The sequence below is a fragment of the Somniosus microcephalus genome, unplaced genomic scaffold (genome assembly GCF_052327205.1).
Source record: "Somniosus microcephalus isolate GS21.2 unplaced genomic scaffold, FLI_Smic_1.0 unresolved_chr2, whole genome shotgun sequence".
NCBI lineage: Eukaryota > Metazoa > Chordata > Chondrichthyes > Squaliformes > Somniosidae > Somniosus > Somniosus microcephalus.
In genome coordinates this window covers 45,429,615-45,501,703 of record NW_028225180.1, presented here as the reverse complement: position 1 = coordinate 45,501,703, position 72,089 = coordinate 45,429,615, and the positions used below count along the sequence as shown (strand labels likewise).

Genomic DNA, 72,089 nt, shown 5'->3' with positions numbered 1-72,089 from the left:
ATTTAGTTTGGGAGACTAATTGAGACCGAATACCAATAATATTACTCAGGAAACTTTTATCGACAGCACAAAACTAGTCCTTCTTTGTGCGTAGTGAGACACCAGTCAGTGCACAATCGAGATTTTAAGTCAGTATCTGGGACAAAAGGGATGAAAGGTCACATCGATGAGCCGAGTTCCGCCTGTTTCCTCCATGCGAACAACTGAGCACATGACAAGTGCCCGCTTTACTTTTCAATGGGGAATGGAGTCCGATAGAGAGACCCGCACCTGCAATATTCACACCAAACTTCCAGGAAAGTTACCAATATCGGCGATCGCAAGACCTTTGATAGTTTCAGCACCAAATGAAATGTTATTGATTAGAAAGTGGCGCACCTGATCCCAGTACCTGCAGTATAAGGTGGATTCCTCTGTTTTCCTCATGGCTGAATGCACTGCTGGAGCTCATCATTGTTATCTTTGATCGCTGAACGTGAAATGTGCTAAATTTGCAGGAATAGGTTATGATAACCCAGCAAATAAAACATAGGAACATATGAACAAGAGTAGGCCATTTAGCCCCTCATGCCTGTTCCGACATTCAATAGATCGTGGTTGATCTACGATCTATCTCCATATAACCACTTTTACCCTATATCCATTAATATCTTTGGCTAAGAAAATCTAACAATCTCAGCTTTAAAGTTACCTTTTGATCCAGCATCAACTCGTGCTTGCGGAAGAGAGTTCCAAACTTCTACTACCCAGAGTTGTGTCCTAAGTTAGCTCCTGAAAGGCCTGGCTCTAATTTTTTACAGTTGACCTATAATCGAGAGGCCTGGACTGATAATCCAGAGATGGGAGTACAAGTCCCACCATGGCAGCTGGGGAATTAAAATCAGTTAATTCAATAAATCTGGATTAAAAAGATAGTGTCAGTAATTCTGACCATGGAACTGCCGCATTGTCCTAAAATCCATCTGGTTCACTAATGCCATTTAGGGAAGGAAACCTGCCGTCCTTACTTGGTCTGGCCTATATGAGATTCCAGAACCACAGCAATGTGTTTGACTCGTAACTGCCCTCTGAAATACTCTAGCAAGCAACTCAGTTGTAAAACAACCCGCTACAAGACACAATAATAAGAATAACAACAGATGGACCAGACGGCAACGACCTCGGCAAAGGCTTCAGACACAACAACGGCATTCCCAGCTCAGTGGTCTAATCACGGCTTTGTATAGTTGCAGCATAATATCTACCCTCTTTTATGAAGGCCTCTAGATATAAGGGCCAGCATTCCGTTAGCCGTTGTGATTATTTTCTGTGCCTGTCCATGACATTTTAATGATCTATGCATCTAGACTGCCAAGTATCTTTGGACCCCACTGATTGTAGCTTTGCTCCAATTAGAACTTACTCTGTCCTATCCTTTTGAGGTCCAAAGTGGAAGACCTCAATTTTGCTTACACTGAAATCCATTTGCCACAGTTTTGCCCATTTGCTAAATCTATTAATATTCCTTGTAATTTTATGTTTGCATCTGCACCACTTGCAATGCCGGCTAACTTTGTAACATCGGCAATCTTGATATTTTGCTTTCTATCCCATTATATAAGGCATTAATAAATATGCTGAATATTTGAGGCCCTAACACAGATCCTTGCACGATACCAATATTCACATCCTGACAGTCAAAATATCTGTCCATTTCCCTACGGCCTGTCTCCTGCTGCTCAGCCAATTTTCTAACCATATCGATAATTTGCCATCAATGTCCCTCATCCTGTCACATTTTGCTGTTCTTTGTACCTTTCCCAGTTGCCAGGATCCGCACTAGTTTATGCATTTTATACGTGTTTGCTTTTATCTAGGTTGTCCCTTATCTTTTTAGTCCCCCAAGATTCTTTGGTATAAAGAGGTATAAACTGGTCTGCATCACATTAAATTATTTTTTGAACACCTGCCACTGATCTTCTGTCATCTTAACCATTAACAGACTTGCGCAGTTTACTGAGGACAGTCTCTGCCTCAGAGCATTGAAGTCGGGCTTACCTAAATCCAGCATCTTAGCTGTTTTGCGATCATGTTACGATTGCTATTGGATAAATGTTCATGCACCGTTAGGCTGTTAACTAAATCTGGCTCATTACTCATCATTCATTCTAATTTGGAATGCCCTCTTGTTGGTTATAGAACATATTGCTTCAGAAAATTATCCTGAACACTCTCAAGAAATTCACTAACTTTCTGACATGAGCGTGAAAACTAAAGCAATGCCAAAATCAAATGTATGCTACAAAATGGAAGAAATGTTTACACAAGAATTCTCCCAATTTTCACATTAACAGAACAAAAGGACGTTAAACAATAGGTATTGAGTTGAAATTGAGCTTCTGTTACGAAGAAGCTTTCGTTTGACTTGATTCTTTTCATCTGCATTTTCTAACTATTCTGAGAATCAGTGTCCAAGGAGATTTCACGACATTCTTCAGCTCTTCCCTGAATTTCCTCTGGGTCGCTGCATAAATACACGGGTTTGAAAGCAACTCAAAATCTTCAGCAGAGCTCCGGTTTCAGTGGCGATACATCCATGATTTGTGCGGTCGCTTCGGTAATTAGTAGGGTTTGTCAGTCTGGTTGTTACAAAACTCACGGCAGCTGTCAGCCACAACCATATAAAACTGGCCGAAATAGTGAAGAGTAAAATACAGCATTTCCTTCGGTTCTCCTTCTCTGCGTTGCACTGATTCTCACTACTGTGTTCTCGGAGTCCCCTGTGGGCTCGATTGTCCAGTAAAATACGTTGGATGGTTAAAAAATTAAACAAGACAATTAACGTAAAAGGAAACCAATCGACCCATGCGCTGTGAAGCCAGATGAAGGCTACACATGGAGGTGAGGAAAAAAATGTCACACTTGACCCGCAGCCCCACTGCACATTGTTAATTATTTGCTGAGATTTATATGCAAATAAAAAAGGAATATCCTTGTAACAACTCAAAACAGAGAACGTTGTTAACACAACGGCCGCAGATCGCACAGTCCAATACCTTGATTTTAACTTCTGGTATCAGAGAGCTACAAATCGGTAAAATGTGAAGGAGACAGTGAACGAAACCGACAAATCGAAGGTGATAGTAGCCATGTATAGAATCATCCTACACACGGGAGTGTTTTCAGGAATGAAAGTGGAAAGCGATAACTGAAAACATGATAAACTATTACATTGATGATCATGACCAGTAGATCTGCTGATGCCATGGCCACCATGTCGACAGAGATACACTTGGAAAGGCCGCATTTTCTCGGGAGAGAATGACCATTGTCACCACGTTCGCTGGAAGAAAGAGAGAGGAGAGAAATAATGTTCCAATATCTGATTGAAATATATATGGAGATACATGGGGAGAGCATTTTACTACATTCAGTACGATCATCAACACGGAGCAGTGTGAGAACAGGATTAGTATTGGAGCCACTACCTGGGAAACCCACCCACACATTTTAATGAGCTGCTGCAGCGCTCACTCTGCACGGGGTGACAAGACGGTCCGGAAATCCGCTAAAATCCTTGTATTGCAGCTTCACGGGGAACACGGAAGTGCGGACAGGCTGTTCACTGACTGTGTAATGCTGACATCGGAGATCGCGTTACTTTAACCAACAGCTACTAAGAGGATAAAGCCGATTAACAATAAATAGGTTACAATGGCTCCCTGGGAATACCGATTGGGGCGAGAGTAGGATGGTAAAAATCTTTGATCAGCAGAATAGTTGGTCGTCCCATTTTCTGTGAGAATTGATGAATTCTATCAAAGCTAAAGACTGACTGGCGCATGGCTGATACAATGGAAGGGAACCTATATTTATCCACATATCAATCCTACAGGGATTGAATCAGGTTAAGAAATAATTAGCATTTGTTACAGTCATTTAACAAATAGACTAAGGCAAGTTGTTTTTTTTGTTTGATACATCAGATTAAGAGAAATGTTTGAAATTGTTATTGGAAAATTTCAAATAACATTTTTTGCAAGTAAAAAGTGTAACCTCGCAGTTCTGGTGCTGACCCTCTTCACACTGGAGAAGTGAAGGCAGCTCCTCTTGCAATTTACACCCTGACCCAGCGCTTGACTCAATCCTAGTGCTCCAACTCATCCAGAACAGGTGGTGAACCGAATCTTGCAATGTTGGCGATGACCCCAATCCTGCAGAATTAAAAGTAACGGTGTTCCTCCTGTAGTTGTAGTGCACCTACGCATAGATTAGAGTTGACCGTGCTACTCCTGTACTAGGGGAACCAATGCACTTACACTAGTGGAGAAAGTGCACCTTCAGTGCAGGTGGCAATCTACATTTAAAAGAGAGATGAACGTCCAACACTTAAACTAATGGTGAACGTGGTCGTCCGGTACTGGTGGTTCCATAAACTTACACCAGTGGTGATCTTGCATCTAATATACTAGTGGTACCCCTCCACATAAACGGGATGTGACGCTGCTCCTCTGGTAATATAGTGCCTATGGTTATGCCAATGCTCTTCCACTGCTTTAGCTAATTTTATGCCTGTTCGAGGCCCCACTCTTGTTGCACTGACGGTGACCCAACTACTGCACTTATGGCGATGACTCTACTTTTACAGCATTGGTGGAACACCTACTGCTGGGACACAAGTACTGACCAGTTTTGCAGCAATGGTGGTAAAGGTACTGCTTGGACACAATTAATGATCAGTTTTGCAGTACTGGTGGTACATGCACTGGGAGACACAATTAAGAACATTAGCAATAGTAGCAGCTGTAGGCCCATCGGCCCTTGGAGCCTGCTCCGCCATTCAGTAAGGTCATGACTGATCTTCTACCTCAGCTCCAGCTTCCTGCCTGATCCCCATATACCTTGATTCAATAGTATCCAAAAATCTTTTGATTGCTGTCTTGAATACGCTCAACTACTGAACATCCACAGTCCTCTGGGGTGAAAAATTGCAAAGATTCACCACACTTTGAGTGAAGAAATGTTTCCTGCTCTCATACTTTATGGGCGATCATTCATTCTGAGACAGTGACGCCTAATTCTAGAATTCCCAGACAGGGGAAACATCGTCCCAGCATCTACCCTGTCAAGCACTTTAAGAATTAGATACGTTTCAATGAGATCACCTCTCATTCTTCTAAACTGTAGGGAATATAGTTCTTGGTCTACTCAATATCTCCTCATAGAACATCCCTGGATTCAGTCTATCTCTCGCACTTCTGCCCTCACCCCTGCCCCTCCCTCCTGGAACCACGATAGGGTTCCACTTGTCCTCACATTTCAACCCACCAGCCTTCACATTCAACGGATCATCCTCCACCATTTCCCCCACCTGCAAAGTGATCCCATCACCAAACACATCTTCCCCTCCCCTCCCATTTCAGCATTCTGTAGGGACCACTCCCTCTGAGGCACCCTAGCCTACCCCCAGCAGCCCTTCGCCTTCGCCCGGCACCTTCCCGTGCAAGCACAGGAGATGCAACACCTGCCCTTATACCTCCCCCCTTCCCACTGTCCAGGGCCCCAAACACTCCTTCCAGGTGAAACAGCAATTTACTTGTACTTCTTGCAATCTAGTATACTGTATTCGCTGCTCACGATGTGGTCTCCTCTACACTGGGGAGACCAAACACAGATTGAATGACTGCTTTGCGGATCACCTCCGTTCAGTCCATAAGGGTGACACTGAGCTTCCGGTTGCCTGTCATTTTTATTCACTGCCGCATTCCCATTCAGACCTCACTGTACTTGGGCTCTTGCATTGTTCCACGAAAGCTCAGCATAAACTCAAGGAATAGCACCTCATCTTCCGATTAGGCACTTTACAGCCTTCCGGACTCAATATCACTTTCAACAATTTCAGGTCATAGCCTCGGCCCCCGTTACATTTTTACTTATTTTTTATCCCCACCTTTGTTTTGGCCCTTCCCCCCCTTTTTCTTCTCTCTCCCACATGGCAGCTGTCTCTCATTGTGCCAGCACATTTCACACCTGATCCAGAGCCGCCTTTTATCTCCACTAGTCCTATCACTATCTCATCTCGTTTTGAATACCTCTTAATGTTTCTTCACTTCTCTTTTGTTCTCTCCCAGCCTGGCCTCTCAATCTATTTCATTTCCTGTTCCTTTCCAGTCTTGACAAAATGTTTGACTCGAAACGTTGACTCTATTTTCTCTCCACGGATGTTGCCTGGCCTGCTGATTTTTCCAGCATTATCTGTTGTCATTTCAGTCTATTAAACCTTCGTTGCACTCCCTCTACGTTAAGTATATAATTCTTTAGATAAGGAGACCAAAACTGTGCACAGTTCTCCAGGTGTGGTCTCACCAGAGCTCTAATTAATTGCAGTGAAACTTCTCTAATCTAATACTCCAAACCGTTTGTAATAAAGGCCAATATACCATTTGCTGGCATAATTGCTTGCTGTAACTGCATTTAAACTTTCAGTGATTTGTACACAAGGACACTCGAATTTCTCTGAACACCAACATTTCCCAATCTCTTGCCATTTAAAAATATTCTGCTTTTCCATTTTTCCTACCAAATTGGTTAACTTCATTTTTCTCCACGTTAAATTTCATCTGCCATGGTCTTGCCCAGATGTTTATATCCCTTTGCAGCCTCTGTGCCTCATCCTCACAACTTACTTTCCAGCCTAACGTTGTAACGTCAGCAAACATGGATACATTACATTCTATCCCCTCATCTAAGTCCTTAATATAGATTGTAAAAATCTGAGGCCCAAAAACTGATCCTTGCGGTACCACACCAGTTACAGCCAGCCATCCCGAAAATGAACCATTTAAATTCCTAATCTCTGCTTGCTGTCCTTTTACAAATCCTCAATACATGCTAACATATTACCCCCAACCCACAAGAACAAATCTTTTGTAATAACCTCTTGTGTGGCATCTTATCGAATGCTTTCTTAAAAGCCAAATAAAATGCAACCATTGGTTCCCCTTTATCTACCCTGTTAGGTACAACCTCAAAAAAACTCTACTAGATTTGTCAAACACGTTTTTCCCTTCAAATTAATCCATGTTGAGTCTGCCTAATCATATTATGATTTTATATGTTGCCACGCCCCTAATAATAGATTCTAGCATTTTCACAACTATTGATGTCAAGCTAACTGGCCTATAGTTTACTGTTTTCTCTCTGCACGCTTTCTTGAATGGCTGGGTTACTTGTGATACCTTCCAATCTGCGGGGTCCATTTTAGAATTTAGAGAATTTTGGACGATCACAACCAATGCATCCACTATATCTGCAGACACCACTTTGAACACCCTAGGACGCAGTCCTGCAGGTCCAGGGGCTTTTACGACTTTTATCCCATCAATATCTCAATTAATATTTAATTACGAACATTAATTTCTTTGAAATCCTCATGCTCATGAGACCCCTGATTTCCCATTATTTCCGGAATGTCATATTGTCTTCTTCCATGAAGACAGATAGAAAATATTTGTTTAATGTCTCTGCCATATCCTTATTCCCCATGATAATTTCTCTTGTATCTGCCTGTCAGGAACGCACATTTACATTCACTAATCTCTGCCATTTACATACCTATATAATGTTAAAAATCCGATTCATGTTTTTGCCAGTTTAATTCGGGCAAGTGGGGAGTGAGGGGGTGTTTTTGTCTTTGTTTTTAAAACCTTTTGAAGTTGATAAGTTCTTTTGAATAAAGGTGTGATCTTCAACTAAAATAGGGGCAGAGGGTCTTCTTAAATAATATTAATAAATTTAATTAATTACATAGAATGGAAGAGCAGGTGATGTGTTTCTACTGCGAAATGTATACGTCTTCAAGACAATGGATGTCTCTTTCAAGGGTATGTGTGAGAATAGCCGCTCGTAGTCTCATCGATTCATGATGGTCAGGGCTGATCATGTATCCAATTCCATTTTGACTTGGGACCCTGCTATCGTGAGGGTGACCCAAATGGTTTGGTGATCCTCTTTTGCGATTACGTTGTGAAGTTTGGGACAGCTTAGTCTCTTGTTCCCGGATTCACTATCGCTCATCTGGTCTTCGGAACTACTGTCCATCATCTTTTGTAAGCGGGCCTTTCAGAAGAGTAAAGACCTAATCACTTCAAGAGAAGTATTGGCTCACTACAATCCATCACTACCGATAAGACTGGCGTGTAATGCGTCTCCCTACGGCATTGGAGCGGTACTGTCACATAAATTCCTTGATGGTTCAGAGAGGCCAATAGCTTTTGCGTCACGCTCGTTAACTTCAGCCGAGCGTAACTATGCCCAGATTGACAGAGAGGCCCTCAGCCTGGTGTGGGGGGTGAAGAAGTTCAATCACTACCTGCACGGTCAGAAATTTACTCTACTAACTGATCATCAACCTCTTGTCTCCATTTTCAACCCTCAGAAGGGCGTCCCGATAATGACAGCACAACGGCTACAGAGGTGGTCCCTTTTCCTCGGGGCACACCAATATGACATCGAGTACAAAGGAACTAAACAGCATGGCAATGCTGATGGATTGTCGCGCCTACCATTGCCGACGGTGGAAAAAGCACCTGCAGTGGGTCCAGTGGAGATATTCCACTTGACCATAGTCGAATGTCTACCTGTGACGAATGCAAACATAGAAAAGGAAACACGAAATGACCCAACACTCTCCTGGGTTTATGACTTAATGGTGAAGGGATGGCCAGCACATGGTGAGCCACTGTTGCCAGCATTCTCGCCGAGAAGAGAACAGCTGTCAGTGTGCAGAGGAACCTTGATGTGTGGATCCAGAGTAGTAATTCCACCCAAATTGAAGGATAGAGTGCTCAATGAGCTTCATGAGGGTCATCTGGGAGGGGTAACAATGAAGAACTTAGCCAGAGCGTTTGTGTGGTGGCCGGGAATCGACAGAGAAATCAGAGAGATGACCAAGAGCTGTACAGGATGCCAGAAGTTCCAAAACGCTCCACCACAAACCCCTCTACATCCATGAGAGTGGCCCTCATCTCCATGGCAAAGGGTGCACATTGATTTTGCTGGTCCATTTATGGACTCGATGTTTTTAATTGCTGTGGATGCACATTCAAAGTGGCCAGAGGTAATAAAAATGTCCTCAACCACCACAGAAAAAACTATCACAGTCTTACGAAGCATATTCGCCAGGAATGGGCTGCCTGAACAGATTTGCTCCGACAATGGGCCACAGTTTGTGTCTGAATTGTTCCAGAGTTTCTTATAAAACAATGGTGTTAAGCATTACACATCCGCCCCATATCATCCAGCCACCAATGGATTGGCTGAGAGTTTCGTTCAAACATTCAAGAAGGCTATCAAGGCAATGTGTAATGAAGGCCTACCCCTACAACACAAGGTGGATAAATTCTTGTTTTACCAACCAAACTCCAGCCATGATGTTCTTCAATCGAAGACTACGATGCCGCTTGGATTTGGTTAAGCCAAACATCAGAAGAGATGTGGAGAACAGGCAGTTTCAGAATATGAATGAAAGGCCGACCAGGAGTTTTAAGATAGGTCCACCAGTTTTGGCCTGGGACTACCGCACAGAGAAATGGCAGCCAGGAACGATCTGTAGACGGCAAGGACCTCTAATGTATACCGTGGGCGTTGGAGAGACCATTGTAAGATGCCATGCTGACCAGATTCTAAAGTCACTGGAAAACGTCAATTCCACACCACGATCCGATACACCTGGTGATGAAACCAAAGTACCAATTGCATCTACCTCATATTCGGGAATATTGGAAGCAGACGAACCCAACAACGACGTTGATTCCGAATCAACTCTACCAGAAGAACCTGATACCCCAAAGAGGCGTTATCCAGACAGAATCAGGAAGCCTCCTCAAAGGCTGAACTTATAATTGCTTAACTTCAGCTAATGTATATGACAACTGTAATTGTAAATATGTTACTTAATTATTAATCGAATGTTATGTACTGTTTAGCTAAAAGGGGAGGAATTGTAGTGTATGTACTTTGCAGAAGGAAGTACATTCTGCAGCCCCTGTATGCTGCAGCACCAGTAGTGACCACCCCTGTATATAAGCCTGTGAAGTAACTTTGTATAGTAGTTCCAGTTTTGTCTCCATTCAGTAAAGACCTGTTATAACCAACTCCTGCAGTCCGTGTCTCAATTACATACGGACATAATACCTCCCTCTTAATAAATCCCTTTGTCCTCCTTTGTTGAATCCTGAACAGCTCCCAATCCTCAGGTTTGCTGCTTTATCTGGCAAATTTATATGTCCTCTCCTTGGATCTTATGCTATCCCTAATTTCCCTGGTTAACCACGGTTGTGTCACCTTTTTTGTTTTATTTTTATGCCAAACAGGAATGAACAAATTCTGTAGTTCATCCGTGCAATCTTTAAATGTTTGCCATTGCTTATCCACCATCAACCCTTCGAATGACGTTCCCCAATCCATCCTAGCCAACTCGTGCCTCATACCATCATAGTTTCCTTTATTAAACACAGGACACTCCATATTATGATCACTCCTCCCCAAGGGGCCTCGCAAAACAACATTGCTAATTATTCCTTTGTCATTACATAATACCCACTCTAAGCTTGTCTGATCTCCAATTGGTTCCTCGACATATTGGTCCAGGGAATTATCCCGTATACACTCTAGAATTTCCTCCTGCACACTATTGTTACTAATTTGGCTAGCGCAACCTATATGTAGATTGAAGTCACCCATGATAACTGTTGTGCCCTTAGTGCACGCATCTCTAATTTTCCATTTAATGATGTCCCCAACCTCAGCATTACTGTTTGGGAGGCTGTATACAGATCCCACTAACGTTTACTGCCCTTTGGTATTTCTCAGCTCTACCCATACAGATTCCATATCATCAGAGCTAATATACTTCCTTACTATTGTTTTAATCTCCTCTTTAACCAGCAATGCTAGCTGACCTTGTTTTCCTTTTTCCTGTCCTTACTGAATATTGAATACTCCTGGATGTTAAATTCCCAGCCTTAGTCACCCTGATGCCATGCCTCCGTAATACCAATTAAATCATGTCCGTTTACATCTATTTGCACAGCTAATTCATCCACCTTATTACGAATGCTCCTTGCATTAAGACACAAAGCTGTCAGGCTTGTTTTTTAGCACTCTTCGTCATTTCAGAATTATTATTTACTGTAGCCCTGTTTGATTAACACTCTTGATTTCTCTGCCTTCCACTTTTGCTTTTCTCCTTCCTGTCTTTTGTTTGTATCCTTGCTTCCCTTTCCTCTGGCTCCCTGCACAGGTTCCCAACACCCGGCCATTTTAGTTTAAACCCTCCCCAACAGTACTAGCAAACACTCTCCCTAGCATATCTGTCCTGGTCCCGCCCAGGAGCAAACCATCCAGTTTGTATTGGTCGCAAATCCCCCAGAACTTGTTCCAATGTCCCAGGAATTTGAATCCCTTCCCCTTGCACCATTCTTCTAGCCAAGTATTCATCTGAAATATCCTTCTATTTCTACTCTGACTAGCACGTGGCACTGGTAGCAATCCTGAGATTACTACCTTTGAGGTCCTATTTTTAAATTTACCTCCTAACCCCCTATATTCAGCTTTTAGGATCTCATCCCTTTTTTACCTTTATCGTTGGTACCTATATGCACCACGACAACTGGTTGTTCACCCTCCCCCTACAGAGTGCCCCGCAGCCGCCCCAAGGCATCCTTGACGCTTGCAGCAGGGAGGCAGCATACCATCCTGGAGTCTCATTTGCGGCTGCAGAAACGCCTATCTATTCCCCTTACAATAGAATCCCCTATCACTGTAGCTCTCCCACTCTTTTTCCTCCCGTCCGGTGCAGCAGAGCCACCCATGGTGCCAGGAAGTTGGTTGCTGCTGCTTTCCCCCGACAAGCCATCTCCATCAACAATATCCAAAGTGGTATATCTGTTTGAGAGCGGTGTGGCCACAGGAGATCCCTGCACTACATGGCTGTGCCTGCTACTCTGCCTGGTGGTCACACAATCCCTTCCTGCCTGTGCAGCCTTTACCTGCGGTGTGGCCAACTCCCTAAACATGTTAAGCACGGTGTCTTCAGCTTCACGAATGCTCCAGTCTGTATCCATTCGCAGCTCCAGCGCCGCAATGCGGTCTTCCAGCAGCTGCAGCTGGATACACTTCCCGCACACATGTTCGTCAGGGACACAGGAAGTGTCTCTGATTTCCCACATAGCGCAGGAGGTGCATACCATGGGGCCGAGCTTTAATTATTTTCAATTAAATTAAATCAAATCAATACTACTAATTACACTACAATTAAATAATATACTCAAGGGCCTTTGGTTACGAGCACTCCCCGATACACAACAGAGACCGTAGAAACTATAACCACAAAAATGTAATACCTTCTAAATTTTATAAACGATTAATCTTAACTGTCAAACTATAGAGTAGTATACATACTCACCTGGCCATACTCACCCAATCAGCTGCTTCCTCTATCATCATATCATAAGGTTTAGATTAGTAATGGAGAGGAGCAAGGAACAATCTAAGTGGAACTTCTAAACTGGAATAAGGCTAACTTCAATGGGATGCAAAAGGATCTTGGCAGGTAAAATTTAACCAAAGACTGACAGGAAAATACTTTAACGGAACAATGGTTGATCTTTAAGGAGGAGATGTTCCAAGTACAGCCTAGGTACATTCCAACAAGAGGGAAGGATAACGTAACAAAAGCAAGGGCTCCTTGGATGACGAGGGAGATGGAGAAGATGATGAAACAAAAAAAGAGTGTGTATGATGCATGTCAGGTGAATTATTCAAGGATGAACCAGACCAAGTACAATAAGTTGAGAGTGGATGTGAAGATGAACATAAGATTGGCAAAGAGAGAATATGAGAGTAGAATGGTGGTTAACATGAAAGGGAACCCGAAAATCTTCTACTAGCATGTAAACAGTAAGTGCGAAGTAAGAGGCAGAGTGAGGCCTATTAGAGATATTGGCCCAGAAATTGGGTTTTGGCTTAGCCAGGGCTTTAGCGTTGGAAATTAGTGCCGGCGCTAAGTCCCCTGCGCGCGCCAAAAATTCAGTGGCGCCGCGCCCAAATGGCTGCCGGCGCTACTGAAGGGTCTTAGCGCCTGGAAAAGGGCGCTAACTGCCGTTTCACGCCGCAATTCCGGCGCTGCGGCACCCGATGCGGTGCGGCAGGCTGGGGAAGTGCAGGCCTCCTCCTTCCATTAAGGAGGAGCTGCCTGCACCCGGCCGCGGCCCGCGCAAATCTGCTTAAAAATGAGCCCGGCCCCTCAGACAAGTGCCGGGCTTGCATCTGTTCCGGGGGGGGGGAAGAAAAGTCCGGGGAGGGAGCTGCGGGCAGGCGGCCGGCGGGAAAGCGGCCGGCCGCTGCGGGGCCTTTAATGCGCCGGCGCTAACTGCAGTAAGGCACCTCTGACAAAACGCTGGTTGCGGCTGCCACGGGCGAGGCGGCCGCAACTCAATTTCGGAGTTCGGGCGGGTTACCACGGCAACCGGGATGCTGCGCACACCGATGACGTCATCGGTGCCGGCGCAGCGCTACCGGAGCAACGCCGATTTAGGGCCCCAGGGAATTTCACTACTGGCCATAACTCCGGTGCAAGGCCCTCTAGCGCCTCAAATGAGGCGCAAAGGCTACTGAATTTTCAGCCGTCTGAAGGTGATATATGCTTAGAGGTGCAGGGCAAGGCTGGAATACTCAATGAGTACATTGTATCAGTGTTCACTAAGGAGGTGGATGCTGACAAAATATCGGTCTGAATAGAAAAGGTAGAAGTAATGGAACAGGTGAAAAATTGATAGACAGGATGTACTAGAATGTCTGGGTATGCTTAGAGTGGAAAAGCCGCCTGGTCCAGATGGCTTGCATTCCAGGTTGCTAATGGAATTGGGGGACGAGATAGTGGAAAGGTTTGCCATAAATTTCCAATCTTCCATAAATGCAGGGGAAGTGCCTGAGGATTGGATAGTGGCATGTATGACTCCATTGTTCAAGAAAGTGTGTAACGAAAACCCTAGTAACAAAAGATTGGTCAGTTTAACATCAGTGGTGGGTAAATTTTGGAAACAATAAGGAAGGAAAAAATAAACGGACACTTGGTGAGGTTTAAGCTAATTAAGGAGAACCAACACGGATTTGTAAAAGGCAGTTCGTGTTTGACAAATCTAATTCAATTTTTTGATGAAGTAAGAGTGAATTGATGAAGGGGATGCAATGGAAGTTGTCTGCATGCATTTTCGGAAGGCTTTGACAAGTACCACATAGAAGACAGGTTAAAATTTGAGGCCCATGGAATAGGTTGGTTAGTGCTAGCTTGGAAAAGGAATTGGTTTAAGGAGGTTAAACAGCGAGTTGTGATAATTGGCTATTGTTCAGACTGGAGGATGGTAGACAATGGTGTTCCCCAAGGGTCAGTGCTCGGGCCACTGCTTTATTTGATACATATAAATGACCTGGATATTGGAATACAGAGAAGAATTTGTTATTTGCCGATGACTACAAACGTGGGGGTGTTGCAAACAGTGATGATGATACCAACTGACGGCAACGGGATAAAGAAGGGCTAGCAGCATGGACAGGGAAGTGGCAGATGGAATTTAATACAGAGAAGTGTGAGGTGATGCATTTTGTCAGAAGGAACAGGGAAAGGCAATATGCACTTAATGACACAGTTTCAAAGAGTTTGCAGGGACAGAGGGACCTGGGAGTTAATGTGCATCGTTCCCTGAAGTTGGCAGGACATATTGAGAGAGTGGTTAGCAAAGCACATGGGATCTCGGGCTTCTTAAACAGAGATATTGAGTACAAAATTAGAGAAGTTATGCAGAACCTTTACAAAGTGCTGGTTAGGTCACAACTGGAGTATTTCTCCCAGTTCTGGTGGTCACAGTTTCGGAAGAATGTGACGGCCCTTAAGAGGGTGCAGAGGAGATTTTACAGAATGGTTCAGGGGATGGGGGAGCTTAGGTACAAGGACAGGTTGGAGAAGTTGGATTGTTCTCATTAGAGCAAAGGATGTTGAGTGGTGATTTGATAGAGGTGTGCAAGTTTATGACGGGTTTGGACAGGCTAGATGGGGAAAGGCTGTTCCCACTAGTTGATGGTACAATGACTAGGGTACACAGAATTAAGCTTTGGCCAAGAGATACAGGGGGGATGTGAGGAAAAACTTTTTTGTGCAGCGAGAGGTGATGACCTGGGATTCGCTGCTGATGGAAGTGGTGGAAGTGGACACACTCAATGTTTTCAAGGGGAGACTGGATATACACTTAAGGGAAATAAAGTTACAGAGCTACGTGGATAGAGGGGGAATGGGACTGATTGCATTGCTCTACGGAAAGCCGCCGCAGACTCTATGGGCCGAATGGCCTCCTACATTGCCATTATGAAACTATTAATCTGTGACTATATGACTCTATGTCACCACCCACAGTGATCCGAGGTAACATTCCCAACTATATATTGTGTTTGTGGATCGATATAATAGTCATAAAATTCCGTAATTTAATGTTAACATTTAACTAAACAAAATTAAGAAACACAAATCTGTCAATAAAAAATATTATAACGCTGCTGCACTGCAAAATCGAGAACAGAACCATTACATTCATCAATAATCACTGCCACTTCAAGATTCCCTGCAAAATATAATCTAACTCAGGAATAATGCTGGATTTGTCCTGCACTGTGTGAGGAAATTGGTGGTATTGACCCACACGCACCTGGCAGGATCCCAAAACAAAGTGAAAACCCCATACACACCTGGCAGGATCCTGATACACTGTGAAACACCAAACACACCTGACAGCATCCTTATGCTCTGTAAAATCCCATACACACCTGCCAGGATTCTGATACACTGAGGAACATCATACACTCCTGGCAGGATCCTGATACACTGTGAAACCCCATAAACACCTGGCAGGATACTGATACACTGTGAATCCCATACACACCTGGCAGGATCCTGATTCACTGTGAAACCCCATACACACCTGGCAGAATCCTTATACTCTCTAAAAACCCATAGACACCTGGAAGGATCCTGATACACTGTGAAATCCCATACACACCTGGCAGCATCAAGATAAGCTGTGAAAACCTATAAACATCTGGCAGGATCCAGATACACTGTGAAATTACATACAAACCAGGCAGGATCCTGATACACTGTGAAAACCCTTACACACCAGGCAGGATCCTGATACACTGCGATACCCCATACACAGCAGGCAGGATAATGATACACTGTGAAATCTCACACACAACTGTCAGGACCATGATACACTGGGAAAACCTATACACAGCTGGCAGGATCCTGATACACTGAGAAACCCCATACACACCTGACAGAATCCGTATACTCTGTAAAAACCCATACACACCTGGAAAGATTCTGAAACACTGAGAAACGTCATACACACCTGGCAGGATACTGATACACTGTGAAATCCCATACACACCTGGCAGGATCCTGATATTCTGTGAAAGCCCATACACACCAGGAAGGACGCTGATACACTGTGAAACCCCATACACACCAGTCATTATACTGATACACTGAGAAACCATATACACACCAGGCAGGGTACTGATACACTTGAAATCTCATACACACCTGGCAGGACCCTGATACACCGTGAAACCTCATACACACCAGGCAGGATATTGATACACTGTGAAATCTCATACACATCTGTCAGGATCATGATACACTGTGAAGTCCCATACACACGAGGCAGGATCCTGATACTCTGTGAAAGCCCATACACACCAGGCAGGATCCTGATACACTGTGAAACCCCATACACACCAGGCAGGATACTGATACACTGTGAAATCTCATACACAACTGTCAGGATCATGATACACTGTGAAAACCTATACACACCTGGCAGGATCCAGATAAACTGTGAAACCTCATACACACCTGGCAGGATCTTGATACACTGTGAAACCCGATATACACCTGGCAGGTTCCTGATAAACTGTGAAACCCCATAGACACCTGGCAGGCTACAGATACACTGTGAAACCCCATACACACCTGGAAGGATCCTGATGCATTGTGAAACCCCATAGACACCTGGCAGGATCCTGAAACACTGTGAAACCTGATACACTCCTGGCAGGATACTGATACATTGTGAAATCCCATACACAACTGGCAGGATCGTGATACACTGTGAATCTGGAATCTCCCACCAGGGGCAATCACTTTCCGTACCTGCACTATCGGCCCTCCTATCATTTGAAATGCCGCAATTAACCGAATTATTCATTTAAAAGTGAATTTACTGAGATGGACTTGTTCATATGAATGTTTCGTTATAATATAAAGCTTCCAGCTTAAACTACCGATAGAAATTAATAAGCAATAAAGGGAAAATGTGTGGTGGGTTTATTCACAGAAAGACAAATATTGGGGGATGTTTGGGGCCGCCTCTTCAGGCTGTGCATCTGGCCGGAGTGAATCCTTAATCCTGGCTAAAAACAGGAGAAATTAGAAAGATTAATATATCGCAATCCTCTCCATGGAATTATGACCAGAATGCGTCCTCAAACAGTTTCTCTCTTCAGTAACTTCCATCCCGGGGTGGGGACATCTTTTACTCTCTGAAAACCACCCTGAAAATGAGGAGAATCCAACCGTGATATCGACTGCAGCACAGGAATGGTCCTTTCTGTGTCTAAAAATGTCACAGATGTATCGGCTGCAGATTCACAATGATAAATGTAAATGTGGGAAGTCAGTGCTCATTCCCCCAGTAGCTGGGGAGATTGATGCTCAGGGATAGTTTAATTCGGCGGTTAAATGGTTAATGTGCTCACATACAGAAACAGCCTCCTCTCAGCTCACTGACAAGAAACTGGCTCTGGGACCCGAAGATCAAATCCGAAACATCAGGAAATCGATGGGAATTTTAGCAAACGATATCCCAGATGGAAATGTAACAATTTATTTCTAAACATGTATCGATTTTATTGAACTCCCCAGGAACAAGAAGAAATGCAATTTTATGACTAACTTTGTTCGCGAAGTGGCAGCGAATTGTCAAAGGGCTTCGATTTGATTTGGTTATACTGGCCGCTCCCTGTTCTGAAGCGAATGAGGAATGTTTGAGTTGAAATCCAACCTGAGGGCGGGCAGCAGTTTTCACACAGAGGGCGGGGCTCTGAATCTCAGAACAAGGATCAGATCAAATTCACAATTTGTGACTTGCTCAAATCAATCAAGGAATTTCTACCTGATTGGTTGTAATGAAGTAACAAGGGTATAACTCGCAAAATCTACACGGAAATAGAGACAAATAATTCTTGCGGGATCAAGGTAAGGTTAATGTAGCTTCTAAGCTTCATTTTTGTGTTTTATTCTTCGATTTCTCCCTTTACCTTCCTCTCTATAGCTTAGTTCACGCGGTCTGATATGTCCCCCAGCTCCGGGGTTGCAGCTATTCTGTGAGTGTAGCTCAGACTGTGACTGAGGGCAGTCCATTTTATATCAAGGATTTCAGGGTTAATCCCACTCCTGGTCTCCACCAGTTTCCCCACAGACACATTTTAAAGCAGTTGGGGGACAGAAAGCAGGAACACGAACTCTGGGGTTTTAATCCAGCCAAGTGCAGCGGCGCCTCCTTCCCATTAAAATTTGCAGTTCCGTATACAGGGCTGGGAACCTGGTCCTTGGAAGTCAGTGTGGACTTTTACTCACTGAACCGTTTGGTATCCTGCACAGTTTTATCTAACTGATCAAAGGCGGGACCAGCCGTTCAGACCCAACACGCAGTTCAGCTCAGTAAAGGGTTAACACATTCGCACTGGCCGATTATCGCTCACTGCGGAGCACCTGGAAAATCAGCCGCTGATTACCTGAGGCCGGACTGAAAACGATCCCGTCATTCGATCGGAACAGTTTCGGAGATAAAACTACTCCCCGATTAACTGTAATAATGAAATGCTGTTTTACCGAGAAATCATTGTTTAACTCAGTCAGCAACGCATGTGAATTAGGTGAGAGAATGGAGCAGGGACTTGTCTTTTTGCTGAAATAAGTTCATGTTAATGAGGCGGTCATTGTCAAACTGGAGGAAATATCAGACAGACTAATCCCTTTAGAAAGAAACAAACTTCGGGAATGTTTTAGATGCAAATCGGTTTCAGGCTGAAACCACCTTTCACAAAGACAGGAGGAAAACAATTTATGATCTTCATATTAAAATAATTACTCCAATTACCATAAGGTGGGAAGGCCCCGGGACTTTTAGCAAATCTTTGTTTTACTGAAGTTCCCTGGAAGAAGATATGAAGTAAATTTTATAATCAACATTGTTCACAGGTGAGGTGGCAGCGAATTGTCAAACCGGTTGGATTTGATTTGACCAGAAAGGCCGCTCCCTGTTCCGAAGCGAATCAGGAATGTTTGAGTTGAAATCCACCCTGAGGGCTGGCAGCAGCTTTCACACAGAGGGCGGTACTCTGAATCTCACAGAACAAGGAGCAGATCAAATTCACAATTTGTGACTTGCTCAAATCAAACAAGGAACATTAACCTGATTGGTTGTAGTGAAATGACAAGATTAAAACTCGCAAAATCTACACGGAAATAGAGAGAAAGAAAATCATTGCGGGATCAAGGTAAAGTTAATGTAGCTTCTGAACTTCATTTGTGTTTTATTCTTCCATTTCTCCCTTTACTCTTCATCTCTAAAGCCTATTTCCAGCGGTATACGGTGAAACCCCTTAGAGACCTGGCAGGATCTTGGTAGATGGTGAAACCCCATACACACCTGGGAGGATTCTGATACACCGTGAAACTCCATACACACCTGGCAGGATCGCAATACACTGTGAAACCGCATACACACCTGGCAGGATCCTGATACACTGTGAAACCCCATACACACCTGGCAGGATCCTGATACACTGTTAAACCCCATACATACCTAGCAGGATCCTGATATACTGTGAAACCCCATACATATTTGGCAGGATCCTGATACACTGTGAAACCCCATACACACCTGTCAGCATCCTGATACACAGTGAAACCCCATACACACCTGTCAGCATCCTGATCTAGTGTGAAGCCCCATACACACCTGGCAGGATGCTGAGACACTGGTAAACCCCATACATACCTAGAAGGATCCCGATATACTATGAAACCCCATACACATCTGGCAGGATCCTGATAAACTGTGAAACCCCATACACACCTGGAAGGATCCTTATACTCTGTAAAAACCCATACACACCTGGAAGGATTCTGATACACTGAGGAACCTCATACACTCCATGCAGGATACACTGTGAAACCCCAAACACACCTGTCAGCATTCTGATACACTGTGAAACCCCATACATACCTAGCAGGATCCCGATATACAGTGAAACCCCATACACATCTGGCAGAATCCTGATACACTGTTAAACCCAGACACACTTGGTAGGATCCTGATACACAGTGATATGCCATAAACACCTGGCAGGATCCTGGTACAGTGTGTAACCCCATACACACCTGGCAGTATCCTGATCAGTGGGATGTGTGGCAGGGTAAGTGGGTTGTGGGGCTGTGTCAGTGGGGTGCTGTGCTGGCTCAGTCGGGTGTGGGGCAGGGTAAGTAGGATGTTGGGCTGTGTCATTGGGGTGCGGGGCAGGCTAGGTGGGGTGGGGGGCTGGGTCAGTGGGTTGTTAGGCTGTATCAGTGGATTGTGTGGCTGGAACAGTGGCGTGTGTGGCTGTCAAAGTTGTGTGTGGGTCTGGGTCAGTGGGGTGCATGACTTGGTCAGTCGGGTGCGGGGCTGGGTCAGTGGGGAGCAGGGCTTTTTCAGTTGGGGTGGGGCTGTGTCTGTGGGTTGTGGGGCTTGATCAGTTGGGGTCGGGCTGGGTCTGTGGGTTGTGGGGCTTGGTCAGTGTAGTGTGAGGCTGGGTCAGTGCGGTGTGGGGCTGGGCCAGTAGGGTGTGGGGCTGGGCCAGTACGGTGTGAGGCTGGGTCAGATAGGTGTGGGGTGGATCAGTGGGTTGCAGGACTGGGACAGTCGTGTGCCGGGCTGTGTCAGTGGGATTTGGGACTGGCAGTGGGGTGTGGGTCTGGGTCAGTGGAGTGTGGGGCTGGGTCAGTGGGGTGTGAGGCTGTGACAGTGGGGTTTGGTATTGGGTCAGTGGGGTGTGGGGCTGGGTCAGTGTAGTGTGGAGATGGGTCAGTGGGTTATGGGGCTGAGTCAGTGGGGTGCGGGCTTATTCAGTGGGGTGTGGTGCTGTGTCAGTGGTGTGTGGGGCTGTGTCAGTCGTGTGTGGGGCTTGATTAGTAGGATGGGGGACTGGGTCAGTGGAGTGTTGTGCTGGGTCAGTTGGGTGTGGGGCTGGATCAGTGGCATATGGGGCCTAGTCAGAGGGGTGTAGGACTGGGCTAGTGGGGTGTGGGTCTGGGTCAGTGAGGTGTGATACTGTGTCAGTGGTGTGTGGGGCTGAGTCAGTGGAGTGTGGGGCTGGGTCAGTACGGTGTGAGTCTGGGTCAGTGGAGTGAGGAGCTGAGTCAGTGGGGTGTGTGGCTGGGTCAGTGCGGTGTGAGTCTGGGTCAGTGGGGTGTGGGGCTGGGTCAGTATGGTTTGTGGCTTGGTCAGTGTGGTGTGGGGCTGTGTCAGTGGTGTGCAGTGCTGGGTCAGTGGGGTGTGGGGTGGGTCAGTTGGCAGTGGGAATGGGTCAGTGATTTGTGGGGCTCGGTCAGTGGGTTGTTGGGCTGGGTCAGTGGGAATGGGGCTGGGTCAGTGGGGTGCGGTTGTGGGGCTGGGTCAGTGGGGTGCGGTTGTGTGTCTGGGTCAGTGGGGTGCGGTTGTGTGGCTCAGTCAGTGGTTTGCTGGGCTGGGTGAGTGGGTTGTGGGGCTGGGTCAGTGGGGTGTGTGGCTCGGTCAGTTGGGAGTGGGGATGGGTCAGTGGGTTTTGGGGCTGGATCAGTGGGGTGTGGGTCTGGTTCAGAGGGGTGCAGAACTGGGCTAGTCGGGTGTGGGTCTGGGTCAGTGGGGTGTGGGGCTTGCTAGTTGGGGTATGGGGCTGGGTCAGTTGGTGTGGGGCTGGGTCAGTCTGGTGTCAGTGTCAGTCTGGGTCAGGGAGGTGTCGGAGTATGGCTGGATCAGTGGGTTTTCTGTGAGGGGTTGGTGCAAAGGTGTGTGACGCTTGGTCAGTGGGTAGGGGGTTGTGTCAGTAGGATTGGGGCTGAGTCATTAGAGTTTGGGACTGGGTGAGTGGAGTGCAGGTGTGGTGCTGGTTAAGTCTGGAATCGGTGTGTGGCTGTTTCAGTGGGGTGTTGATGTGGGGCCCGGTTAGAGGGGTCTGGGGCTGGGTCATTGGGCTGTGCAGCTGGGTCAGTGGTGCATGAATTTGGGGCTGAATGAGTGGGGTGTGTGGTAGGGTCTGTGAGTTGTCAGTGCTGGGCTGGGTCAGTGGTGTGTGGGACTGGTAAGTGGGATCCGGGTGTGCTGTTGGATGAGTGGGATCTTGGTCTGAGTCAGTGTGGTGTAAATGTGCGGCTGGGTCAGTTAGGTGTTGAGGCTTTTTCAGTAGATTGTGGCGCTTGGTCAGTGGTGTTTGGGGATGGGTGAGTCGAATCTGGGGCTGGGATAGTGGGGTATGGGCCTTGGTCAATGGAGTGTGGGGCTGTGTCAGTGGGGTGCGGTTGTGGGGCAGGGGTATTTGGGTGTGGGGCTAGGTCAGTGGGTGTGGGTCTTTGTCATTTGAGTAAGGGAGTAGGTCTGAGATAGTGAGGTGTGGTGGTGGGTCAGTGGGGTGTGGGGCTGGGTGAGTGGGGTGTGGGGCTGGGTCCGTGGGGTGTGTGTCTGTGCCAGTGGGTTGGCAGGCTCGGTGAGTGGAGTGCAAGGCTGCCTCCATGGAGTGTCAAAGTGCATCAAAGTCCTGCTCAGCGATCATCCCTGTCCTTATATATGTAAATTGAATCCCGGTCCGCCAGCATATACAATTTATTACTGCTATCGTTGTTTAAATCCCTTCATGGTCATGTCCCTTCCTGTCTCTGCAAGCTCCTCCAAACCTACAATCCCCACCACCAGAATCTCTCTATTCCAGTGACTCTGGCCTCTTGTGGCATTTCACCCTCTCCTCCCCCCATCTATAGGTTGTGCTTCCTGCTGTCCCGGCTCAATGCTCATCAATTCCCCACCTAAACCTCCCCAGCTCGCTCCTCCTTTAGAACCCTCTGAAACTCACTGCTGTGACCAGCATTCTGACCACGCCTCCTTCTACCCCCTTTTGTCTGAGCCCATCGGTTGTCGTATGTGGCTTCTGTGAAGCACCTTGCGATGTATTTCGATGGAAATGCAAGTTGTTGTTGCTGTGTATTTATTAAACCAGTGTCAGCGTGTGTGACACAGCAGATAACTGAAACTTACAAGATCTCAAACTTGGTTATAATTTAATGCCGGAGAATAACTTCAACTATAGTTTGTAGAAATTACTGATCCGAGACTGGATCACCTTTACATTTCCACAGTGGGGAAAGGAAAGGACGCTGACTGAGAGTTTCAGTGGATGGACGTGTGTGGACACACACACAGCGAGAAACGTGTAGAGTGGAGAATATTCACTGTAGAACAGCAGGCGAATCTACCACTTATATAATCATGGTCATTTCTGAGATTGAAAAGACCTGAGAAAATACTTCACACATTACCTCACTGAATAAAGTTACATAGAAACATAGAAGATAGGAGCAGGAGTAGGCCATTCTGCTCCTCGAACCTGCTCTGCCTTTCAATGAGATCATGGCTGATCATCCAATTTCAGTACCCTGTCCCGGCCATCTCCCCATATCCCTTGATCCCTTTGGCCGTAAGAAATATATCCAACTCCTTGAATATATTTAATGAATTGGCCTCCACTGCCTTCTGTGGTAGAGAATTCCACAGGTTCACCACTCTCTGGGTGAACAAATTCCCCCTCATCTCTGTCCTAAATGGCTTCCCCCTTATCTTTAGACTGTGATCCCTGGTTCGGGACTCCCCGGCCATCGGGAAAATCCTTCCTGCATTCAGTCTGTTCAGTCCTGTTAGAATTTTATATGTTTCAATGAGATCCCCTCTCATTCATCTAAACTCCAGCGAGTATAAGCCCAATCGACCCAATCTCTCCTCATACGTCATTCCTGCCACCCCAGGTATCAGCCTGGTACAGCTTCGCTGCATGGCAAGAACATCCTTCCTCAGATAAGGCGACCAATACTGCACACAGCACTCAAGGTGTGGTCTCACCAAGGCCCTTTACAACTGTAGCAAGACATCCTTGCTCCTGCACTCGAATCCTCTCGCTATGAAGGCCAACATACCATTTGCCTTCTTAACCGCCTGCTGCACCTGCATGCTTACCTTCAGCTACTGGTGCACAAGGACACCCAGGTCTCGTTACACTTCCCCTTCTCCCAATCTATTACCATTCAGATAACAATCTGCCTTCCTGTTTATGCCACCAAAGTAGATAACCTCGCATTTATCCACATTATACTGCATCTGCCATGCTTCTGCCCAATCACCCAACCTGTCTAAATCATACTGGGGATTCTCGGCATCCTCCTCACAGCACACACGCCCACCCAGCTCTGTGTCATCTGCAAACTTGAAGATATTACATCCACTTCCCTCGTCTAGATCATTTATATATATTGTGAATAGCTGGGGTCCTAGGACCGATCCCTGCGATACCCCACTAGTCACTGCCTGCCACTCAGAAAAAGAGCCGTTTATTACAACTCTTTGCTTCCTGTCTGCCAACCAGTTCTTTATCCAAGCCAGTACCTTGCCCCCAATCCCATGTGCCTTAACTTTACAAGTTGATCTCTTATGCGGGACCTTAACGAAAGCCTTCTGAAAGTACAAATACACCATATCAACTGGTTCTCCCTTATCTATTCAACCAGTTACATCCTCAAAAAATTCCAGTAGATTAGTCAAGCACGATTTACCTTTTGTAAATCCATTTTGACTTTATCCAATCCTGTCACTGTTTTCCAAGTGCTCTGCTATTACATCTTTTATAATGGACTAACGATGTCAGGCTTACCAGTCTATAATTCCCCTTTTCTCTCTACCACATTTTTTGAATAGTGGAGTAACATTAGCTACCCTCCAATCCATGCGAACTGTTCCAGAATCTATCGAAATTTGGAAGATGACTAGCAGTGCATCTACTATTTCTGGGGCCACTTCCTTAAGTACCCTAGGATGTACATTATCAGACCCTGGGGATTTATCGATCTTCAATCACGTCAATTTCCCTAACACCATTTCCCTACAAATACTGATTTATTTCAGTTCCTCCCTCTCATTAGACCCTACATGATTAACAACATTACACATTAGTGTTAATATTAGTGGAACAGCAGTAAATGTCCTCAGCTCCTACGGTGCTCATTAGTCAGGTGCTGCTACCATGAGAGATATGGGCCCAGAAATATGGGTGAGTATACTCATGGTATACTCACCCGTAGGCCCGATGTAAGTGCCAAGTTCCTGCATGCACTGCGCATGCGCGGGAAATTGGCACTTCCGTTCCTCTGAACGAAGAGGTTCAGAGGTCGAATGCGTGCACGTAAGGCCTGCTTTTTAAAAGGTAAGTGATGAATTAATTAAAATTACAACATTTTTTCCACAGGTTTATTATTTTTAAACACTTTAAAGCAAGGTAAGTTTATTTTTAGCACCGTTAGAATATAAAATTATTTTTTTCAAAAATTTAAATCATTGTTTAAAATAGTTATTTCATGTTAATTATAGTTTAGTTAAAAATATGATTTTTTTAAAAATTTATTTGATAGTTTAGTGCTATCTTGGGGCCGTAGTATTTATTAATTTTGGCAGCTCTTGCTGTCAGACTTATGAATGGAGCATCCCCTGCTACCATTGGCTATCCATCGCCCACGTGTTCCCAGGAGACACTTCGAACTAACTGCGCCCCTGGGCTACGCAAGCACTGCATGCCGGCAGCTGGACCAGGCCCCGATCAGAATTCCACGGGGCCCACAACTCAACACCCGGCACGCATGGTAAGTGCAGGTTGGGGGCTTGCACCCACGGGAAGCCCCCATCCCGAATTTCTGAGCCTGTGGAAATATTCAAATAGAAGCACTAACCTGGACACATCTCCATGAACACACGGAAAATGTCACTGCACGTAAAGACCAGTGGAAGCACACCTATTTCTATATTGTGTATGTGAATAGATCTCATATTGATAAAGTAGCAGCATTTAATATCAAAACTCAAATAAAAATTAATAAATCAAATATGCGAATAAAAAATAGAATACCAGCAGACTGTGTAAAACTGAGTGAAGGGTCATTTAATTCATCAATGATCACCCCGCTCCATATTTCCCTGCAGAATATTCTCCACCTCAGGAATTAGGCTGGTTTGGCCTGCACTGTGTGAGTAAAACTCACCAATGGGCGCTCCAAGGGCAGAGTCTCGGCTGACGGGAGCCCGTCTGGAACTCAGTTCGGGAGATCACTGGATTTCACTGGCCAGCTGTTTGTGTCACATCTGATGTGGAGAGTTGATCTTAACACTCGGGAAAAGCTCGGTCCCAGAGCTAACAGCTGTTATACTGATGGGGGAGGGGGGTTTGGAATCATGTTTATAAAGGCAACACTCTCCTTCTGTTTAATATTTCCAACAAACACTCCTATTAATAATATATTTATACAGATAATCATAATCTAGGAACGCCTGCCCCCACCATGGCAGACGGTCCAAACAGGGGAGAAGATCCTATAACTTCAACAAGAATGAAAATTGACACAGGTGAGAACACACTATATTATTTACAATATAATTTCTGACCTGACAAAGGGTCCAGATCTCATGCAAAATCCTACAGTTCATACAAGAAGAGGGAACAGGGCAGCGACTGAGTAGAAAGAGGGAAGTTAGTGATCTTCTAGAGTGGAATCACAGTCAGAGGTGGAGGGAGCCTCTGAGTACTGGAATTGTCCAATAGATGGTCGGTATTGTCGGCTGTAAGGTGGATAGAGACAGTGACTCAGAGGTGCGTCTTCCTGAGCAGCAGTGTGACTCCAGCAGCAGGAGGCCACCTCGAGTGGGGCGAGGGTCAGCGAGAACGATAGAGATATCTGTTTCCAGATGGAAGAACATCTTTGAAAGGCTGGGAACGTTTCTGTGAAGGCAAAAAGAGCAGAAAATTGTCACGGTTAAAACCAAAAACACAACGAGAATATATTTTTTTGAAAATACTTTTTGGGATGTGTGTGTCGCTGGCAAGGCCAGCATTTATTGCCCAGACCAAGTTGCCATTCAATAGGTGATAGTGGGCCACCTTCTTGAATCGATGCAGTCCGTGTGGTGAAGGTGCTCCCACAGTGCTGTTAGGTTGGGAGTTCTTAGGTTTTGATCCAGCGACAATGAAGGAGCGGCGATATATGTCCAAATTAGGATTGTATGTGACTTTAAGGAGAACTTGGAGGCGAAAATGTTCCCACACACCTGGTGCCCTTGTCCTTCTAGTTGATGGATGTCGTGGGTATTGGAGGTGCTGTCAAAGATGCCTTGCCGACTTACTGGAGGGCATCCTGTAGAAAGCAATCTGCAACCACAGTAAGCCAATGGTGGAGGGAGTCAATGTTTAACCCAATGGATGGGGTGCTGATCAATCATAATGATTTGTCATCGATGGTATTGAGCATGGGGGAGAATTTGGGGAGTCACGAGTTGGGCCACTCGCCAAAGAATATCCAACCCCTGACTTGCTCTAGTAGACAAGGGGGATTGAATAGGTTGGTTCCAGTTCTATTTTGGTTGATGTGGGGGACTTCGTGTTGGCAATATAATTCACTCTCATGCCATATGGCAATGCTATATTTTGTTGGAGATGGCCATTGCCTGACACATGTTTGGCGTGCATATTATTTGCCACATATCAGGCCAAAACTGGATAATATCCACGTACTGCTGCATGCAGTCATGTAACACTTCATCATTGGAGGAATTGTGAATGGAGCCGAACAAACAGCAATCATCAGCGAGCAGCCCCACTTCTAACCTTATGATGGAGTGAAGGTCACTCATGAAGCAGATGGAAATAGTTGAGTCTAGGATGCTGGCCTGGTTTGAAGAATATTTTGAAGGAATTTGAAGTCAGGCAATGGAATGTAAAACATAGCATCAAGGGGGTGATCTCTGGCTGTAGGGTGGGGGCGGGTGGTTAAAAGGGAATTGAGTTCAAGGCCAGTGGATAATATAAAAAGTCAGGGTTTTTGAAAAGTAAAGCAATAAGTCAAGGTTCTATCACTGGAGATGAAGGGGCAATCTAGTTGTGGAGGATGTCGGTCTGAGGAGGTATCAAACATTTCCAATAGTTTCTAAAAAATTATGGTGTTTGTGTGAGAAGGTGGACTAGGGGAGGGTGTGGGATCCTAGTTAGAGTTAAATGTAGAGACGTATTTGGAGCTGAAAAAATACTCAAGGTGGGTAAGTGGCTGGGCCCAGCGATAACACACTACAGGATGTTAAATCAAATCACAAATGAGGTTAGACAGACTCTCCACAATTGTTCAATCTGTTTTAGATAAAAACAATACACTGGAGCACTGATGGAGCCCAAGTAACGTTTCCATTCAACAGTGGAGGAGAGAGGATAAATCGGGTAACTAGAACAGTTAGTCTACGGCAGTTATGGGCAGAATGCTCGAGTCCGGCATTTTCGGTTGCATTAGAGAATGCTGAGATATAGGGTATGATCACAGGAGGCGGGAATGGGCTAAGTGTAAGCAAGATGTATTTGACAAATTTGCACGCTAATATAAAGAATGGACTCGATCAATCGATGAGATGCAGCACCTGCAGTGTATATGGGTTTTCAGAAGTTGTTTCACGGAGATTTCAGCTGTTTGGTATAAGAGGCAATGTAGCAGCTTGGAAAAAAAGTGGATATTGGGCCAGTAATTCCGGTCCCAATGTGTGAGTACGGACGGTGTACTCATGCGTGGGCCCATTGGCAGTGCAGGATTTCAGCATGCACAGCGCATGCGCGGGAAAGCGACATTTCCTCCAAGGCGTTGAAAGGTCCAACGCGTGCGTGCAGGACTCTGCGTGCATGCGTTGAACTTCCTTCTTTTTGACAGGTTTGCGCGTGTGCGAGGGTCTTTTTTAGACATATAAAAAGGAGGCGTAAGGACTTGATTCTTTAAGGTAAGTGGCCTATTATTTTAAATTAGAACATTTTTCCACAGCTTTATTGTTTTTAAGGACTTTACAGTAAGGTAAGTTTATATTTAGACCCGATTTCTTAAAAAATTATTTTTTTCAAAAATTTGATTAATTGATTAAAATAGTTTTTTAAAGTTATTTATAGTTTATTTAATTATTGGGATTTTTTTTAAATTTTATTTGAAGTTACACTAGTCTTTTGTGTGCCCGTACTTTTCATGAGTTTGACAGTTCTTACTATCAAACTCATGAATGAAGTTTCCCCTCCCCTGATTGGCTGCACAGTGCTCACCTGATCCCAGCCAGCACATCGCACTAACTACGCCGCTGGATCAGGCAAGCACAGCGAGCTGACATCTGAACCGGGCCAGTGACAGGAATTCCAAGCAGGCCCAGGCTTCAGATGTTGATGCGCCAGGTGAGTGCACATCGGGGGCTTGCACACGCGGCAAGCCCCCGATCCTAATTTCTGGGCCAATGTGTTTAGTTTTCAGCATTTGTGTTCACAGACACGAACTCGACAATCATTGAGTTCTTGACAGAGTGCAACGATTACCAGCTGTTCCAGTTGACGCAATTCTACCAGGACAGACTGGAACAGGCGATTGAAGGAGGGGTGGATGGTGTCAGCTCGTTGTTAACATACAAGAGGCTTTTCAGTGGACAAGAGCATCGGGTGAGTGGGAGGGACACATAATGAGTTTGGATTATTTAAAAATCACAGAACAGAGAGGAAATCAGATTTTGAATCATAGAATGTTTACAGAAGAAAAACAGAACAGGAAAGAAAGGGTTAAAGCTGTTCATGCTTTAAATCTGTAAAAAAACACAAATGTGAAAATACCCATCAGATCCATCTGTCTCTGAACAAAGGAGAGGGAAACGGGTACGATATAATGCTTTGTGTTCCGAAGTCAAAGGGAACCACGAATTTTAGCAGGTTCTGTCGAAGATAGAGAAGAGGCAACTAGCCGAAGTTTTTGGGAAGATAATGATTTCAGTGTCGTACAAACTATTTAAAGTAAATTTAGGAACTGTGAGATGATTTTTTTAAATCATCTGTGTGGTAAAGGTATGATATTTTTATAAAAAGCTAAACCAGTGAACAAGTATTGGACCCAAACAGCCACAAAAAACCGTTGGGGAGTGTTGATTCAAACGAATAGAATAATCCCAATTATATTGATTGAGATACCAGAGATAAATCAAATTGTTGGTTCCATGAAGATCCTCGGGATTTTCAAGCAAATTATACAGCTATAGTTAGTAGATTCACAGAAACTTACAGCGCAGGAGGAGGCCACGTCCTGCCTGTGCTGGCTCTTTGACAGAGCAGCCGAGCTCAGTCCCACATCCCCACGATTTGTCCGTAATCCTGCAAGTTCCTCATCCACAAGTGCCTGTCTAACTCCCTTTAAAACTATTTATGGCATCAGCTTACATCACCTTTTCAGGTCGAGCGTTCCAGATCCCGACATCAGTCTGAGTGAAAACAATTCTCCTCAACCTCCCTCTACATTTTTCGCCAATGATTTTAAATCTATGACCTTTGGTTATTGACCCACTCGCCAGACGGAATAGTTTTTCTCTATCTATATCAAAACTTCTTATCTTCTTGAAAACCTCTATTAGGTCACCTGTTAACCTTCTCTGTTCCAAAGAAAACCGTCCTAACTTTGCCGATCTAGTAATAGTACATCTTTCAAGTCTGTGAATACTAACCAATCCAGGTATGTTCTTAGCATGGAATACCAAAGAAATACTGAAATTATAGACCTTGATCAGCGGTGTCAAACAGACTGTCCGCAGAGCAGTTCAATCAGCCGATGTAACTAAAGTCCCTCATCCCTGGTAGTATTTTAGTGAATCTCCTCTGCACCCTGTTCAAGGCCTTGACAGTGTATAACGTGTGGTGCCCAGAATTAGACGCAATACTCCAGCTGAGGACTAACCAGTGATTTATAAATGTTTAGCATAACATTCTAGATTTTGTACTCTATGTCTCTATTTATAAAAAGAAGAATCCCATCTGCTTTTGAACAGCCTTCTCAACTGATCCTGCCAACTTCAAATAGTTATCTACATAAACCCTGAGGTCTCTGTTCCTTCACCCCCTTTAAAATTAAACATGCTTAGTTTGTATTTCCTCTCCTCATTCTTCCTTCCAACCAATATCATTTCACAATTCTCTGCGATACATTTCAACTGCCATGTGTCTGCTCATTTCACCAGTCTCTCTTTGCCCTCCTGAAGTCTGCTATTATCCTTCTCACTATTTATTACCTTTCTGAGTTTCGTGCAATCTGCAACTGAAAATCATGCTCTGTATACCCAAGTGCAGGTCATTAATATACATCAAAAAGAGCAATACTGTATCCTGTGGGACACCACTGCATTCCTTCCTCCAATCTGATAAACTGTTCACTACTGCTCTGTTTCCTTTCCCTTAGACAATGTTCTATCAACGCTGCCACTGCCCATTTAATCCCATGGGATTCTAATTTGCTAACATGTCTATAACGTGGTTCATGGTCAAACGCCTTTTTAAAGTCCATATACACAACATCAACCGCACTACCCTTGTCAACCATTAATTCAATCAATTTAATCAACCACGATATGCCTTTAAATCCATGCTGGCTGTAATTTGTTAACCCATGTTTTTCCAGGTGAATATTTTGTCCTGGGTTATTGTCTAAAAGTTTCTCCACTGTCAACGTTAGGCTGACTGGCCTGCAGTTGCTGGGTTCATTCCACTCCCCTTTTTTGAACAGAGGTGTAACATTTGCAACCCTCCACTCTGCTGGCACCACTCACAAGTCCAAGGAGTATTGGAAGAATTTGGCTCGAGCCGCCTCAGATTAGCTGTAATTCCTGAGAAGCAATAAAATTCTTGTCTGCGAACATTAATGTCTGGTTCCACAAATATTCTGCTGACCAGCATCATTCATCAGGAGGGAAGATATCTGAAATAGAACAGTGCACTGTTGTGCCAGACACAGTTGTAGGAGTGGGAGCATTGAGAGAGTGCATGGAACCGAAAGCAGACAGGCTCTGTTACCAGCGCAAAACTAACACCGCCTTGTTTTCCATTTCCTGATGCACCCAGGCTGTCCTCTCGCCCACGTGCTGTAAGAGTACAATTTGCCCCAGTTCCTTCTCACTGCAGGCCCTTCACTCCGCTCATCAATATATTCATTATTATTCTCTACAGAAAGTCACTGCGCTCACGGAGCAGGGAAACCGGGCGGACAGTTCCAAACTTCTCCTAAATCTGGTGATGGAGAAAAGCTCTCGGGCCCGAAGGGAGATGTGGGAATCCTTTGTGAAAATGTGCCATGAGGTACCAAAGTTGGAAAAAATACTGAACGAAATACAGGAACTTGGTGCGGTAAAAACACACACTGAATTAAATTTCACATCTAAAATTACATACTTTACTAAAGTAGTGCACAGATTTGCTGTCATGAAAGCTAATTTATTCAAACAGGTTCCCATCCATTTGATAACTCGAAAACCACAGAATGCTTATCCAAAATCCCCAGTCCGCTGAATGGTAGGTGATGGTGTGAAGATTTCAACAGATTATCTCGGTTCTGATTATCAGAGTCTTTAACTTTGACCATTGGTTTAGAGACTTCTAGAATGTGGGAATGAAAAGTTGAAGTGCTGGGCCAACATAATTCAACTTCATTTTCACTTCTTACTGATACTGAAATGTGTCTTTGAAATGTGTGGGATGATGTTTCAATTCACACAAGGCTTGGGTTTATCCTTAAATATGCAGATGTTGCCATTACCCCAGTAGTTTATCCAGCTCTTCATGCTGCCTTTGCTGTCAGTGAACTTCACAGATCGGGATAAAAGATCAAACACCTCGTGGAAAGACGGCTTAATGCATCGATTAATCAGCAGACAAAATGAATATATTGGGGCTTCCCTGGATGAATCAATGGATGGTGTAGCAGTGAGTGTAGTGCTTAGTGATAGGTCCAGATATTCGATCATGCATTGCCCATTTTTCTGCCGCTAATCGGCCTAATGTGTCTAATATGGTGGGCAGGAAGTGTACATACATTTCCAGCCAGAAGTGCGCTGGCCGCGATATTGGCGCAGGCTTCGCTGTGGTGCTGGGTGCGCATGCCAGTATAAGTGATTTAAATTACGGCCCTTCACTTCCTGCTGGACCCTTTCCGTTTTTGGTATGCCGGAAAATCTCATGCCATGTGCTGCGCTTGCCCACCAACTCCTGGCACAAACCAGCAGGAAGGAGCACTCACCAGCATTATTGAAGGGAATCGTGCAGAACTTACAATTTAGGAACTGACTGTGGTCACAGGCAGCTGGTTAACTTCTATGCATTTCTTGCTGTGTTTTATCACTCTACAAAGCTTGCTTTGTCTAAAGAGAGCACTAAAGGAGCCCAAGGAACGTCGCTGTTCAAGAATGGAAGAGAGAGGTTAAATCGGGCAGCTAGAACAATTCATCTACCTCAGTTATGTGCAGACTCCTCGATTCCGTAATTTAAGGTTGGATTAATGAACGTTGAGATACAGGGGATGATCAGGGGAGGTTGGAACGAATTAGCTGCAGGCAAATCATGTTTGACAAATTTGCAAATTTTTGTCATAATTGACTCAATAGATCTATGGGATGCAGCACATGCAGTTTATATGGGTTTACACAAGGTGTTTGATAATGTGGCTCACAGGAGGTTTCAGCCATTTGGTATAAGTGGAAATGTTGCAGCCCGGATAGAAAGTGGATAATGTGTTTATTTTTCTCCGTTTTTGTTTACAGATATGAACACTAGAATCACTGAGTTCTTGACAAAGAGCGACGATTACCAGCTGTTCCAGTTGACAAAATTCTACCGGGACAGAATAGAAGAGGCAGTTGAAGGAGCGGTGGATGGAGTCAGCTCGTTGTTAACATACGAGAGGCATTTCAGTGGAAAAGAACATCGGGTAAATGAGAGGGACGCAGAATGAATTTGGATTATTCAAACATCACAGAACTGACAGGATAACAGATCTCAGAACTATAGAATGTTACCGAAAAAAACAGGCCAACCAGGGAAGAAAGGGTTAAAACTGTTGATGTTGTGAATCTGAAATAACAACACAAATGTGAAGAGACCCAGCAGACCCATCAGTCTCTGTACAAAGAAAGGACAGTGGAACGGGTATGATATAACCTTTGATGGGCTGAAGTCAATGGGAAACAAGAAGTGTAGTAGCACTGGGATAAAAGAAAGATGAGATACAACAGACAGAGGTTGGAGGGAATATCATGAGTTGAGTGTCCGATAAGCTATTGGAAGTAACTCGAGGAACTGTGAGAGGATAAATATTTGCGAGGTAAATGAAAGATTTTTTTATACAATGCTAAACCAGTGAACGAGTATTGGAACCAAATAATATTTTGCTATCGTACTAATGTGTGGGAAGTGTTGAATCAAACAAATAGATTGATCAAAGTTATATTAATTAAGACACCAGAGAATGGTTTTATGAATATTCTCACGATGTTCAAGCAAATTATGCTTCTATTTTTAGTAGAATCATGGAAACTAAGAGTACAGAAAGAGGCAATTTGTGCTGTCGTTTCTCAGCAGACACTTTGCAAGATCAGTGTGCTTAGTCCCACATCCATGCTTATTGCCCGTAACCCTGTAAGTTCCTCATCCTCAATCCTTCTAAATTTATTCATGGGATCCGTTTCCACAATAACAACAACTTGTATTTATATAGCACCTTTAACACAGTAATACATCCCAAGGCACGTCACAGGAATATTATTTTCTGACTCGTTCAAGGGATGTGGGGCTAGTCGGCCATACCAGCATTTATTGCCCATTCCTAATTATCCTTGAGAAGGTGGTGCTGAGCCGCCTTCTTGAACCACTGCAGTCCATGTGGTGAATGCAATCCCACAGTGCTGTTACTGAGAGAGTTCCTGGATTTTGACCAAGCGATGATGATGGTTCGGTGATATACTTCCAAGTCAGAATTCTTTATGACTTGGAGTTGGTGGTGTTCCCATGTGCCTGCTGCACTGGTCCTTCTAGGTGGAAGAGGTCGAGGGTTTGAGAAGTGCTGCCAAAGAAGCCTTGGCGAGTGGCTGCAGTGCATGTTGTAGATGGTACAAACAGCAGCCACGGTACTTCGACTGTGGAAGCAGTGAATGTTTAAGTTGGTGGACGGGGTGCCAATCAAGTGGGCAGCTTTTTCCTGGATGGTGTCGAGCTTCTTGAGTGTTGTTGGAGCTGCACTCATCCAGGCAAGTGGAGAGTATTCTATCACACTGCTTACTTGTGCCTTGTAGATGGTGGAAAGGTTTTGGGGAATCAGAAGTAAGGCACTCACAACAGAATACCCAGTCTCTGACCTGCTCTTGTTGTCACAGTATTTATGTGGCTGGTCCAGTTAAGTTTCTGGTCAATGCTGACCCCCAGGATATTGATGGTGTGGGATTCAGCGATGGTAATGCAGTTAAATGTCAAGGTGCTATTATTTGATGCACGCTTCTTGGAGATAGTCATTGTCTGGCACTTGTGCGACACGAATGTTACCTTCAACTTATCAGCCCAAGCCTGAATGTCGTCCAGGTTTTGCTGCATGCGGGCATGGACTGTTTCATTATCTAATGGAGTTGCGAATGGCACTGAACACTGTGCTGTCATCAATGAACATCCACACTTCTGACCTTATGATGGAGGGAAATTCAAATTCAAATTCAAAACTTGTTTGAGGGTGAGAAACGTGGGTCTGAAACTAGTGTCCTAAACTTAAATAAAGGCAATCACAAAGGTATGAGGGCAGATTTGGATAAAGTGGACTGGGAAAATAGATTAATGGGTAAGATGGTAGATCAGCAGTGGCAGCTATTTCAGGAGATAATCCATAAATCTCAGAAAAGCTATATTCCAGTGAGAAAGAAAGGCTCTACGAGAAGGATGCACCATCCATGGTAGGCTAAAGAAGGTAAGGATGGTATCAAATTGAAAGAAAAGGCATACAGTGTTGCGAAGTTTAGTGGTAGGCCAGAGGATTGGGAAACTTTTAGAAACCAGCAAAGGATGACTAAAAAAAATTATAAAGAGGGAGAAGATAGACTATGAGAGTAAACTAGCAAATAATATATAAACAGACAATAAGATCTTGTAAGGTATATAAAAAGGAAGAGAGTAGCTAAAGTAAGCGTTGGTCACTTAGAGGATGAGACTGGGGCAATAATAATGGGAAATAGAGAAATGGCAGAAACTCTATACAATTATTTTGGATCTTCACGGTAGAAGGCACTCTAAAGACATCTCAATAATAATAGATAATCAACGGGCTATAAGGACGGAGTTACTTAAAACAATCTCTATCACCAGAGAAAAAGTACTAGGCAAACTAATGGGCCTTAAGGCCGACTAGTCCCCTGGACCTGATGGCCTGCAGCCTACGGTCTTAAAAGAAATGGCTGCAGACATAGTTGTTGCGTTGGTTGTAATCTACCAAAATTGCCTGGATTCTGGAGAGGCGCCAGCGGATTGGAAAACCACAAAAGTAACGCCACTATTCAAGAAAGGAGGGACACAGAAAGCAGGAAATTATAGGCCCGTTAGCCTAACATCTGTCGTTGGGGAAAATGTTGGAATCCATTATTAAGGAGATAATAGCATGACATTTAGAAAAACATAAGACAATCAAGCAGAGTCAACACGGTTTTATGAAAGGGAAAACGTGTTTGACAAATTTGCTAGAGTTCTTTGAGGAAGTAACAAAGAGGGTGGATACAGGGGAAGCAGTGTGCTTGGATTTCCAGAAGGCATTCGATTAGGCCCCACATAAATTGTTACTGCACAAGATAAGAGCGCACGGGGTTGGGGGTAATATATTGGCATGGATAGGGAAGTGGCTAACTAACAGAAAACAGATAATCGGGATAAATGGGTCATTTTCCAGTTTGCAACCAGTAACTAGTGGGGTGCCACAGGGATCAGTGCTGGGGCCTCAATTATTTACAATCTATATTAATGACTTGGATGAAGGTACTGAATGTACAGAAGCCAAATTTGCTGATGGTACAAAGATAGGCGGGTTAGCAAGTTGTGAGGAGGGCACCAAGATTTCACAAAGTGATGTAGATAGGTTAAGTGAGTGGGCAACCATTTGGCAGATGGAGTATAATGTGGGCAAATATGGAAGGAAGAATGAAAAAGCAAATTATTATTTAAATGGAGTGAGCCAACAAAATGCTGCTGGACAAAGGGATCTGTGCGTCCTAGCACATGAAACACAAAAAGTTGGCATGCAGTTACAGCAAATAATTAGGAAGGCTAATGGAATGTAGGCCTTTCTTGCAAGGTGTATGGAGTATTAAAGTAGGGAAGTTTTGAGGCAAATTTACAGGGCGCTGGCGAGACTGCACCTGGAGTACTGCATACAGTTTTGGTCTCCCTATTTGAGGAGGGATATTCTTACATTGGAGGCAGTACAGAGAAGGTTCAATAGGTTGATTGCTGGAATGAAGGCGTTGACCTATGACGAAAGGTATAGCAGGTTGGGCCTACACTCATTGGAATTTAGAAGAATGAGAGGTGAACTTATTAAAACATATAAGATTCTTAGGGTGACTGACAATGTCGATGCTGAGAGGATGTTTCCCCTGGAGGGGGAATTTAGAACTAGGGGGCATATTTCCAGAATAAGGGGTCGCCGATTTAAGATGGAGATGAGGAGAAATGTCTTCTCTGAGGGTCATGAATCTTTGGAATTCTCTACCCCAGAGAGCCGTGGAGGCAGAATCATTGAATATATTCAAGGCGGAGATTGACAGAGATATTAACTACAAGGGAGCCAAGGGGTATGGGGAAGAGAGCGGCAAAGTGATGTTGAGGCCAATATTGGTCAGCCATGATCATATTGAATGGCGGAGCAGTCTCGAGGGGCCGTTTGGCCTAATCCTGCTCCTGTTTCTTATGTTCTAATGTTATTATGGAAGGCCATTGATGAAGCAGCTGAAGATGGTTTGGCCTGGGACACTGCCTTGAGGAACTCCTGCAGCGGTGTCCTGGGGCTGAGATGATTGAGCTAAAACCACCCCAGCCATCCTCCTTTGCGCTAGATATGATTCCAGCCAGTAGAGAATTTTAACCCCGATTCCCATTGCCTTCAGTTTTACTAGGGCTCCTTGATGCCAGACTTGATTAAATGCTGCCTTGATGTCAAGGGCAGTCACACTCACCTCACAACCTGGAATTCAACTCTTTTGTCCATGTTTGGACCAATGCTGCAATGAGGTCTGGAGCAGAGTGGTCCTGGCGAATTCCAAACTGGGCAGGATTGAGCAGGTTATTGGTGAGTAAGTGCTGCTTGAAAGCACTGTCAACTACACCTTCCATCAGTTTGCATTTGATTGGGTGAAGACTAATGGGCGTTAATTGACCAGATTGGATCTGTCATGCTTTTTGTGGACAGGGCATACCTGGGCAGTTTTCCACATTGTCGGATAGATGCCAGTCTTATAGCTATAGTGGAATAGCTTGGCTAGAGACGTAGCTAGTTCTGGAGTGCAAGTCTTCAGCACGACAGCATGGATTTTGTCGGGACCATCAGCCTTTGCTGTATCCAGTGCGATCAGCCGTTTCTTGATATCATGTGGACTGAATCGAATTGGCTGAAGACTGGCTTCTGTGGTGGTGGCGACCTCGGGAGGAAGCCGATATGCATCATCCACTCGGAACTTCTGGCTGAAGATCATTGCAAACGCTTCATCCTTGACTTTCGAACTCAGGTACTGGGCTCCATGATCATTGAGGATGGCAATATTCATGGAGCCTTCTCCTCCCGTTAGTTGTTTAATGGTCCACTATCATTCAGGGTTGGATGTGGCTGGATTGCAGAGCTTTGATCTGATCTGTTGATTGTGTGATCACTTCCGCTTTTCAGGATGGATGTAGCCCTCTGTTGCAGCTTCCTCAGTTTGGCACCGCATGTTTAGTTGGACCTGGTGCTGCTCCTGGTACGATCTTCTACACTCCTTATTGAACGAGTGTTGGTCCCCTGGCATGATGGTACTAGAAGAGTGAATGATATCCTAGGCCATGAGGTTACTGAATGTGGTGGAATACATTTCTGCTGCTGATGGCCACACAACGCCTCATGGATGCCCAATTTTGAGCTGCTAGCTCTGTTCTGAATCTATCCTACTTAGCACGGCGGTAGTGCCAAACAACACGACTGAGTGTGTTCTCAGTGTGAATACGGGTCTTCGTCTCCACAATGAGTGTGCGGTGGTCACTGCTACTGCTACCAATGCTGTCATGGAGAAATGCATCTGCAATAGATAGATTGGTGAGGACGAGGTCAAATACGTTTTCCCATCGTTCTCTCACCACCTGTCGCAGGCCCAGTCTCGAGGACTCGGCCAGCTCGATCAGTAGTGGTGCTAGCGAGCCACTCTTGGTGATGGATATTTAAATCCTCCACCCAGCATACATTCTGTGCCGTTGCTACTCTCAGTGCTTCTTCCAAGTGGTGTGCAACATGGTGGAGTACTCATTCATCAGCTGAGGGAGGGCAGTAGTTGGTAATCAGCAGGAAGTTTCCTTGCCCATGCTTTACTGGAAGCCATAAGACTTCAATGGGGTCTGGAGTCAATGTTGAGTACTCCCAGGGCCGCTCCTTCAAGATTGTATACCTCTGTGCCGCCACCCCTGGTGGGTCTATCTTGCCGGTGGGACAGGGCATACCCAGGGATGTTGATGGAGGAGTTTGGGACATTGTCTGAAAAGTATTACGACTGTATCAGGATGTTGCTTAACCAGGCTGTGGGAGAGCTCTACCCAATTTTGGCAGGGACGACTGGGCCGGGTGTGCCGCTGTCGTTTCCATAGCGTGTGCCGGGTGGTCTGTCCAGTTTTATTCTTACTGGCTTTCATAGCGGTTGTTTTCAACTGAGTGGCTTGCTCGGACATTTCAGAGAAAAGTTAAGAGTCAAGCACTATGCTGGAGTCACATATAGCTCAGACCAAGCAAGGATGGCAGATTTCTTTTTCTAAATGTCATTAGTGAAACAGAGTTTTTTATGACAATCCGATAGTTTCATACTAGCTTTTTAATCCAGATTTACTTAATTAACTGAATTTAATTTTCCCTTGTTGGGATTGTGTATTCATATCTCTGGATCGTTAGTCCAGGCCTCTTGATTACGAGCCCCATAACATAACCATTAAGCTATCGTTCCCATAAGAAATAAAATTGACACCGAGCCACATAAGGAGAAATGAGGGCAGGTGACTAAAAGCTTGTTGAAAGAGGTAGGTTTTAAGAAATGTCTACTGGAAGGAAAGAGAGCTAGAGATTGGGAGAGGGAATGCCAGAGCTGAGGGCCTAGGAAGCTGAAGGCATGGCCAAGAATGGTGGAGCGATTATAATCAGGGAGGCTCAAGAGGGCATACTTAGAGGAGCACTTTTATCTCAGAGGGTGGGTTGTGGGCCTGGAGCAGATTACAGGGACAGGGAGGGGCGAGACGATGGAGGGACTTGAAAACAAGGACGAGAATTTTCAAAACAAGGCGCTGCTTAACCGGGAACCAATGCAGGTCAGCGAGCACAGGGGTGAGAGGCGAAAGGTCTTGGTGCGAGTTCGGACACGGACAGTCGAGTTTTGGATGACCTCAAATTTATGTAGGCGAGAATGTGGGATGCCATCCAGGAGTGCGTTGGAACAGTGAAGCCGAGAGGTAACAAAGGCATGGATGAGGGTTTCAGTAGTGGATGAGCTGAGGCAGGGGTGGAGACGGGCAATGTTATGGAGGTGGAAGTGGATGGTTTTAGTTATTCCGCGGATATGTGTTCAGAAGCTCATTTCAATGTCAAATATGACACCAAGTTTGCAGACAGTGTGGTTCAGGCTCAGATATGCTAGGGAGAGGGATGGTGTCAGTGCTTTCGGAATGGAACTGGGGCAGTGAATGATTACAATGGTTTTGGTCTTCCCAATATTTAATTGGAGAAAAATTCTTCTCCTTCAGCACTGGATGACGGACAAGCAGTCAGAAAAGTTATAGACCGTGGAGGTTCAGTTCCAGGTGCTGACTGTTCTCTGTGGGGAAAACATCTCCTCATCTGCCCTATAGTTCTTTTGCAAATGATTTTAAATCTATGACCTCTGGTTATTGACCCACACGCCAGATGGAATATTTTTTCAGTCTGTTCGCCCTCCTGCCATCTGGGAGACGCTACAGATGCATTCGCACCCGAACGACCAGATTTAGGAACAGCTTCTTTCCCAGGTCTGTCATCCTACTGAACTCCACAAATAAACTCTAAAGCCTGCACATCTGCCAATGCACTTTATTATGGTTATGTTTATGTTAATGTATTACAAGCCAAATGAATGTTGAATGTTTAAATGTCTTAATCTAAATGTACACTCTCGGGAGCCGCAAGCCTACATTTCATTGTACTGCACTTGTACACTAACAATGACAATAAAGTTGATTATTATTATTATTAAACATCTTATCTTGCAAACCTCTATTAGGTAAACTTTTCTGTTCCGAGTAATAGTACATCCTTCAAGTCTGTGAATACTAACCAATGCAGGCAATTTTCAGCACGGGATACCAAAGACTTGCTGAAAATCTCCCTAATTATAAACCGAGAGGGAGGCGTCAACCAGACTGTCCGCTGAACATTTCCATCAGTCCATGTAACTGAAGTCCGATACCCCTGGTACTATTCTAGTAAATCTCCTCTGCACCCTGTCCAAGGCCTTGACAGCCTATAGCGTGTGGTGCCCAGAAATAGACACCATACTCCAGCTGAGGACTAACCATTGATTAATAAAGGATTAGTGTTGAAATTGATGAGGATGCTCGGTGATTCTCCACTTTCCTCCGAGTTAAATTATAGATATTTGAAAAAAAACAACGCACAGATGAACCAGAGGAAGATGTGTGTGGGAGCGGGGGGTGGGGGTGGGAGGAATCGTGAGAGTGCATGGGACAGAAAGCAGGCAGGCTGTGTTACCAGCAGGAAACCAACACCTTGTTTTCCTCTTCCTGCTCCACCCAGGCAGTCCTCTCGGCCAAGCACAATAAGAGGAAAATCTCTCCCAGTTCATTTTCACTGCAAGCTCTTCGCTCCTCTCATCAATATATTCATTATTACTGTTTACAGAAAGTCACTGAGATGGCGGAGCATGGAAACTGGGCGGAGAGTTCCAAACTTCTCCTAAATCTGGTGGTAGAGAAAGGTTTTCGGGCCCAAAGGGCAATGTGGGAGTCCTTTGTGAAAATGCGCCATGTGGTACCAAAGTTGGACAAAATACTGAAAGAAATTCAGCAGCACGGTACCATAAAATTGAACACACACACATTGCAGACAGTTCCAGATTTTAAATTACATTTTTACTAAAATAATGCGGAGAACTGATTTTATCAAAATGTATTGCTTTACACAGGCGCTGATCCATTTGATTACATGAACGCTATAGAAGGTTTATCCGAAGTTCCCAGTCAGCTGAAAGGTAGGTGATGGGGTGAAGCTTTTAAACAAATTATTTCGGTTTTGATTATCAGAGACTTTAACTTTGACAATTAGTTTAGAGATTTTAGAATCTGGGGAATGAAAATTTCAGGAGTGGGCAAACAGAATTCAACTTCATTTTCACTAGTCATTGATTCTGAAATGTGTCATTCAAATGTGTGGGATGAAGATACATGTTGCACCAAGTTTGGGATTATCTTTAAATTTGCAGATGTTTTCGGTACTTCAGTAGTTACATAGAAACATCGAAACATAGAAGATAGGAGCAGGAGTGGGCCATTCGGCCCCTGGAGCCTGCTCCGCCGTCCAATGAGATCATGGTTGATCATCCAAATTCAATACCCTGTCCCTGCTTTCTCCCCATACCCCTTGATCCCTTTAGTCTTAAGAAATATATCCAACTCCTTCTTGAATATATTTAATGAACTGGCCTCCAGCGCCCTCTGTGGCAGAGAATTCCACAGGTTCACCACTCTCTGGGTGAAGAAATTCCTCCTCATCTCAGTCCTAAATGGCTTACCCCTTATCCTTAGACTATGACCCCTGGTTCTGGACTCACCTGCCATCGGAAACATCCTTCATGCATCTAGTCTGTCCAGGCATGACAGAATTTTATAGGTTTCGATGAGATCCCCCCTCAATCTTCTAAACTCCAGTGAGTATAAGCCCAATCGACACAATCTCTCCTCATACGTCAATCCTGCCATCCCAGGTATCAGCCTGGTGAATCTTTGCTGCACTCCTTCCATGGCAAGAACGTCCTTCCTCAGGTAAGGCGACCAAAACTGCACGCAATACTCAACGTACGGTCTCACCAAGGCCCTGCACAACTGCAGCAAGACATCCTTGTTCCTGTACTCGAACCCTCTTGCTACGAAGGCCAACATACCATTTGCCTTCTTAAAAGCCAGCTGCACCTGTATGCTTACCTTCAGCGACTTGTGCACATGAACACCCAGGTCTCTTTTCACTTCCCCTTCTCCCAATCTATTGCCATTCAAATAATAATCTGCCGTCCTGTTTTTGCCACCAAAGTGGATTACCTCACATTTATCCACATTATAGTGCATTTGCCATGTTTCTGCCCAATCACCCAACCTGTCCAAATCGTACTGGATTTTCACGACATCTCCTCACAGCATACCCTCCCACCCAGCTTTGTGTCGTCTGCAAATTTGGAGATATTACATCCAATTCCCTCGTCCAGATCATTAATATATATTGTGAACAGCTGGTGTCCTAGGACCAATCCTTGCACTACTCCACTAGTCACTGTCTGCCACTCGGAAAATGGCCCGTTTATTCCAACTCTTTGCTTTCTGTCTGCCAACCAGTTCTCTACCCAAGTCAATATCTTGCCTCCAATCCCATGTGCCTTAATTTTTCACGCTAAGCTCTTATGCGGGACATTATTGAAAGCCTTCTGAAAGTCCAAATACACCACATCTACTGGTTCTCCCTTATCTATTTTACCAGTTACATCCTCAAAAAATTTCAGTACATTAGTCAAGCACGATTTACCTTTTGTAAATCCATGTTGACTTTCTCTAATCCTGTCACTGCTTTCCAAGTGCTCTGCTATTACATCTTTTATAATGGACTCTAGCATTTTCCCCACTACCGATGTCATGCTTACCGGTCTATAATTCCCTGCTTTTGCTCTACTACCATTTCTGAATAATGGGGTAACATTAGCTACCCTCCAATCCATGGGTACTGTTCCAGAGTCTATCGAGTTCTGGAAGATGACCAGTTGTTCATGTGAAATGCCTTTGCTGCCAGTGTGTGTCACAGACTGGATAAAACATCAAATCCTGAATGGTCAGTCGTTCTAATACAGCGCTTAATCAGCAGTGAAGATTAAATTATGGTGTTTTCCCTGGATGATTCAAATGAATGATGTACCAGTGGGTGTATTCCTTGGCCACAGGCCTAGATATTGGATCACACACCGCCGGCTTTTCAGCTGCTTATCGTCCTACTGAGTAAAAATGGCGGGCAAGAGATGCACGCACATTTCCAGACTGAAGTGCAGCACCCGCGATATTGGTTCAGGCTTCGCTGAGATGACGGGGTGCCTGGCATACAATTTAAGAGGCAATGATACTTAAATGAGGGCACTGCCCTTCCTGTTGGCCCCTTTTCCTCTTTTGTAACATCGCAACGTCTCTCAAAGGTGTTGAATCCGCCCAGCAACACCTGGCGCAAACCGGGAGGAAGGAGTCCTCACCAGCGCTATTGAAAGGAATCATGGGGAAATTACACTTTAGAAACTGAATTATGGTCACAGGAGCAGGTTAATTTCTATGCGTTTCTTGTTGTGTTTTAATCATTCTGTAAAGGTCATGTTTTCTAAAGAAAGCACAATGTTGCTGATGCTGCGCTGTACTTGGCTGCCTCATAGATAGTTTGACTGTGGTCATGCGTGCTCTCACAGGACTGCCTTTGGGACTGAAGGAGGAGAGGGACCAGTGAGGAGTTCAGCAGAAAACAGGAGCAGCTGCCACGAGGGGGAGCAGGAGAGGGCATGACCGAGAAGGCTCTACCCAGAGGGGTATTCGGGGAGCATTTCTCCCATATTCGCCCAGAAAGTTGGGTCTGAGGCTTCCCGCTGGTTCAAGCCTCCGACCTCCACTTACCTAGTGCGCCGGCTGTTGAGCTGTAGGCCCGCGTGGGATTCTGATCCGGGTACTGCTCCAACTGCCACCGCACAGTGCTTGCGTAACCCAGGGGCGCAGTTAGTTTGAAGCGTCCCCTGGGATCACGTGGGCTATGGAGAGCCAATGGTAGCAGGGAATCTCCGTTCATAGATTTGACAGGAAGAGCTGTCAAATCTATGAATGCAATGCAGCCCCAAAACATTACTAAGCCTTCAAATAAATTTTTAAAAAATTACATTTTTAAAATAACTATAAATTACTAAAAAATAACTATTGTAAACAATAATTTAAATTTTTGAAAAAATAGTTACAGTTTCTAACTGGGCTAAAAATAAACATAACTTTCTTTAAATATTTAAAAATAATAAACCTGTGGATAAAATGCTTTACTTTAACTTAATTCACCACTTACGTTGTTAAAAGCAAGCCTTGCGACTGCTTTTTACAAGCATAGCTCCTAGAGACTTACCTTTCCGGAGAAAGCTGCAAAAAAAATGGAAGTTCCAGGCGTACTCACTGCCTCTCCAGAGCACGCCTTCGACTCGTGAACCCCTTCCTTTAAGGGAACGGAAGTTTTGGTTTCCCACGCATGAGCACTGCATGCACAAAACCGGCAATTTCGTTGGGCCCACGCGTGAGTGATGGTCGGGGAGTCCAGAACCAGGGGTCATAGTCTAAGGATAAGGGGTAGGACAGTTTGGACTGAAATGAGGAGGAATTTCTTCACCCAGAGTGGTGAACCTGTGGAATTCTCTGCCACAGAGGGCGGTGGAGGCCAGTTCATTAAATATATTCAAGAAAGAGTTGGATATATTTCTTAAGGTTAAAGGGATCAAGGGATATGGGGAGAAGGCAGGGACAGGGTACTGAATTTGAATGATCAGCCATGATCTCATTGAATGGCAGAGCAGGCTCGAAAGGCCGAATGGCCTACTCCTGCTCCTATCTTCTATGTTTCTATGATTCTATGTTACCCAGCGCGTATTCACCCATGGGGACCCGAATTTCTGGCCCATTAAGTGGAAGCTAGATGTGTAAATGAGCGAAAAGGGAAAAGAAGGATATGCTGATAGGGTGAGATGGGAGCACAGCCCTTTTCTCCTGAATTGAATGTTTGTGCTTTTTGTTGTTGTGTAAAATTCTATGTAACTTCACTGAGGAGCAATATCTGAGCCACTTTAACTTCAAATGGGCTGTCACCTATTGCAGCCACAGCATCAGCCTCGCACCAGGGCATGCGCAGCACCGCCTGTGGCTATTCAGGTCACCGTGGCCCTGCAATGTTTGCCATGGGTTCCTTCTATGCTATGGCAGGTGATATCAGCGAAATATCAAAGTTGCAGCCCACTGCTGCATTGGGAGTTCACTGATGCTCTCAACAGCAGGATTTTTTAATTCGATTATGGGATGTGGTCGTGTCCGTCGAGGCCAGCATTTATTACCCATCCCTAGTTGCCCTTGAAAAGGTGGGGGTGAGCCGCCTTCTTGAACTGCTGCAGACTGTGTGGTGAAGTTGCTCCCACAGTGCTGTTAGGGAGGGAGTTCCAGGAATTTGATCCAGCGATGATGAAGAAACAGCGATCTATTTCCAAGTCAGGATGGTGTGTAACTTGGAGGGGAAATTGGAGAAAATGGTGTTCCCATGCGTCTGCTGCCCTTGTCCTTCTAGGTGGTAGATGCCGTGGATTTGGGAGGTGTTGCCGAAGAAGCCTTGGCGAGTTGCTGCAGTACATCTTGTAGATCGTACACACTACAGCCACGGTACACCGGTGGTGGAGGGAGTGAATCTTTAAGGTGGTAGATGGGGTGCCACTCAAGTGGGCTGCTTTGTCCTGGATGGTGTTGAACTTCTTGAGTGTTGTTGGAGCTGCACTCATCCAAGCAAGTGGAGTGTATTCCCTCACACTTCTTACTTGGGCTTTGTAGATGGTGGAACGGCTTTGGGGAGTCAGGAGGTGAGACACTCGCCACAAAATATTCAGCCTCTGACCTGCTCTTATTGGCACAGTATTTATGTGGCACGCCCAGTTAACTTTCAGGTTAATGGTGACCCCCAGGATGTTGAGGGTGGGAGATTCGGCGATGGTAATGCTGTTGAATGTCAAGTGGCAGTGGTTAGACTCTCGCTTGTTGGAGATAGTCATTGCCTGGCATTTCTGTGGTGTGAATGTTTCCTGCCACTTATCAACCTATGTGAACTTATAAACTTTGGTAGGACAATCGAAAGGCAGAGTGTTTTTAAATGGTCTGATATTGGGAAATACTTTTGAATTCAGAGGGACCTGGGTGTCCTTTTACACGAATCACTAAGTTAACATGCAGGTACACCAATAAATTTAATGAAGCAAATGGTAAGTTAGGCTTTATTATAAACGGTTTCGAGTATAAGAGTAAAAAATTATTACTGCCATTTTTTAGGTCCTTTGTGAGACCGCACCTGGAGTATTGTGCACAGTTTTGCTCACCTTACCTAAGGAAGGATGTACTTGCCATAGAGGGTGTGAAACGAAGGTTCACCAGACTGATTCCTCGGATGGGGTGATTGTCCTATGATGAGAGATTAAGGAGACCAGGCCTTTAATTACTTGATGTTAGAAGAATAAGAGGTGATCATCTTGAAATATATAAAATTCTTACAGGACTTGACAAGTTAGATGCAGTGGGTGTGTTTCCCCTGGCTGGTAAGTCTAGAACTTGGGGTGACAGTCTCAGAATTTGGGATCCACCATTTAGGACTGAGATGAGGAGAAATGTCTTCACCCAGAGAGTGCTGAGCCTGTGGAATTCTCTGCCACGCAGGGCAGTTGAGGCCAATTCATTAAATATATTCAAGAAGGAGTTGTATATATTTCTTGCGGCTAAAGGGATCAAGGGATATGTGGAGAAAGCAGGGACAGGGTACTGAATTTTGGTGATAAGACATGATCTCATTAAATGGTGGAGCAGGCTCGAGGGGCAGAATGGCCTACTCCTGCTCCTACCTTCTATGTTCATCATTAGATGGGCTGAGGCAAGAACGCAGACAGGCGATGCTATGGAAGTGGAAGTAGGTATCTTGTTGATGGAGAGGGTATGGGAGTGGAACGTCAGCCCAGGACCTGATCCTATGCATTGGTTACATATAGTCCCTTTCAGACTCATACAGTTGCTGTGGAGAGGGATGAAGCCCTTGGCTAAGGAACGGAGTTTGTGGCTGTAACTGATGATAATGTTCTTCCAAATATTTAATTTGAGGCCAATTTTGTTCATCCAGTAATGGATGTCGGACAAGCAACGTGACGAATCATAGACTGTGAAGGGCCCGAGAGAGATGGTGGTGAGTTACAGCTGGGTCTCGTCAGTGGAGCCTGACTTTGTGTTTTCCGATGATGTCGCCACGGGGCAGCATGTACATGCAAAATGGGAGGGGTCCAAGTATAGATCCTTGGGGGACACCAAGTTTAACAGTGTGGGAGCAGAAAGTGAAGTCAATGCAGGAAATTCCCTTGCTACAATTGGATAATTAGGAAAGGAATTGAATTAAGAATTATTATTAATGTCACTAGGAATTTAAGATAAAAGTCTAAGAACATAAGAATTAAGAGCAGGAGGAGGCCCTTCAGTCTTTCGAGACTGCTGCATCATTCAATAAAAGCATGGCTGATCATTTACATCAACTCCACCCCACCCCCGCACTCTACACATATCCCTTGATAACAAACATCCATCGATCTCTGTCTTGAATATACTCAGCGACTGAGCAACCCTCTGTGGTAGTGCATTTCATAGAAACATAGAAGATAGGAGCAGGAGTAGGCCATTCGGCCCCGCGAGCCTGCTCCACCATTCAATGAGATCATGGCTGATCATCCAAATTCAGTACCCTGTTTCTGCCTTCTCTCCATATCCCTTGATCCCTTTAGCCTAAAGAAATATATCCAACTCCTTCTTGAATATATTTAATGAATTGGCCTCTACTTCATTCTTTGGCAGAGAATTCCACAGTTTCACGACCCTTGGCTTAACCCTTATCCTTAGACTGTGACCGCTGGTTCTGGATCCCCCGCCATCGGGAACATCCTTCCTGCATCTAGTGTGTCTAGTCACGGTGGAATTTTATAAGTTTCAATGAGATGCCCTCTCATTCTTCTAAACTCCAGCGAATAAAAGCTTATTCGACCCAATCTCTCCTCATGTGCCATTCCTGCCATCCCAGGTATCAGTCTGGTGAAACTTCGCTGCACTCTCTCCATGGCAAGAACATCCCTCCTCAGATAAGACGACCAAAACTGCACACAATACTCAAGGTATGGTCTCACCAAGGCCCTGTACAACTGCAGCAAGACATCCTTGCTCCTTTACTCGAATACTTCGCTGTGAAGGCCAATATGCCATTTGCCTTCTTAACCGAGTGCTGCACCTGCATGCTTACCTTCAGCGACTGGTGCACAAGGACACCCAGGTGTCGTTGCACTTCCCCTTTTCACAATTTATTGCCATTCAGATAATAATCTGTCTTCCTGTTTTTGCTACCGAAGTGGATAACCTCGCACTTATCCACATTTGGCAGATGCATGGCAAATACAGTATAATCATGCAACCTGTCCAAATCATACTGAATTTGCTCTGCATCCTCCTCACAGCACACACGCCCACTCAGCTTTGTGCAATCAATAGCTTTGTTATCTCCAGCCTCAATTATTCCAACACTCTAATGCTTTCCAACCACCCACCTTTCATCCTCTGTAACATTGAGCTTCTCATAATCTCTGATGCTCCTATCAGAACACACACCAAGTTGCATTCACCAATCCCCATTTGCTCCCTGATATACTTTGGATTCCATACGGCAAAACTTTGATTTAAAAAATATTATCCTTGTGTTCAAACTCCTACTTGGCCTCAACCATTCTTATCTCTAACATCCTCCAGCCTCAGAAATCTCTACACATCTCAGTTTTGTCCTCTTGCTCATCTCTAATTTTCACCCCTCCACAAAAGGCGGCATTATCCTCAGCTGCATGGGTCTGGAAATCCCTCTCTAAACCTATCCGCCTCTACTTACCGCCTTTTCACCCCTAAAATTCTACCTCTTTCACCACGCGTTTGGTCACCCAATCTAATATCTCTTTGTTTTGCTCGGTGTTTCAATTATTTCTGATTACGCTCCTGCAAAGGATCTTGGGACGTCTTACTAAGTTAAAGGGGCTATGTCAATTCAACTTGTTGTTGTTACTCCCCATTTTACCAGAACTATGACATTAACTGTTCCCAGTGACATGCTCACTTGAATTGTATAGAATTCCCCGAGAGCCCGCCCAAGACCTGATCAAATAATTGGGGAACATCAGTACATTGTGAGCCTTCCCCTCTCTCAGTGCTGCCCAATCAGTACAATGTGAGCCTGTCCCTCTCTCAGTGCTGCCCAATAAGTACATTGTGTGCCTGCCCCTCTCTCAGTGCTGCCCAATCAGTACATTCTGAGCCTGTCCCTCTTTCCTTGTGCCCAATCAGTACATTGTGTGCCTGCCCCTCTCTCAGTGCTACCCAATCAATACATTGTGAGCCTGTCCCTCTCTCAGTGCTACCCAATCAGTTCATTGTGAGCCTGTCCCTCTCTCAGTGCTTCCCAATCAGTTCATTGTGAGCCTGTCCCTCTCTCAGTGTTACTCAATCAGTACATTGCGAGCCTGTCCCTCTCTCAGTGCTGCCCAATCAGTACATTGTCAGCCTGTCCCTCTCTGACTGCTGCGCAATCAGCACATTGTGTGCCTGCCCCTCTCTCAGTTCTGCCCAATCAGTACATTCTGAGACTGTCCCTCTCTCAGTGCTGACCAATCAGTACATTGTGAGTCTGTCCCTCTCTCAGTGCTGCCCAATCAGTACATTGTGAGTCTGTCCCGCTCTCAGTGCTGCCCAATCAGTACATTGAGAACCTGTCCCCCTCTCAGTGTTGCCCAATCAGTACATTGTGAGTCTGTCCCTCTCTCAGTGCTGCCCAATCAGTACATTGTGAGCCTTTCCCCCTCTCAGTGCTTTCCAATCAGTACATTGTGAGCCTGTCCCTCTCTCAGTGCTGCTCAATCAGTACATTGTGGGCCTGTCCCTCTCTCAGTGCTGCTCAATCAGTACATTGTGAGCCTGTCCCTCTCTCAGTGCTGCCCAGTCAGTACATTGTGAACCAGTCCCTCTCTCATTGCTGATCAATCAGTACATTGTGAACCAGTCCCTCTCTCAATGCTGACCAATCAGTACATTGTGAGCCTGTCCCTCTCTCAGTGCTGACCAATCAGTACATTGCGAGCCTGAGCCCCTCTCAGTGCTGTCCAGTTTCCTGTCTGCTATTTGTAGAAAAGCTTAGTACTGCTATGTGGGAGGTGGGGCGGGGGGATGGCGGGTGCTGGGGTCAATTTTTTGTCCATTATAACCAGAATCACCTATGGATTTGTACTGAGATGTCAGCAGTACATTGTGCGACAGATAGTATTCACCATCAGAGGGAACATTTTATCTTCACCCACCTCGCCCTGTTAAGCAAATATTAGAATTCCCCCATAGATTTAAAACTGCTCTCAGAAATCTTCTCTTTCAAGCATAGTTCTCATAAACTCTTTCTTTCGGGATTCTAAAAGACCTCGGTTACGCTGGTGAAATACATCGTATTAAACTTTAATGAAAAGCAGAGCAATTGATCCGTGCTTCCCTTGACAATACAACTAAAATTGAAACCACTTTATGTCTGTTCTAATTGAAGATCTTCAACAGAAACACAAGGAAACACTCCGGGAACAAACTGAAACACTGAGAGTGAACACTATCCTAATAAAGGAGAAGGTTAAGATTTTCCAGCTGGTTGATCGATACGCTGAGTTAACGGTCATTTCTACTGTTCGAGATCGGACACTTGTAGAACATGAACTGCTGGCAAGAGGCCGAGATCATGAAGAGTGGAGAGAGAAACATCTCCGGAGAGAACTGGAAAAAATCCGAACTGATCAATTGTTCCAGAGCTGTTTTTCTCGGAGAGGCAGTTTGCTCCAGAAAATGAAGGGGTCCTTCCGACGATCCAATTCTGGGAGTTCAGCAGCATTGAGCGGAGTCCCGGGGATTGGAAAAACAACAATGGTACAGAAGATTGTTCAAGACTGGGCCACTGGCATAATATACCTAGATTTTCAATTTGATTTCAGCTTCAAATTCCGCGATTTGAACGCTATTAACTGTAGAATAAACCTGAGGAATCTGATACTGGATCTGTATCCTTACTTTGGGAATGTTCTGGGAGAGCTCTGGAAGAACCCAGAGGGATTGCTGTTTATATTCGATGGGGTGGATTAATTCAAGGACAGGTTCGATTTTGCTGACAATTGGAGAAATACAGAACCTCAGCACATGTGCACAGATCCCGAAGACTGGTGTGAAGTGTCTGACATTGTGTACAGTTGAATACAGCACAAGCTGCTCCCAGGATGTTCAGTGCTGGTGACCAGCCGCCCCACTGCATTACATTTATTGGAAATGGTTGAGATCAGTGTCTGGGCTGAAATCCTGGGATTTGTTGGTAAAGAACAGAAGGATTATTTCAAGAAGTTTTTTGAAGATCAGACTGTGGCAGCAGCTGTTTTCAAACACGTGGAGGAGAACGAGGTCCTGTACACCATGTGCTACAACCCTTCCTACTGCTGGATCCTCGGTCTGTCACTGGGTCCCTTCTTTACACAAAGAGACAGGAATCAGCAGCAAGTTCCAAAGACCATCACCCAACTGTATTCCTACTATAGTTATAACATACTGAAAAACCATGGCCGAGAGACTGAAAGCCCCCATGATGTGTTACTGAAGTTTGGTGAGCTGGCCTTCACAGGAGTCTCCGAGAAGAAGATTGTGTTTAGAAATGGAGATTTGATCAAATACAATCTGCAACCTTCCCAGTTCCTGTCTGCGTTCATGATGGAACTTTTGGAGAGAGATGATTCTGCACAGAGCATGGTGTACACATTCCCGCACCTCACCATCCAAGAGTTTGTAGCCGCACTTGCACAATACCTGACTCCAGATTCCAGGGACTTCCGGAAACACCTCAGTGAAGCCCACAGCAAGGAAGATGGTCGATTTGAGATATTCCTTCGTTTTGCTGCTGGTCTCTCCTCCCGGCAGGCAGCTCGGCCCCTGGAGGAGTTTCTGGGTCCATTTCTTCATCAAACAACCTGCCGAGTGATTGACTGGGTGAAGGAGAAGGTTGAAGGACAGATTGGAAACTTAGAGAGTGAAACTGGTAAAAGGGATCTCCTGAAAACATTCCACTACCTGTTTGAGTCGCAGAATAAAGCACTGGCTCGGGCCACAGTGGGGTCTGTGGAAACACTTACATTTGTCGGATTGCATCTGACCCCGATTGACTGTGTGGTCCTGTCTCATGTCATTGGACTCTGTGATACAATAAAACACCTCAATCTACAGGACTGCTCCATTCAGTGTGAAGGACTCCAGCGGCTGGGACCCGTACTGCACAAATGCCGGGCATTGAGGTAACTGTTTATTTGTCTCTAACTGTTGGGCGAACTGTAGAACAATCATGGATTGAGTTGCTGCTCCGTAATGAAGGGAAACAAACTGTTCAATTAAACCAGAGAGAAGCAGAAACAACACAAATATGAGCAATAATGGGGGGATCGGTTAGTAATTCCCTAGGGACTGGAGAATCTGGAATGGATCCTTATGGACAAGTGATTTTACAGTCTTTATCCGATCAGCAAGTGATGGTCACTGAGAGTCAGATAATTTAATTGCAATAAATCATATATATTGCTATTTTCTCAATGCCTAAGATATACCCATTGAAAAGGCTCCTTCTCACTGTTACTTATGTATCAGCACATCCCACCCTCTTCCTGAGGTGTAGGAGCAAGCGACACTCACCGGATTGTGTGCAGGAGAGGGAAGCAGAAACGCCAAAAATTCAGTAACAACGAGTGAAACACAGTGTTCGGGCAGCGAACCGTCAGTAGCGAGCAGAGCTTTCCCCGCAGGATGTCGGTATGTTATCTCTTCAATGACACAGAGCTGCAGACTCTCCAGCACATCCACCACCTCCTTGCCCAGCTGGCAGCACTTCTGCCTCTGAGTCAGAAGGTGGTGGATTCAGGCCCCATGCTGGTAATTGAGCCTGACAGTTCAGTAACATTTGGGTGCTAGATTTTTATGTCGGGCGGTGGTGCCAAATGCGCATTAGTGGATTGGCCGCCCATTACACACAGCGCTGATATTAATTTCCATTGACTGCAACTGAACAGAATATCAGGCGCAGCCCTTAAAGGGTGGCCAATCCGATACCGCGCATTTTACACCAGTGCCCAGGATGAATTTGTAGCCCAACAGTTGCCGCTAAAAAGGTTCCAATCTGACAAGTTTTGGGTTATTAGCCCAGGAGTACAGACACACACCGGTCAGCGGTGGGGCCTCGCACACAGCGGGCGGACCTTGGGTAAACCGGGGGCAGCTAACCCAGGAATTCCCCATAATCAGCCCCCTGTGTCTAAGGCCCCGCACAGGGAGGGAACTTCCGAAAATTCCCCAAAAACTGTCCGGCCAGTTGCACCTGAAATAAATGTAGAGCCAGTTTAATGGGGAATAAAGTGAGAGAGTCCTCTCCCCTATAACCTCGGAGCACAAGGACATTTAAAACTTGTAACGGGACAGAATAACCTCTCCTTGTTACATAAAATCCTGGGGGACGGATTTTACAGCAGCAGTTAGCGTCGTTGCTCAATATAACTCACCCCATGATGTTATACAGATGAATATAATGCACAGAATATAAAGTACAGGGAATCACCGCTTTATCATTTAATTTTGGAAAAATCGCCCCTTTCCCATAAACACCGGAATTTAAGGAGCAGCAGAAATGAGAGAAGTTTCCCCAAACATGAGGGTACGGTCACTGAGCTCCAGGAGGGTAACGCTGATCATCAGGGAATGAGTCTGGACTGAGGGACAATTACAGGCTTCACACAGGCAGTACATTATTTAATAAATACATTTACTGACAGTCCCTAAATATATGGGGAGTTGGATAGAGTGAGATTCATTCCCAGTGACAGGAAAACCAAGTTATTAATTTCCTGAATATTTTTCTTGTGTTACCTGTAATATGCGAGAGAAAAAATATATCAGATCCAGGGTTTGATTCAATTTGTTTGTCACTCTCTGTTTGTGCTTAGACTGGGGAACAATAAACTGGGAGATTCAGGAGTCAAACTATTATCTGCGGCTCTGAGGAACCTGGACTGTAAAATACAGGAACTGGAGTATGTACCAGACTGTGTGAAATTGTGTTTATAATAACTGGATGTCTGACACTGTATTATTACTGTCAATAATAGTGTTAATAAATATTTTACAGCATGTTTTATTATCAGTGTCACTGCTTTCAATAAAGATTGTACATTATTATTAGTACCAGTAATAGTGTTATTAATAAACACTGTACATTATTAATAGTATCAGTAATAGTTTTACTATTAATAACGTACAGTGCTTATTAATATCTGTAATAGAATTAATAATCACTCTACATTATTAATAGTATCATTAACAATATTGTTAATAAACACTGGGGATTTACTCTGATTCCTGTTATTTCTCTCTGTGATCACCAGGCTGGATGATGTCGGTCTCACACATTCTTGTGCCGAGGATCTCGCCTCCGCTCTTAGTACGAACCGATCACTGAGATTTCTGGACCTGGGTTATAATAAACTGAGAGATTCAGGACTGAAACTACTGTCTGCGGCTCTGAGGAACCCAGCCTGTAAAATACAGGAATTGGAGTAAGTGCCAGACTGTGCGAGATTGAGTTTATAATAACTGGATGTCTGACACTGAACATTATTAATAGTATCAGTAAAAATGTTAACAGTAATCACTGTAAAATTATCGTGATTCCTGATATTTCTCTGTCCCTGATCCCCAGGCTGGATAATACCGCTCTCACAGCTTCTTGTGCCAGGGATTTCGCCTCCACTCTCAGGCCAAACCGATCACTGACGGATCTGAACCTGAGTAAAAATAAACTGGCAGATTCAGGAGTGAAACTATTGTCTGCAGCTCTAAGGAACCCGGAAAGTAAAATACAATAATTTACAGTAAGTACCAGACAATGTGAGCGTGTGCTTATAATAACTGGAAGTATAACATTCAATATTATTATTATTAGAATCAGTAATAGTGTTATTAATAAATATTGGGGATTTATTCTGATTTATGTTATTTCTCTCTCTGATCCCCAGGTTGGCTGGTGTCGGTCTTACAGCTTCTTCTGCCGCGGATCTCGCCTCCACTCTCAGTACAAACAAGTCACTGACACTTCTGGACCACGGTTACAATAATCTGGGAGATTCAGGTGTGAAACTACTGTCTGCGGCTCTGAGGAACCCGGACTGTAAAATAAAGAAACTGTGGTAAATACCAGACTGTGTGAGATTGTGTTTATAATAACAGGATTTGTAACACAGTACATTATCAATAGTACCAGTAATAGTGTTACTAATAAACACATGGGCCTAGAAATTCAGTCGGGCGCGGCAGCCGTTAGCGCCTTAGGAGGAGTAGATTTCGAGCGCTAGGCGCCTAGCGGCCGGGCGCAGTCCGATCGGTGCCTCGCCCCAACTTCAGTACACATTTAGCGCCAGCGCAAAGTCTTAGCGCACATCATGACGTCATTTGCTAGTGCAACGCCTTTTGTGCGCCCCGAACCGGAACTTCACTCACGCCGGCCCATTGTGCGCCGGGCGGCCCGAGCGACTGTGAAGTGGAACAGTACACAGCCCAGCCGGGCCGCGGGAAGCGCAAATTAAAGGGCACTTACCCAGCAATATAAAGGCCAGCCACTTTGCAGCATTCACTCTTGTGCAACGGTTTTTTGGACAGAGACCAAGGAGGAGAGTTTACTGGTTTAGACCAACACTTGGACAGGTATTTTTGGCTCAGGCCAGAGCTTACCAATTATCTTTGCCTTCATTCAGAGCTCAGTGTTTGCCAGTATGTAATGGGGGCTGCATTGGGTGGCAACGCTGAATTTCAGCCTTATGACAGAAGGGCTTACAGACGCCGTGAGAGAGTGGCAGCCCTGGCTAGATGCAGAGGGGGCAACAGGCGTCGCCAACTGAGGCCTTACCAACGCAGGGTATACCGCCAGCAGACCTCCTATCTGACCATGTCTGCCGCGATGTGTGTTAGGAGGCTGCGATTCTGAAGGGAGGTGGTTGCAGACATCTGCCGGCTGCTTCAGAGAGATCTGCAGCCACAGCTGATGCGCAGGACGTCTCTGTCGGTGGCAGTGAAGGTGATGTTGGCTCTCAACTTCTATGCCACCGGCTCCTTCCAATCCACTACTGGGGACATCGCAAACATCTCCCAGTCCGCCGTGCATTGCTGCATCTGCCAGGTGACCGAAGCCCTTTTCACAAGGAGACATCAATTCATCTCCTTCCCCATGATCCTGTACAAGCAGCAGCAGCGTGCAGTGGGGTTTGCAAGAATAGCGGGCTTCCCCATGGTGCAGGGCGCCATTGACTGCACGCATGTGGCTTTGCGGGCACCTCTTGAGCATGCCGAGGATTACCGCAACCAGAAGGGCTACCATTCCCTCAATGTACAGCTGGTGTGTGACTACAGGCAGCGCATCCAAGCTGTCAATGCCCGCTTTCCAGGCAGCAGCCACGATGCCTTTATTCTGCGACAGACAACTGTGGCTGACATGTTCCAGGCACAGCCTCCCCCAAGAGGATGGCTTATTGGGGACAAAGGCTATCCATTGTGAACCTGCCTCATGACCCTGCTCCGCGCACCCACGACCCCTGCTGAAGAGGCATACAACGAGAGCCATCAAGCGACGAGGAACCTCATAGAACAAACAATCGGCGTGCTCAAGCAATGGTTCCGCTGTCTCGATCGCTCCGGGGGAGCCCTCCAGTATTCGCAGGATCGAGTCTCCCAATTCGTCATCGTTTGCTGCATGCTGCACAACCTGGCTATCCGCAGGACTCAGGCACTGCCACCTCACGTTGGACCACCACCTCAGGAGGAGGATCAGGAGGAGCATGAGGACGACGAGGACGAGGAGTACCAGCCCAGGAGGGAGGCACAAGGTCCAAGGGCCGCCCGTCGGCGGCTTATTGAACGTGACTTCTAGGCCCCCTGTAAGGGAATGGCTTGTGCCAATGATAGAACATGATTGCAGCCGCTCCGCAAGCCCTCAGCCGGTTAAGGCAACAAACACTTCAAAGATCAAACATGGACAATGTGAATAAATAAAATGGTTTATTGTACAAACTCTGGGCCCTTCCCACATGTAAACCAAAAACAGACGAAACCCCCAAAAAACACTCAAACACATTACTCACTCCCACAACCTGGAAAGCATTAACAAAATAGGGCAACTAAAATGGCCGTCATTCTCGGCCTTCGTCAAAAACAAACATCACATCATCGGCCTTCAAAAAACAAACATCCAATTCTCAGCCTCAAGAAACAAACACAAATGGCCACACTTTCGACTATTTGGCCCGCTAGGGCGATGCCTTGGCCATCTTTGCGTGGCCCCTGCCCGCCCTGCTGCTCCGCCTCAAAGTAAGGCCATTGGCTGCTGCAAGGCTGGGGGCAGGCTCCTGAAGGGCACATGTCGTGATGGCAGATGCCCTTGGGGGTCGGCCTAGTCGAGGTCTGGCCGTTGAGCGGGCGGCTGTTGATTGCTGCAGCTGTGGCTGGCCAGCATCAGTCGCTGCAGCAGCTCCTGGCAGCTCCACTGGGGGACTGGCAGTGGCGGCTGGAGGTATGGCGGCAAGCTGGCGGATGGCAGGCGCTCGCTGGTCGCCTGAGACACTGGCACTCGCCCGGGCCAGCACTGCAGCATGCGCACCAATCTGCCGAGAGACAGACCACTCTGCTGCTGCAGCGTGCCAGGTGCCCTGGCGATGCCTGGTTGACACAGCGAGTGTGGCAGCAGTGAGTGCCCGTGTTGACCTGTTCACTGACCGCATCAGAGCAGCCAGTGACTGGGCGGCACCACTGATCACCTGGCCAGTCGCTGAGAAAGCTGCCCCGAATTCCGCCCGACTCGCTGCCTGATCTGCCCGGTATTCCGCCCAACTGGTGGGCTCTGAGGGCCCGAACTCGGCCACACTCCGAGAGAGGGAATCGATGGACTCAGGCAACCGTGCCACTGCCGCCATGAGCTCCATGTGCCGGCGCTCCGAGTCCGCAGACAAGTCTTCGAGGCGTTCCATCTCCTCGGTGAAGAGCATCTCCTGACTGGAGGCCGGAATCTCCCTCTGGGGAGAAGGCCGCTGAGCTGGCCGACCCTTCCTGCATTGGTGGAGGCTGCTGGGCCCAGCAATTGGACTCCACTCTGACGCTTCCCCCCTCCCACCTTTCTGCAGCCCACAGGTCCCAGGAGCTCCCCTCCCCTTCGACGTTTCCGCCACGCTGCCCTCCAGGGAAGACGTGTCCCCTACATTGGCCTGGGTGGCCGCGGCTGAGGGTTCCCCTGATGGGCCGCCTACCTCTTGCTCCTCCTCCTGCTCCTCTTCGGAGGGTCTGTCACTGGCAAGTTCAGGGACGTCCTCTTCACCACCTGAAAGCAGGAAGGCACAAGAGTAGCTTTAGAGTGAGGAGAGGGCGTCAGTGCGGGATGCATGAGTGGTGGCATTCAGCGCATTGGTCGGACAGTGGCAAAGGATGTAGATCTGATGCACAAGTGGGACGAGAGAGGCGCAAAAGGTGATGTCCTTACCATTGCTGCCCAGAACAGGGTCGGCATCTCCACATGCAACGGGCCCAATCACCCGGCCACCCATGAGGCACTCCACGTGATGTTGCAGGTCGGTGAGTGGCTGGATATGGGGTTGGCCTGCCCCGGTCGCAGTCCGGCTCTTGCGATTATTCGCCAGCTTGGCCTGCAAGAGAAAGGACGGCCTCTAAGTACAGTTTGTCGCCGTGATCTTGTGTGCACTGCCTCCCATGGTGGAATAGCTTGGCCAGTGTGTCACCATGATCTGGTTTGCACTGCCTCCCATGGTGGAATAGCCTGGGAGTGTGTCGCCATGATCTGTTGTGCACTGCCTCCCATGGTGGAATAGCCTAGCCAGTGTGTCACCATGATCTGGTGTGCACTGCCTCCCATGGTGGAATAGCCTGGCCAGTGTGTCGCCATGATCTGGTTTGCAATGCCTCCCATGGTGGAATAGCTTGGCCAGTGTGTTAAGTGCAGAATGTGCAATTGATGCTCATGCCTGTCCCAAAGCTGCTGGATGAATGCTGGCCATTAGAGCTTTCAGGTCCCTTTGCCCATAATGTGAGGTGCACATGCAAGGATGAGGAGGTCACTGGAAAGGGTACTCACCCTGACAATGCGTGTGAGGTCATTTAACTTTTTGCGGCATTGGGCACCGCTCCTGGGGACGTCGCTGTTGGCTGACATCTTGATGGCGACATGCCTCCAGGCTGTCCTGTAGACGCGGTCCGTCGCCTTCTTGCCATTGTCCGGGTACAAAACATGGCGCCTCTTCTCCACAGCAGCAATCCGCACACTCAGATCATGCTCTGAGAAGCGCTGCGCACGTTCACGGGCCTTCTCCATGTCTTCAGGCGCTATTTGGGTCCAGCAGCAGTGTTCAGGCCTAGCTGGAGGGCTCCACTATCCAGGGCGTGGCAACAGACACAGTCGACCCTTCCCCCTTAAGAGCTGGCCGGCGCCAGGGTGTCTGCTGTCAATCACGAGATGGCCGCACCTGCGCTGCGCCCGGCCTCGGCGCTATCGATCACCACCTCCGGCTTAGCGCCCAAAGAGAGGCGTCCAGCAGCAGTTTTAGCGCTCGCCCGAACTCCTAGGGCGAAGCTAATGAATATCGGAAAAGTGGCATCGATTTGGCGGCGGCCGCAAACTTTAGCGGACGCCACACTTTAGTGCCCCAAAAGTGGCGTCAATGAATTTCTAGGCCATGGGATTCACCCAGATTTCTGTCATTCCTCTCTCTGATCCCCAGGCTGGATGTTGTCGGTCTCACAGATTCGTGTGCCGAGCATCTCGTCTCCGCTCTCAGTACAAACCAGTCACTGACGCACCTGAACTTGGGATTAAACTCCTTTACAGAACGATCTGTCCCTGCTCTTCTCTGCCTCATGCTGGCCTGCAGGAGTCTGGAGTGGATTCGGTGAGTGCTTGTGTTAATGTTTAATTTAAGAAACAACATATAAATTGGATTCAGTAATATTTATGGGGAATATTTGTCTGCAATTAATATTTGAATATTAACCTCAGTCCACCCGTTAATTACACTGTTGTTTAATCTGTTTATTTCCTGTTTAAACTTAAACCTCTTTCAGGTTGAAGGGGAATCAATTCAATTCAACCGGAAAGAATCAGTTGAAGTCTCTGCAGGATACAAGAAGTGGACTGAGTGTGGGAGTGTGAAGAATTCGAATCATAAACGTTACTGATCTCATTATAGGATCATTTTCGGCCGATTTTGTGTCCCTCCCCTTTAAACTTTTCTGCCTCTCACCTTTTAGTCAGGCTTGGGCTGATAAGTGGCAGGTAACATTCACGTCACAGAAGTGGCAGGCAATGACTATCTCCAATAGGATACAGTCTAGCCACCGCCCCTTAACTTTCAATGGGATTACCATCGCTGAATCTCCCAATCTCAACATTCTGGCAGTCACCATTGACCAGAAACTTAATTAGACCAGCCACATCAATACTGTGGCTACAGGAGCAGGTCAGATGCAATAATGGAGAGTCTTGAACACAAGGATGAGAATTTTCAAATCGAGACCTTTCTGGACCGGGAGCCAGTGTAGATCTGCGAGCACAGGATGATGTGTGATTCGGAGATAGTGCGAGTTAGGTTACAGGCTGCAGAGTTTTGGATGAGCTCATTTTTATGGAGAGTGGAATTTGTGAGGCATTTCGGGAGAGTGGAAGATATGAGGCAGTTCAGGAGAGCGGAAGTTGTCAGGCAGTTCAGAAGAGCGGAAGTTGTCGGCTGTTCAAGAGAGCCAAAGTTGTCAGGCAGTTCAAGAGTGTGGAGGTTGTCAGGCTGTTCAAGAGAGTGGAAGTTGTCAGGCAGTTCAAGAGAGCGGAGGTTGTCAGGCAGTTCAAGAGAGCGGAGGTTGTCAGGCAGTTCAAAAGAGCGGAAGTTGCCAGGCAGTTCAAGAGAGCGGAGATTGTCAGGCAGTTCAAGAGAGCGGAAGTTGTCAGGCAGTTCAAGAGAGCGGAGGTTGTCAGGCAGTTCAGGAGAGCGGAAGTTGTCAGGCAGTTCAGGAGAGCGGAAGTTGTCAGGCTGTTCAAGAGAGCCAAAGTTGTCAGGAAGTTCAAGAGTGCGGAGGTTGTCAGGCAGTTCAAGAGAGCGGAAGTTGTCAGGCAGTTCAAGAGAGTGGAGGTTGTCAGGCAGTTCAAGAGAGCGGAAGTTGTCAGGCAGTTCAAGAGAGCGGAGGTTGTCAGGCAGTTCAAGAGAGCGGAAGTTGTCAGGCAGTTCAAGAGAGCGGAGGTTGTCAGGCAGTTCAAGAGAGCAGAAGTTGTCAGGCAGTTCAAGAGAGTGGAAGTTGTCAGGCAGTTCAAGAGAGTGGAGGTTGTCAGGCAGTTCAAGAGAGCAGAAGTTGTCAGGCAGTTCAAGAAAGTGGAGGTTGTCAGACAGTTCAGGAGATCTTTGGCTAAGACAAGCCTTGAGGTGACAAAGACACAGATGAGGATGTTGTGCCAGATGGAGCGGATCTGATCGATGTGACACAGTTTTGTGATGGACAAGATCTGGTGTCAGAAGCTCACCTCCGGGTCAAACAGGACAGTGAGGTGGACAGCAGGCCGGTTCAACGTGAGACACTGGCCAGGGAGGAACATGGAGTTTGTGTGGGGACAAAAGACAATATCTTCAGTCTGCCCAATGTTTAATTGGAGGAAATTTTCACTCATCCAAAACTGGATATCAAACAAGCGGTTTGACAACACAGAGGCAATGGACTGGTTGAGAGAGGTCGTGGTGAGGTATAACTGTTTAGCATCAGCTTGTTTGTGGAATCTGACGTAGTTTTTTTGGATGATGTCGCCGAAATCATGAAAAATAGGAGGGGCTGAGGATAGCTCCTTGGGAGTCCAGAGATAACTGTGTGGGATCGGGAAGAGAAGGCATTGCAGCATATTTTCTGTTTCTGACTGCTGATGTAAAAATGGAAACAGGCCAGGACAGTCACACAGAGCTCAATAATGGAGGAATGGATTGGAGGAAGATGGTGTGGTCAACCGTGTCAAAAGGGGAAGAATGAGGAGGGATAGTGACCCACGGTCACACATAGGATGTCATTTGTGACTTTGATAAGGGCAATTTCAGTGCTGTGGCAGATGCAGGAACCAAGTTGGAGAGGTTCAAACATGGCGTTGTGGGAAAAATGTGCAATGATTTGGGCGAGGGCAACATGTTCAAGGACTTTGGAGAGGACAGGAGGTTGGAGATGGGCTGTAGTTTGCAACGATAGAGGGGTCAGTGTGGATGTGTTAGGAGGGGTTGAGAACGACAGATTTGGAAGGGTGTGGAACAGTACCGGAGCCGAGGGAACTGTTCAAAATATCGGCTAGCATGAGGGCGAGGGAAGGGAGTGGATGTTCAGCATTATAGTGGGAAGATGGTCGAGAGAGTCGGAGCTGGGTCTCATGGACAAGATGAGCTCGGAGATGGCATTACTGGAAATAGTGGAACATGGGAAATTGAGGAGAATACAGTAACTGTTCAATTAGAAAAAAAGGGGGAATTTAGGGGAATGCTGCAACTGTTTCATTACATATAGAGACGTGGGGTGGCGCATAAACCATTTATTTAGAATTAGTGGACATGGGAAGTTATTAACATTTGATAACAAATAGAGGAAACAAGAAAGCCAGGGTTACACATTAACTTTTTTCAGAAATACAGAAAAGAAAGAAAACAACAGCTTAATTAGAAACTGGGGTGGGGAATATAAGGGGGAGGAATTTCACATGTAAATGTAATGGTAAACTTTGCTTTCTGTTTTACCTGTATATGTTCGATTACACCTCGGCTTCTCACGATTGTAACTGGGTGAGGATGTGTCACTGACTTACTGAATTAAAACCTCTGGTTGCTGCCAACTCGCGCCGTGAATATTTTTGGACGTATACATCCAGTTAAATGAGGAAGTGCCTATTGCACAGAGCTGCCCGCATCTCTCTAGCGCCACAGCCAGGAGCTGGATGCCAGCCAGACTGGCAGAGCCTGGGACCCACCGGGACCTACAAGCATGTAAAGTTTGGCTTTTGGAGAAGCTGCGGATCAACGGGAACGTTAAAGAGTGATGGGCAAAGTTGGGACTTAATAACATTTAATAACTTAAGCCAATTCACATTTAATGTACTAAGGCTATATTTGGTGCAAAGTATTCATTAAGGTTTTTAAACATTAAATTGAGTTGTCTTAGATTTTTTAAACATGCAGCACATGGAATAGACTTTAAACATACAGTTAAAAGGCACCGATTACTGCCACACCTGATGATGGTTGCTTAAGAGTTCAAAAGTGTTACAGTTCAGAGCTTAATCTCTTAAACTTTTAAAATGTCGAAAACTCATTACAAGAAGCTCATTTCTATACATTGATCCCACTCACTCTAGGTGAACATTCACATAATTCTGTATTACATAATTATATAATAGTTTGAATTCAACTCAATATAAGGAGAATTAATTTACTTATCCTTCATCAATCACAATAGTTTTCCTTACCGAACAAGCTTTTTTTCCCATTGAGCTAACACGTATTAGCTCGTTATCTTATCGATAGTTTCACTCTTGATCCATACAATTGCAATGCTTCCAAGTGAAACCTTGATTGATAAGTCTTGCTTTGTTTCTCTCTCATTGTTTTCAATTAAAAATGCTGATGATTTCCTTTGCAGAAATAAACCATCCCACACTTTCTCAAAAGAATAAAGCTCTCTGAGATGTATGTATTCAATGGCATGCCTTTAATTAAATCCCTGATTACATCATCCTGCAGTGTCAGCCCTGACCCATCAGCCCAGTGGTACTATAGAGTGATTTAGACTTCCCCACTTAACAGGTAAAGGCTAAAGTTTGACGTTACTACAATAAAAGAGAAACCAATACAGTGCAACGTTAGCTGACATCAGGACAGTCTGATTAGCCCTTTCCTCATACTTCCCCCTCTGTTGACGTTAGAATATTTAAGGCCATCACTAAAAAACATCTCATCATTATCATATATCTATCTCGACATTTCGGCAGATCACTACCGTTTATTTTACACATGTTCTCACTCTCTTGAGCCACAGTAACCACGTGAAGTAGTGATGTTGTCAGCGTCACTGTCCATGTTTTGGACCCGTTCCTCTGGGCATTTACTTCAGGCATATCACATATCACATGCTGGTTGATTAACTGACCACACATCACTTCTGCACACACATCGATATCTGAAGAACAACCCGCATAAGATATCCGGTACAAGACATTCCTGCCCTTTCTGGTGATCTATCAATGGAACAGGGGTCTGGATGTATTTGATTATAATCTCACGCTGAATCTTCTGATATTTTGGGTAGTGGCCAAGCTATCAAATCCATTCTTCTCACTGTTCAATAGAAGCAAGGACACAACCATCTCCAACAGAAAGCTAACAATAAGTCACTTTAGCTACACTTTCCTGACTTTTAATAGATTGTGCATTGATACCAACTTGATCTCATTTGGCTCGTAATACGCAGCTGATTTACATTAAAAAGGGGCAATTATTATTTTGCTTCAGTATTTACTAGGGAGATAGAACAGGTGGACATGACATTGGATGACGAGATTAAAAATGAAATAAGTGCATCCAAAGTGAAATGGGGATATGTTAAATGAACTAATCAAACTCAAAGAGGATTAAACCGCTGGTCCAGATGGAATGCATTTTATAACATTTTAAAGGAATCTAGAGAGGAGATAGCAGATACATTATTATGCATATTTAATAATTCGTTAGAACAAGGTATAGTGCCAGAGGACTGGAGATAGCTAACATAATATCTATAATTAAGAACGGGGATAGAACATGTCCAGGAAATTATAAACCAGTCAGCTTACCAGCAGTGATAGGAAAAAATAATTGAAACCCTACTGAAGGAGAAAATAGAATAACATCTAGAGACCAAAAACATATTAATGATTAGTCAGCATGGAGCTCAAAAGGGAAAGTCTTGCTTCACCAACCTCGTTGAATAGTTTGAAGAGGTAACAGAGAGAGTAGACAATGGAAATGTAGTCGATGTACTTTATCTAGATTTTCAAAAGGCCATTAATAAGTTATCCCATAATAGTCTTCTGAATAAGGTCAGCGAATGCAGAGTCAGAGGACAAGTAGCAGAATGTATTGCTGGCTGGCTTCAAGACCGAAAGCCAACAGTAGGGGTAAAAGGTAGCTATTCACAGTGGCAGAAGGTGGATAATGGTGTTCCACAAGGATCAGTGCTGGGACCATTGTTATTCACAATTTATATTAATGGTTTAGACTTTGGAATCAAAAACACAATTTCTAAATTTGCGGATGACAGCAAGTTGGGGGGGGATAGTCAATACAGAGGATGACTGCAACAAATTGCAGAAGGACATTAATTATCTTGCATAATGGGCATATAATTGGCAAATGAAGTTCAACACAGATAAATGTGAGTATTACATTTTGGTAGGAAGTATAGGGAGGGTATTATTACTTGGGTGGGAGTCTAGGTGGGGTAGAAGAAAAAAGGGATCTCGAAGTAAAAATACAAAAATCACTAAAAGTTGCGTCACAGGTTGGCAAGGCCATAAAAAAGCAAACCAAGCACTATGGCTTATTTCTAGAGGAATAGAATGTAAAAGTAGGGAAGTTATGTTAAACCTGTATCGAAGGTTGGTTAGACAACACTTAGCGTACTGCATACAGGTCAGCTTGCCATATTATAAAAAGGATATAGAGGCACTGGACAGGGTGCAGAGAAGATTTACAAGAATAGCGAGGGTATAAATATCTGGAAAGGGTGAACAGGCTGGATCTCTTTTCTCTTGAAAAAAGGCTGAGGTCTGACATAATATAAGTCTTTACAATTACAAAAGGTTTGATAGAGTGGATACAGAAATAATGTGTGCACTTGTGGGGAAGAGCATAACTAGGGGCCATCAGTATAAGATAGTCACCAAGAAATCCAACAGGGATTTCAGAAGAAATGTCTTTACCCAAAGAGTGGTGAGAATATGAAACTCGCTGCCATAGGGAGTGGTTGAAGTGAATAGTATAGATGCATTTAAGGGGAGGCTAGACAAGTATCTGAGGGAGAAGTAAATCGAGGGTTATGCTGATAGGTTTAGATGAGGAAAGACGGGAGGAGGCTCGAGTGAAGCATAAACGCCGGCATGGACTAATTGGGCAGAATGGCCTGTTTCAGTGCCCTATATCCTATGTAATTTGTAAATCTTGTTATTGTTGATAATGGAGCTTTTGACTAGTCTTAGCAAACAATTTCTTATCAATTAGTCTAAAAAAACCTACAACATGCCTTTATATGAATAATCTTTGATTTTTGAGCGGGAAGGACGCTGTTTTACGGGAATCGATTATATTCACCTTGAGAAAGCAGCAGACAACAAACACACGGCACCAAGTGGAACATATATTTTTGATACCTTTTCTTTTTCACAACCAAAAAACATTTCCGTCCTAACAGGAAGATAGCCATTCTAAAATGGAACACCGGCTGTAATTTAACTCTAGTTTGGACTGGAAGCTTTGCTTTGATTCTTTAGTTTTTAAACACTATCAGAATCAATGTCCAAGGGGATTTCACCACCTTCATCAGCTCTTCCCTGAATTTAGTTTGAGTAGCTGCATAAACACTCGTGTTTGTACAGGAGCTCAAATAAATGCGCAGATAGACGGTTTCTATGGTGATGTAGGCAGGAGGTGTATAATCACCACGGTAAAGCGCGGGCTTTGTTAGTCTGGAAGTTAAAAACCCAAACGACATTTGCCAGCCACAACAGTGTAAAACTGCCCGATACACTGAACAGTAAAATGATGGATTTCCATCGGTTCTCCGTCTCTGGTTCGCTCTGATTCTCACTGCTGTCACCCCGGAGTCCCCTGCGGGCTAAACTGGCAACTAAAATACGTCTGACAGTCAAACAATTAAACAGTAATATCAAAGCAAAGGAGAACCACATCGTTAAAATTCTTTGTAACCAGGAGAACACGACACCTGCAGGCGATGGAAAATAGTCCCGTCCGGGGTAACAACTCCAATGAATATTGTTAATTATTCATTCAGGTTTATAGACAATCAAATCTGGAATGCTTTGTAAATAGATCAGGACAGAGGTTGTTATGATCACAGCCGCAGTTCTCACTCTCCAATAATTTGTTTTATAATCGGTCAAATGTGAACAAGATTGTAAACCAGACCAACATATCCAGGCTGGTAGGCTGGATGTAAATAATTATCTTACAAACGGCAGTGTAGGACAGGAAGGAATGTGGAAACTGATTTGTACAAATATCATGCACTATTACATTGAGGATCGTGATCAGTGGATCTGCCATTGCCATGGCCACCATGTAGACAGAGATACACTTGGAAAGGCCGCAGTTTCCTCTGGAGAGAATCACCACTGTCAGTAGGTTCGCTGTATGAAAGAGAGCCAAGAGGTCAGTGACGGGGACACTCAGATAAATCTCACAGCTTATTGTGGGGAAATGTTGAGAGGTGTTCCTATTATTTGTAATATAGGCGAGCATTGTCGACATTTTGTTCAAAAGAAATGCATGATTCTACACTCGCTAGAGAGGGACTGAGAATTAGCATCCTTCCAGCATACTTCAGTCAGATGTTGTCAATGCGGAGCGGAGAGGAGGGTCGCTCGGATTCAGTATCGAGAATGGACAAGGAGAGCGCTCGCCACCACAACAGGCATACATGCACTGATAGAGGAGGATATTAACAATGTGCGATAATGTAAAACCGGTGACTTTGGATCAGCCATCCGTCATACATCTCTCCCGATTGTCAGTTTAATCGCTATCACCCCCGACACTGGACTGAGCCTGCATTTACACTCTAACTTTGTGGTCCAGGTCAAGCTGGAGAACCCCACAGGGACGGTTCAGTTACAGATAAAAGCACCTTTTAGCAAAAAGTTGGAAAGTTTAGTAATTTGTGCATATTCGAGTGGCAATAAAGAAGCGGACCCCTTATATACATCAAAACACATATTCCATTGCAGTGTGGAGCGCTGAAACCATCCCGCCATGAAATTGGTACCATGTGATGCACTGAGCCAATTTGATGAGTTACTACAGCGGCCCCAGGGAGCAATCGATGGAATTTTACATTTAATCTCATCGGTTTATTAGCGAGGGGGATCCCGGGAGCGGCATCAGATGTCAGCTGTATTAACATAGAAACATAGCAGATAGGAGCAGGAAGAGGCCAATCGGCCCCGTGAGCCAGCTCCGCCATTTAACGAGATCATGGCTGATCTTACAAATTCAGTACCCTGTCCCTGCTTTCTCCCCATATCCCTTGATCCCTTTAGCATTAAGAAATATATCTAACTCCTTCTTGAATATATTTAATGAATTGGCCTCAACTGCCTTTTGTGGTAGATAATTCCACAGGTTCACCACTCACTGGATGAAGAAATTCCTCCTCATCTCAGTTCTAAATGGCTTACCCCTTATCCTTAGACTGCGACCCCTGGTTCTGGACTCCCCCGCCAACGGGAACATGCTTCCTGCATCAAGTCTGTCTAGTCCTGTTAGAATTTTATAAGTTTCAAGGAGGTCCCGTCTCATTCTTCTGAATACCAGTGAGTATAAGCCCAATCGATCCAATCTCAACTCATGCATCAATCCTGCCATCCCAGGTATCAGTCTGGTGATTCTTCGCTGCACTCCCTCCTTGGCAGGAACATCCATCCTCAGATAAGGCGACCAAAACTGCAGACAACACTCAAGGTGTGGTCACACCAAGGCCCTGTACAACTGCAGCAAGGTATCTTTGCTCCTGTACTCGAATCCTCACACTATGAAGGCCAACATACCATTTGCCTTCTTAATGCCTGCTGCTCCTGCATGCTTACCTTCAGTGACTGGTGCACAATAACACCCAGGTCTCTTTGCACTTCCCCTTCTCCCAATCTATTGCCATTCAAATAATAATCTGCCTTTCTGTTTTTGCCACCAAAGTGGATAACCTCACATTTATCCATATTAAAGTGTATTTGCCAATCACCCAACCTGTCCAAATCGTACTGGATAGTCGCGACATCCTCCTCACAGCTTACCCTCCCACCCAGCTTTGTGTCGTCTGCAAATTTGGATATATTACTTCCAATTCCCTCGTCCAGATCATTAATATATATTGTGAACAGCAGGGGTCCTGGCACCGATCCCTGCAGTACCACTATTCACTGCCTGCCACTCGGAAAAGGACCCATTTATTCCAAAACTTTGCTTCCTGTCTGCCAACCGGTTCTCTATCCAAGTCAGTACCTTACCCCCAATTCCATGTGCTTTAACTTTTCACGCTAATCTCTTCTGTGGGACCTTACTAAAAGACTTCTGAAAGTCAAAATACACCACATCCACTGGTTCTCCCTTATCTATTCTACCAGTTACATCCTCAAAAAATTCCAGTAGATTGGTTAAGCTCACTTTACGTTTTGTAAATCCATGTTGACTTTGTCTGACCTTGTCACTGTTTTCCAAGTGCTCTGCTATTCCATCTTTTATAATGGGATCCAGCATTTCCCCCACTACCGATGTCAGGCTTACTGGTCTATAATTCCCCGTTTTCTCTCTACCACCTTTTTTAAATAGTGGGATTACATTAGCTGCCCTCCAATCCATGGGGGCTGTTCCAGAGTCTATAGAATTTTGGAAGATGACCAGCAATGTATCTACGATTTCTAGGGCCACATCCTTAAGTATCCTTGGATTATCAGGTCCTGGGGATTTATCGGCCTTCTGTCCCATCAATTTCCCTAACGCCATTTCCCTACAAATATTGATTTCATTCTGGGGTTTATTTCCGCCCTCCTTTTTGAACAAGGAACCAAAGTATTCAATATAACTTACAAACAATTACTGGAAAGAAATGAATTCAAACATAACATTCACCTCGAATGCAAAGCTATATAATCATGTCCCGCGACCACTGCTGCATACCGGGGATCACAGAATGGTGAAAATAACAACCATCGCAAAGATATGAGGGAATACCTGATCAGTGACCTCCTGGTAAGCTAGGGGAGTGTGTGGGAGCTGGAAATCCAAATAAAGAATTAATACTGGTTAAAATGGATTAGATTCCTCAACTTACTGCTCTTAGAGATAAACCCATGGAGCTGAGTGCTCAGGAGTAAAACTGAGAAAGGCCTTGATGGTTATGACTGCTCCCGTGAGACGACGCTCTGGATCCCAGCAGCGGATCAGACTGTAGATCCCACAGACCATGTAGCGAGTGCAATGTACTGAATGATTCCTTCCCGGCTCTTTAAAGAGAGGCTACATAACGAACTGTCGCTGATTTATGGCCCAGAAATTCGGGTCCCAACGCAT

At 45.3% G+C, this 72,089-nt stretch overlaps 1 pseudogene; it reads left to right on the top strand.

The window, feature by feature from the left end:
• Positions 1-26,758: 26,758 nt before the first annotated feature.
• LOC147092596 (NACHT, LRR and PYD domains-containing protein 3-like) lies at positions 26,759-61,900 on the top strand (annotated as a pseudogene).
• Positions 61,901-72,089: the final 10,189 nt, after the last annotated feature.